At 38.1% G+C, this 68,908-nt stretch overlaps 2 protein-coding genes across 2 annotated transcripts; one reads left to right on the forward strand and one right to left on the reverse strand.

Annotated features, from left to right (window-relative positions):
• Nucleotides 1–33,698: 33,698 nt before the first annotated feature.
• Nucleotides 33,699–51,265, reverse strand: LOC143597566 (serine carboxypeptidase-like 13). Its single transcript, XM_077076045.1, has 14 exons — nucleotides 51,097–51,265; nucleotides 50,379–50,524; nucleotides 48,714–48,790; nucleotides 38,185–38,307; nucleotides 38,008–38,110; nucleotides 37,369–37,406; nucleotides 37,168–37,269; nucleotides 36,115–36,201; nucleotides 35,960–36,034; nucleotides 35,775–35,846; nucleotides 35,503–35,651; nucleotides 34,189–34,302; nucleotides 34,008–34,062; nucleotides 33,699–33,900 (listed from the first exon to the last, which is right to left on the reverse strand). The coding sequence occupies exons 1-14, from the start codon at nucleotides 51,234–51,236 to the stop codon at nucleotides 33,805–33,807; spliced, it is 1,377 nt and encodes a 458-aa protein (XP_076932160.1). The 5' UTR covers nucleotides 51,237–51,265; the 3' UTR covers nucleotides 33,699–33,804.
• A 4,764-nt stretch (nucleotides 51,266–56,029) lies between these two features.
• On the forward strand, nucleotides 56,030–57,450 carry LOC143597568 (2-alkenal reductase (NADP(+)-dependent)-like). The gene is made up of 2 exons (XM_077076046.1): nucleotides 56,030–56,263; nucleotides 57,343–57,450. Exons 1-2 carry the CDS (start codon nucleotides 56,030–56,032, stop codon nucleotides 57,448–57,450), a joined length of 342 nt encoding a protein of 113 aa, XP_076932161.1.
• Nucleotides 57,451–68,908: the final 11,458 nt, after the last annotated feature.

Consider the following 68,908-nt stretch of genomic DNA (forward strand, 5'->3'; position numbering starts at 1 on the left):
ACTTCTATCGCCCCGATCAAGTCGAAGTCTTCAGGTAAACGGCTATCCTGAAGATCCAATGGATCAGCTGGACCGAACACATACGAGTATGTGTCCTTCTAACTAAGTATGATCGACTAATTTTCAGCGAAAGAATAAAACAACACATCATAAACCGCCCCGGTCACTTTCAGTTATCTGGTTAATGGCCATCCTCATATTCTACAAGTAGAAATGAGGACCAAACATATTCGAAGATATGTCCTTCAAACTGAGGCAACCGACATAATTCTAAGCGATAGTGACTTTTTTTTTTTTTTAACAAAGACAAAAAACACGGTTACTCGGGATTGATCATCCCATTCAGCTCAACAAGGTTTTGAAAACGAGTTTTGTCAAACGCTTTAGTAAACAAATCAGCGAAATTATCTAACGAATCAACCTTTTCGAGCACTATCAATTTCTTCTCAGCACAATCCCGTATAAAATGATGACGGATGTCAATGTGTTTAGTTTTGCTATGCTTTACGGGATTGTTAGTTACTGAGATAGCAGCAGTGTTATCTATGCAAATAGGAGTATGAGTGAAATTCAGACCATAATCGCGCAATTGCTGTTGTATCCAAAGAACCTGGGAGCAGCAGTAGGATGTTGCCATGTATTCTGCTTCACAGGTAGAAATGGCGACTGAGGTCTGCTTCTTGCACTGCCATGACACTAATCTGCCACCAAGAAACTGACATCCACCTGTTGTTGACTTCCGATTCTGATTGCACCCTCTATAATCAGAATCCGTGTAAGCGACTAACTCCAAGTCTCCTCCTTTCGTGTACCACAACTCTAGCTTAGGTTTGCCTTTGAGATACCGCAATATCCTCTTCGCACCCTTCAAGTGAGATTCCTTTGGGTTTGCCTGAAAGCGAGCACAAAGACAAATTGCAAACATAATATCAGGTCTAGATGCAGTTAAGTACATTAAAGAACCTATTATTGCCCGATATTGGGTGGGGTCCACGTCTGCATCACTGTCTGAATCAGCACCCAATTTATGGTTGATGCAAACTGGAGTATCAAATGGAGTATTGTCCTCCATCTTGAAGCGTTTGAGAACGTCATGGACATATTTAGTCTGATGAATGAACATCCCATCTTTCTTCTGATCAACCTGAAGTCCTAAAAAGAAAGTTAGTTCACCCATAGCACTCATTTCAAACCTCTTTTTCATGACGGCTTCAAATTCCTGACACATAGTGACTTTTGATGCAACAAAGATGATGTCGTCCATGTAGACTTGCACCAGAAGAAAGTCGCTTCCGTTTCTCTTAACGAACAGTGTGTTATCAATCTTTCCCCTTTAAAATTCATTCTCAAGCAAGTAATCGGATAGAGTTGAGTACCAGGCACGAGGGGCCTGATGTAGCCCATACAGCGCTTTACTTAGCTTGTACACGTGATCAGGAAAGTCTGGGTCAGGAAAACCCGGAGGTTGCTCAACGTACACAACCTCATCGACTTTACCGTTAAGAAACGCACTTTTCACGTCTAACTGGAACACCTTCATCTCCTTGTGTGCAGCAAATGCCAAAAACAATCGAATCGCTTCCAATCTCGCCACAGGAGCAAACACTTCATTGTAGTCGATCCCCTCTTGCTGATTAAAACCTTTTACAACCAGCCTCGCCTTGTTCTTGATAATTATCCCTTTTTCATCTCTCTTGCATTTAAAAACCCATTTTGTGCCAATCGCATGCACATTTTTCGGTTTTGCAACCAAATTCCATACCTCCATCTTCTTGAACTGGGCTAACTCTTCTTGCATGGCTTCGACCCACGAGCTGTCCTTGAGAGCCATTTGATAGTTCTTTGGTTCAATCTGGCTGATGAAGCAGGTGTACAAGCATTCGTTAATGATGCCTGTATCTTTAATGCTTGTGTAAACACAGGTGTGCTCATTCAAGCTTTGTCTTGTTTGTACACCGTCGGACAGATCACCTATCACGTTCTCCAAAGGGTGATTTTTGTGAACTCTCGTAGTCGGAACCGAACTGACTTGCAGATTGTCTTCCAGGTTCGAAGGTAGCTCATCAACGGGTGATTGTTGTTGAGAGTGAAACAGATTGAAGAATTCCTCTTCTGTAGAGGCAGCAGGGGTATCGACAGCATTTGACGATGAAGGTTGACATTCATCGTACTGCGGTCGTTGCACAAAGTTGTCCTCCTCATCATAAAGCATCTTCGTAGCTATTCTCTCATCAACTTCTGCACAATCCAAGTAAGGCATGTTAAAAGATTTAAAAAGCCTATCATAGTCGAAAGCCCCAGCGGGTCCCGTGCTTGGTTTTGGTGATTTGTAACTTGTGATATCAGTGTTACACACCACCTCAACCTTGCTGGTCGATATATTAAAGACTCGTCTGTTGGGAGTCCCAACAACATATCCGACTAAAATACCTTCGTCGGCTATTTCACCAAATTTTGAGTTTGTCTTTAATATCAAACACGGGGACCCGAATGGTTCGAGACCACTCAAGTTAGGCTTTCTACCATGCATAAGTTCATAACATGTCTTATTCAATCTTTTAACAGTTAAAACTCTATTAAGGATATAACAGGCTGTAGCAACAGCTTTAGCCCAGAACACCACAGGAAGTTTCAAATCAGCCAGCATGGTTCTGGCTCCTTCAATTAACGTTCTGTTCTTCCTCTCAGCCACCCCATTTTGTTGCGGAGTATACGAAGCGCTGTACTGGTGGTCTATCCCTTTCTGTAAGCAGAAGATCTCCATCTGATAGTTTTGAACTCAGTCCTGATGTATTTAACCTTTTTCCCCATAATATTCTCAACCTTTGTAATCAAATTTATTACCAACTGCACCGTTCATCCTTCGTCTTCAGGAAATATACCCAAGAATATCGAGAGAAATCATCAGTTATCACCAAGCAGTATGATGTTCCACCTAGGCTTTTTACATTCACGGGACCGAAGAGATCCATGTGAAGTAGGTCTAGGGTACTGACTATTGAATTAACCTTCTTGGTGTGATGGGATTTCTTGTGTTGCTTTCCCTTTTTGCACGATAAGCATTGGTCTTCAAAGTTGAAATTCTTCAAGGGAACACCCAGCACCAGCCCATTCTTGACAATGTAGTTCATTTTTCGAAAATGAATATGCCCCATTCTTCGATGCCATAACTCGGACTCCGATTCAGTTGCTTTTGACAGAAGAGAAGATTCTTCTGTAGCCATCTCAGTCGACCTCATGTCCATAACATACGTATTCTTTTCCCTTGGAGCCTTCATTACTATCCAATCCTCTGGTATCTTGAAACCAGGATACAGTACGATCGCTTCATTCTTGGTAAAGTGGACAGTGTAATCTTTGTCACAGATCTGATATACACTCAGCAAATTATGCTTCAGTTCTTCAACGAAATTTACCTTCTCTAACTTCATTTTACCATTAGTCACCGTCCCAATTCCAGTAATCCTTCCACCACTCTCTCCAGCAAAACTTACTCTTCCTCCCTGAACAGGTTTCCATTCGTGTAACAAATTCTTGTTACCCGTCATGTGCCGGGAACAGCTGCTATCCACAACCCATAGATTGTTTGCAGCCCTGTTCAACTGTTCCTGCACGAATAAAGCAAAGGATTAAAATCTGGGGACCCAAGACCTATTGGTCTTGGGTCGATAAATCCCGTACTTTGGCTGTCCAAAGTTAGTATTAGAATGATATCTGTAAGTCCTAAAAGGATACCTTCCTGTAGATTGACTATGAGGCCATCCAAACCTTCGTGAATTAAATGAATTATTACTAATGGTTTGGTTGTTAAAAGGGAAAAACTGAGATCGATTTCTTTGAAAACCTGGATTAGTCCAATGTCTGAACTTTGATGAGTTTTCATTTTTACCATTACAGTCAGAACTGTTAGTTCTATTCTCAGTTTTCGAAGGCCTCATACCTCTGAATCTCTACTTCAGAGGGCAATCAGCAATCAGGTGTCCTATTTGATTGCATCTGAAACAACTCCTGTGTTCAACTTTCGTCTCAATAGTTGTTTTAGATGTTGAGGCTGCATTACTGCCCGTTTGTCTAACATATGGTGGGACATACGGGTTTAGTGGAGAATTCTTTTCAGTTGTTTTATTTTCCTCTCCACGTTTTAGTAACACTTCCTCTACTTTTGTCTCACTCGACTCGGATGTCTTGTCCGAATTTGATGAGACAGGACTAGGAACATAAATCTTAACATCAGAAACAGGCTTACTCATTTCCCCTTTACTAACTTCTGGATCTTTAATCGTAACCTTAACAGGAACTGTCTGACCAATTTTAACATCAACAGATTTCTGATTACTAGGATCATAAGTGTAGTTATGATTATAAGGTGGTGGAACTTCATTATATCCAATTCCTCCCCTTTTAACTGGGGAACGTTGATCACTTACGAGGTGATCAAGTATAGCAGAGGAATTTCTAAATTGCTCAAGCTTTCTGTTTAGTTCCACCACTTTCACCTGGTGATCAGCTATCTGTTTATCCCTTTCAGCTATTAGTTTGGTTTTCTCTTCTAACACTTCATAGCTAAGATCAATTACTTGTATTTTTTCAGCTAGACTGGCTTTAAGACTTCTGATATCTTTCTCACTAGCTTTTATTTTTACCTTGTAACTATTTTCTCTAGCTTTAGTGTAATGATGATCTTCTTTTAATGTTTTAAATTGAGCATCCAAACTAACAAACTGATCAGTTATTGTTTTCAATTGTTCAGACAGATTTTCACATTTCGTACACGGGAGTTTAGTACTTACCTCGGAGAGCTGATCTGTCACTTCTGCCATGTAAGCTTGATTTTCTCCAGTCATTTTCTCACTTCCTGCAGTTCGATGTTCGCCAAATTGGCCTGTTCGAACACTTCCTCAACTTGCAGATTCCAATTGTATTCCCCGTTCTGTCTGGATATCATCGCCCTATTCTCACTACTTCCACCACTCTGTTGTGTAGACCTGTTCTGACTGCGTTCTACACGTTCATTTGTGCACTCTTTAGCAAAGTGTCCATTCTGTTGACAGTTATAACACCGCACCTTTGACTTATCAAAACCTGGTCTTTCACCAACAAACTTTCTACCAGTCTTCTTCATAAACCTTTTAACTCTTTTTACAATCATTGCCATCTGCCACTGCAGATCCATCTCCTCCAGATCATCAGCATCGATCTGATCATAGTCTTCGTCTAAAGTTGCAGGATTAACAATCTTACCTTTAATGTAATTTTCGTAAGAAGCAATGAAAGATGCATAGAGAGCAAACTGTTGTTCAGCAGATTTAACACTCATAGGCATCTGAGAGTAGTTGTTGTTCGGAACACTTGAGGAAAAACTACCCTTGGTTGCTTGAGGTTTAGAAGCATTTGTTCCACCAGCTACGAAGCACACATCACCATCCATGTTGAGAGTTACATGACCTTCATGTGTTGAGTTAGCGCCCGAGTCTCCCTTTGAGTAGTAAGCAGATGATTCTGACTTCGAACTTGAACTTGAATTAACTTTCGCACCATACATTCCAGGATCCTGAACCTGATCAGTTGGTGTCTCTTTTCGAACCATGTTAAGTTCAAAAGTTCGTAGTTTGTTGACTGCTGTTTCCAAGTCATAGTCGGCAAACTCTTTATCTTCTCTCATCAAGACAGTGTACATCTCCCATTTCGGTGGGAGAGCATCAAGAAGTTTTTCTACGATCTCCTCTTCTTTGTAAGCAATGGAATAATTACTGAGTTCAGTCATCAGGTGATAATATCTTGTGATGATATCATCAAGTGATTCATTTTTCAAATACTTGAACACCGAGAATTGGGTTTTGAGTAGTTTAATCTTGGATGCACGTATCCCCACATTACCTTCAAATCGGTTTTCAAGCGCTTCCCATAACTCTCTAGCGGTTTTATACTTCCTGAAGGTGTGAAGAATCTCTTGTGGAAGATCCATTGTTATCGCAGCATGAGCTTTGCTTTCAGCCTCATACATCTTCTTTTCTTCCTCTTCCATCTTGTTGTATTTCTTAATCTGTTCACGACCCTCATACAAAGCAGCTGGTGGAATGTATCCATCTTGAATGCACACCCACATCTTAGCATCTTGATATTTAACATACTGCTCAAACCGATCTTTCCAAGCCACGAAATCGGTTCCTTTAAGCATTTTCGGTGCCTTAGTAGCTGAACCCGCTCCACCTCCATTTTTACCAGTTCCGTAATATTTATTGAAGTCATCTTTTACGAAACGAAAACACAAAGAAACCCGAAAAATAGAAATTTTATTCTGAACCGTACTGTAGGCGAAGTTAAAGTTAACTTCGCTTAAGTCTTAACTTCGCTTGAATTCTTAACTTCGCTCTCCCTTTTTAAATTCGCCTGATTTGGCGAAGTTGTGGATAACTTCGCTTAAGTTAAGCGAACTTGTGAGGTAGGCGAAGTTGTGGATAACTTCGCTTGAGATAAGCGAACTTGTGAGGTAGGCGAAGTTGTGGATAACTTCGCTTAACCTTATATCTTCGCCTAAACCCTACAAACAGTAGCGGCAACTTCGCCTGATGAACACGATGATTTTGCAGGTTTGATTTTGACGTTTTGCGAGGTATGCGAAGGTGTAATGGGTTGTTTATGATTGTGGGAGGTGAGTAGGACACAAAAATTCGTTATATTAACGTAAACTCGTCCTGCGAATAGTCGAACGGAACAATTTCTACACCCGCGTGATAATCCTGAACCACACAATCACGAGCAAAAGCTCTGATACCAATTGTAGGTTCCCAGCCGGATCTACACGGAATATCTCGTTCTACGTAGGTGCGGAATCCCTACGTAAGACGATACGAGCGTAGAAGACGATACACGTTAACACGATCAAACACACGTTACAATAAACAAAGACACGTTGTATTGCAACTGGAAACACGTGATTCACTGATCACCGATTACACAAACTCTAAACAACTCGTAAACAACTCGTTCAATCATTCTAAACCTAGCCGCAACTATATGTTTATATCAGACGACAACTTCGCCTAACATGTTTAGGTGAAGTTGTCCCTAACTTCGCTTGTTCCACAAGTTCGCCTATATCAGCGAACTTGTGAGAACTTCGCTTAAAACCAAATACAAATCCAACTAACTCGATTACAGACACTATATACAGAACTACTGACATCATGTACCAACAACCCTAGTCTGTTTAAGTAATAGTTAGGTTTCGGGGACGAAACCTCTTTAAGGAGGGAAGACTTGTAACATCCCAAGATTTCGAATAATAAATAATATTGTATATTGACTCGTTATGACGAAAAAGTTACTTGAGTTAATAAATAAACAGTAAAAGGGTAAAGAGAGAGAGATAAGTAGGCTAATTAAGGAGAATTAATCATGGACTAAAAAGGAAAGATGGGCCCTAGGTCCATGGGCTTAAGGGAGTATAAATACCCCTTAAACCCTAAATCTTTCCATTTCCATCCATTCCACACCTTGCCTACACATAAACACACACACACCTCTTACCATTTGCGGCCGAGAGAGAGAAGAAGGTCAAGTAAGATCAAGCAAGCCTATTTTGATTAAATCGTTGATATACAAGCAAGCTAACAAGGCCAAGATTTCGTACAAGCCTCAGCCGTAGTTTGTGGAGCATATTAAATGTAACATCGAGTAAATTTCGAGTTCAAAATGTAAACTTTCCAAAATATAGGGACTAAAATTGCCAAATTCCAAACTTGAGGGTTTAAAATGAAAAATCTGTTTTCTTTTCCTATCACGATACGCGACAAGACAAAGGGAGAAGCCATCGCGTATCGCGATGGAACTTGGTCAAAGGTTCTAGATGAAGTCAATGGTGATACGCGATCACCGTTGAGCCTACGTCATAGCGTATTGCGATGACGTGGCCTGACAGCTTGTGACGCGTGTGCCACATGGCACACGGTGGCACCCTCTGCCGCCACGTGTTACCACGTGGAAAAACGTCGGCCACATGTCGCCACGCGGCACAACGCCTGCCACGTGGCCTACTCAGTGACTCGGCAAGCCTACATCGTGATACGCGATGAGCTTGCCAAGGAGTCTATCGCGTAGCGCGATGGGATCCCAAATTTTGCCTATAAATAGCAAGGTCGGGATCTTCATTCCACCCACCAAAATTCAGTATTACTTTCTCTCTCTAGCATCTCTCTAGAATATATAAACCCGATCCTCGATTCGTCTCGAAAAGCGTGCTTCAATCCTTCGTTTGTGTACCGACGATTCCCCAAAGTTTAAGCTACCCTCCACCCACATACCAAGAAGGTGATTGTTCTCGAAAGACGTGCCAAGAAAGGTGTGTCGAAGATTGATCGAGAAAGTGAAGCAGCGTTGAGGTGCTGCTTAAGTTCCTAGGGTTTCTAAACAGCAAAAAGGTTAGGCATAATATCAAATGAATATAATATAATATTATATCAAAGGCTTAAGCCCTAAGTCAAGGTTATAATCGATACCTCGATAAAAGAGATATAAACATAACAAAGGAATGAATAAAAGAATAAATTGTAAATATGTATATATGTGTGTAAGTATATATGTATATTCTTTGTTATGAAAATATTATTTAAGTAATAATGAGTATTCTTAAATAATAAAGAAAAGATTACGTTTCTTTGAGAAGAAGAAACGTTGGGTTTTTATATAAACTAAAGGTTTATAATTTACTTTTAAACTAAAGGTTTTTAAGTAAAATAAATATATGAACTAAAGGTTCATCGAGGTAGAGATATAAAATAAGACTAAAGGTCTTAAGCCGGATTGTATATCCGACTAACAAATGGTTATACTCGTACTATAGGTGCGAGATAACAAGGGAAAGACCCTCGGACGGTGAGTGAAGCCAATCCCAAAGCGAAAAGGTGAATACGCCCCCCAAACTTTTATAACTTATTTTAAAACGAGTCAAACATGTTATATGAAAATTGTTTACAAGGAACTATGTGTTCCTAAAACCATTATAAATAAGAGTATGAACCTAGCCCTCAGGCTGTGGTATACGTGTGTTTGGATCCTTACATAGGTGGTACTACGCGGTGGGCACGCCGCACCACCCTCGGTCGTAGGACGCTCTCCTGTAGGGAGTACGACCTTTGTGTATATTTACGGGTACTTAACTAAGTCGAACGCTGCGGTGTTTGCTGAGGTGACCTAGAGTAGAGGCTCAAGTTTATAATGTGTTGTTTTACTTTGTTATTCCTAAGCCACGTTGGGCCGAGGTAGGCATAGTCTTGAGGGGTAATAAAGTAAAAGAAAATATTTTTGCGTCAGCGTGTTCACCAGCATTCGTTGCTGACGTATTTTATTACATTTTGCAGGTGAACAAGATTAGCGCTTGGAATGTCGAAATGCTACTTTTACACCCGATGGCTCGGATTTGTTTTTGTATAAACTTAATAGGATAAATGGCGGTTTTTAATTAAAACAAGTAATCTTTTGAAACTTAAACGGGAATCTTTTGTAATATTACAGCTATAATCCATAAGTTTTATAAGACTTCCGTTAATATAACGTAACTCTGATTTATTTACACTTGTGGTACCAACATATGCGTCACACTCCTAGGCCATGTTTTGGGGTGTGACAAGCGTTGGTATCAGAGCCATCGATCTTAGCGAATTGGGTATCATAAAACAATACCCAAGCTTCGATCCAAGTATAGGAAATAATTGTTTATGTGATTAGGGATAAGATAGGCTGGTAACCTTTTCTTTCCCTCCACATTCTAAACCACCTAAAATGTAGATGTCATTTAAAACTTGGATGGAGAACTATGTGCGAAAGGCAAAAGAGGATGGAATTGCCGAACCTTACCCCGAGGATAACATGAGTGATGGATACTACGAGGCATACTTTGACCAAGATGTGGAACATGACTTGTCCAAACCTGTGTACTACCCCGGAAGTAGACACTACCCGATAGACGTTCCCGATAGTCCACCAAGACAAGGAATTGAACCACCAAGGCACTCAAGTTACCATCCATCAACCATACCCATGTATCAACCTTCTAAAGTACCGATATACCATCCATCAGAGATTCCCACTTACCAACCATCAGAGATACCGCAATACTTTCCAACCGGATACCTACCAAATCCACGCCCGTCCTTGCCTTCCTTTCAACCCGACCAATAAATGAAGAACCAATATCCCCATCCTCTGACTGGATGCAGTGCCACTCTGACCCACGAAGGTGGCTTACTGGAAGCTCCACCATGAACAAAGTCAACTCGCAACCCAATAATGGCGAAGGGGCGTCCCACAAGCCCAAGATTAGGGAATGATGCCCTACAAAAGTTTCCAAATGCCCCCAATGATAAATGAAACCACACAACCCATGGAGGAAGATGAACCGGAAGAAGAGGAACCCGAAGAAGAGGAGGATCCCGAAGAAGAGGAGGACCCTGAAGAAGAGAATGAGGAAGAACCGGAAGAAGAGCATCCTGAAACCCCAATGAGATGTCAAGCTCAATAGATGGATCACTCACTTCCCAAAACCCAAGCTACGGTTCCGTCGATCCATATGTGCAATATCTGGAGCAACTCAGGAACCAAACTTCGTCAAGCTTCCCACCATTCCAAGGAAGAATTCCCTCGATTCAAGAGCAAGCTGATGAGATTCGAGAACAAAATCAAGCTGCCAAGACTTTCTTCTACCTTGCATCCGACATGACTGAGGTCCCGTATCCTGAACCGAGGAATCACTACGAGATAGTGACATTGGGTTACCGCGACCCACCTCCACAATATGGATACCCCGACAAGGTCCCGCAATCGTATGAAGAACATTTGGATCGCTCTTTGCACGAAACCGATGATTGGAGGAAGAAGGTAGCCGAGGAAGGAAAGAAAAAAGAAGAAGATGAGAGAAAAGCTTCTTCACAAATGTAACAAACTGACAAGAGTGGTGAAAAAGTTCTTAAAGGACTGATTATGAAGAAGAATGTGAAGGAAGTAATGTGTAGAAATTAATTATATGTGTTGTATGTGTAATAAGGAACGTTGAGACGTTCTTGTGTAACGATAGGTTTATAGACATATATATATCATGTGATATGATATATATGTATATATCCTTGTGTTGTATGAAAATATATATCGATTACGATATATATTATTATGAATAAAACGTTGTATTGAGAAAAGAATTGTTGTTAATATTTCAGATATAAAAAGATAAATTAAACAAAAATGTCCGAACAAAATAACAACTTTGAGATAAATCGAAAAGAAAAATAAGTAAGAAAAGAAAAGGGGGTCTTAATCAAGAAGAAGATATTCCCGAAAAATACATGAGTAAAATACAAAAGATGATTAAAGATGCGGTGAGAGAAGAGTCAATGGCTAGGTCTCAATCTAGACAAACTAAACATTCTCATTCCGCTAATCCTTCTCGAAAGTCCGTTAAGTCTCAACCAAATCCATCTCGAGTCGAGGAAAGTGTTCATGAGTCTAACGCCGATGGAGGAGTTAGGCAAGAGTTCAAAAGGCGTAAGATTAGTGGGTGCTCGTTCAAGGATTTCAAGTACTATGGACCGAAAGAATTCCATGGTGATAAAGAAGCCATCACAACTGTGAGGTGGCTTGAGGAGATGGAGACAATCATGATAACGAGCAAGCGTTCCGAGGAGGAAAAGATTCAATATTTTGCCCTCATGTTCAAGGGTGAAGCACTGGAGTGGTGGAATGCTTTGCTGATGAGCAAAGGGAGAGGGATGATGTATAATTTAAGTTGGAGTGAGTTCAAAGCTTTGTTGATGGCAAAATTTTGTCCCATGCATGAAACCGACCAAATCCAAACGAAATTTCTCAACCTTAAGGTCGTGGGGACGAATCTCTGTGAATACAATACAAAGTTTCACGAGTATTGCCGTCTAGTTCCCCAGCTGGTGAATCCTGAATCCAACAAGGTTACAAGGTATATATGGGGACTGCCGCGGGAAATCGGCGACATAGTGAGGTCACACCTACCTCAAACTGCTGACTCCGCGATGGAGTTAGCCGGTTATTTGATGGGCGGCATGTCCACAACAAGGAAGAAGACAAGAAGGTTACAACAACAACAACCCAAGGGAAAGCTGGAGGAACTGTCAATTTCAAAGGCAAAGGCGTAAATCGAAACAACTCTACGCCATGTAAGACCTGTGGGAGGTATCACAAGGGTCGATGCAACTTCGCCCAGCCTCCTAAAGTTTGTGAATCATGCAACCGTACGGGTCATGCGGCTGCTGACTGTTGGAAGAAAAAGATGACTTGCTATAATTGCAAGGAGATGGGCCATTTGAGCTTCGAGTGCCCAAAGAACAAACCCGCGACTGGTGGTGCGGGTGGAAGTGGCCAAAACAAGAAAGGAAACGCTCGAGTCTTTGTGCTCGACATAAAGAAAGCCGCAGACTTGCCGGAAACCATCACCGGTACGTTCCTAGTCAACGACACCTATGCTAGAGTTTTATTTGATTCAGGTGCCAATTTAAGTTTTATAGATTATAGCTTTTGTAGTCTATTAAACGAAACTTTAACGAAGTTAGATAAAACTCTAAGCGTCGAGACTGCTAGTGGTGAAATCATTAAGATCTTCGAAGCCCTTGAAAACGGAAAAATTCATTTAGCTGGTTATATTTTGCCTATCTGTTTGTTGCCCATGAGTCTGGCTGGCTTTGATATTGTACTAGGTATGGATTGGTTATCCGATAACCATGCCCGTATCGTCTGCAATAGCAAAACTGTTGAACTTCAAGCCCCCGATAAACGAACAATTCGAATTGAAGGGGACAAAGACGCTGGCCAAGTTAGCATAATTTCAATGATTAGGGTTAACAAATGTTTAAATCAAGGATGCTTAGCATTCATGGCCTACGTCACTGAAGAGTCAAAGCCAAAGGAGATAAAAGACGTACCTATAGTCTCCGAATATTTTGATGTCTTTCCTAATGAACTCCCCAGAATCCCTCCCGATCGCGAAGTAGAGTTTAGGATCGATCTTATTCCTGGTACCGCTCCGATCGCCAAGGCTCCGTATCGCTTAGCGCCAACTGAAATGAAAGAGTTAAAGAAACAACTCGATGAGCTATTGGAGAAAGGTTTCATTCGACCGAGTTCGCGCCTTGGGGAGCGCCAATCCTGTTTGTCAAGAAGAAGGATGGTTCCATGAGGATGTGTATCGACTATCGTGCGTTAAACAAAGTCACAATCAAAAACCGATATCCACTCCCTCGTATCGACGATCTTTTCGACCAACTTCAAGGTGCTAGCTTCTTTTCTAAAATCGATCTTCGTTCCGGCTATCACCAACTCAAAGTCCAATCCGAAGATATTCCAAAGACCGCTTTTCGAACAAGGTATGGACATTATGAGTTCACAGTCATGCCGTTTGGACTTACTAATGCTCCAGCCGCGTTCATGGACATGATGAATCTTATTTGCAAGCCTTACTTGGATAAATTTGTTATCGTATTCATCGACGACATACTTATTTATTCTAAGTCAAAGGCTGATCATGAACTCCACCTCCGTACATTACTTGAAATTCTTAGAACGGAGAAGTTGTATGCCAAGTTCTCGAAATGCGAGTTCTGGTTACACGAGGTACAATTTCTTGGACACATCATCAACGTCAACAGAATTCAAGTCGATCCCGCTAAGATTGAAGCTATCTCTAAGTGAGAGATTCCAAAATCGCCAACCGAGATCCTAAGTTTCTTAGGTTTGGCTGGTTATTACCGATGATTCTTTGAAAACTTTTCCCGAATCGCTGTTCCCTTAACCTCTTTAACTCGTAAGAACATCAAGTATGAATGGGGAACAAAGAAACAAGAGGCATTCGATGTACTTAAACAAAAGCTCACTCAAGCACCTATACTGGCCTTGCCAGAAGGTACTGAGGATTTTGTAGTCTTTAGTGACGCGTCCCATTCTGGATTGGGATGTGTACTAATGCAACGAAAGAAAGTGATCGCTTACGCCTCTCTTTAATTGAAAGCACACGAAAAGAACTACACGACTCATGATCTAGAGTTAGGCGCCATAATTTTTGCACTTAAGATATGGAGGCACTATCTCTATGGAGTAAGATTTACCGTATACACTGATCATAAGAGCTTAAAACATATTTTCGATCAAAAAGAGCTCAACATGCGCTAACGGCGATGGATGGAAACTCTCAATGATTACGACTGCGACATTGTTTACCATGAAGGCAAAGCCAACATTGTAGCTGATGCCTTAAGTCGTAAAGAGCACGAAAAGCCAAAGAGAGTTCGAGCGTTGCGCCTAGAACTCCAAATCGACCTCTTTGAACAAATCAAATCCGCGCAAACTCAAGCGATCAATGAAAACCAAATCTCCGATGAAAAACGTAACGGCACCATTGACTCGCTAGTTAAGGGTGACGATGGTATCCTTAGACTCGGTAATAGGATTTGGGTACCAATCATTGGAGGCTTGCGTGAGAAAATCTTGAACGAAGCTCATAAGTCAAAATACATGATGCATCCCGGGAGCGATAAAATGTACCATAACCTTAAAGCGAATTATTGGTGGAATGGTATGAAAAGGGATGTCGCTTCGCATGTGGCGAAATGTTTAACGTGTTTGAAAGTCAAGACAGAACATCAAAAGCCTTCAGGATTGCTTCAGCAACCCGAACTTCCCGTATGGAAGTGGGAGTTAATTACCATGGATTTCATTACAAAACTCCAGAAGACGACTCGACAACACAATGCTATTTGGGTAATTGTGGACCGATTAACAAAGTCCGCACACTACATACCCATCAATGAGTCGTACTCTATGGATATACTAGCGCGTATTTATGTGAACAACATTGTTTCTTTGCATGGAGTACCGCTGTCTATAATCTTTGATCGAGACAGTCGTTTTACGTCTCACTTCTGGAAAAGCTTCCAACAAGCTCTCGGTACGAAATTGAACCTTAGTGTCGCCTACCATCCACAAACTCATGGGCAAAGCGAAAGGACGATTCAAACATTGGAAGATATGCTCCGAGTTTGTGTGATAGACTTAGGAGGAAGTTGGGATGACCACTTACCCCTAATGGAATTTTCATATAACAATAGTTATCATACAAGTATTCAAGTCGCACCATTCGAGGCATTATATGGACGTAAATGTAGAACGCCCGTGTGTTGGTCTGAAACCGGAGACAGTCAATTATCTGGACCCGAAATAGTCCAAGAAACCACCGACAAAGTTATTCAAATCCGAGAACGACTTAAGACGGCACATGATCGCCAAAAGAGTTACGCCGATGTTCGTCGTAAGCCGTTAGAGTTTAATATCGGTGATAAAGTGTTACTAAAAGTCTCGCCTGGGAGAGGCGTAGTTCGTTTCGGTAAGAAAGGAAAGTTGGGTCCTCGATTCGTTGGACCTTTTGAGGTACTTGAACGAATCGGCACTGTTGCATACCGTTTGCGACTGCCCGAGGAAATGCAAGGGATACACGATGTATTCCATGTTTCGAATCTGCGTAAATGCTTAACTGATGAATCATTAACTATGCCATTAAAAGACGTTGAAATAAATGAAAATTTAAAATTCGTAGAACGTCCAATCCAAATTGAAGATTCGAAAACAAAGGAATTGAAAAGATGAACATTGAAAATCGTGAAAGTAAAATGGGACTCGCGTAGAGGGCCCGAATATACATGGGAACTCGAATCGAAAATGAGAAAGAAATACCCCCAATTGTTCTTGTAGAGCAATCTCGAGGACAAGATTAGCGCTTGGAATGTCGAAGTGCTACTTTTACACCCGATGGCTCGGATTTGTTTTTGTATAAACTTAATATGATAAATGGTGGTTTGCAATTAAAACAAGTAATCTTTTGAAACTTAAACGGGAATCTTTTGTAATATTACAACTATAATCCACAAGTTTTATAAGACTTCCGCTAATATACGTAACTCTGATTTATTTACACTTGTGGTACCAACATATGTGTCACACTCCTAGGCCGTGTTTTGGGGTGTGACATTAAAGGTATGTTCTTAATCATAAAGGTTACATTTTTATGAACGATTTGCCATGAAACTTGACCCTAGAGTAGATTGGATCTAGATGTCTCATAAAAATGCAAACTTGGAGATTAAAAATGAACCTAATGGTCTTATGATAGTATTCGACTCATAGATGAACCCTAGATCTAGTAAAGAACGTTTTATGGCTAAAGGTCCGAGCTTTATGCTAGGAAATGGGCTAGATCCCGATGAGGGAGTGATAACGGATGTAAACAGTTATGACTAGTGATGAAAAAAGGGTTAAAAGCTCATGATTTGAACCTTAGAACAGTAACTGAGCAAGGTAGAAACCTAAAAATTGAATGATGAGCTGAACTGGGTGTTCTCGGCCAAGATTGAGGGTTCTCGGCCAACCCATGTCCTGGGCCAGATACGGGATTTCGGTCAACGAGAGTTCTCGGTGACCTGGGTTCTCGGTGTCTGGGGTTCTCGGTCAACATGAGACCTCGGTCAAACCTGAGTTCTCGGTCCGGTGAGTGTTCTCGGCCATCTCGGTTCTCTGTTTGGATTTGGGCATGAGTCCAGGTGGGCCCAAATACTATAATGAGCAGATTGGACCTGAATCAACTAAGCCCACAACACGCTAAGCCCATATCTAAATTAAAACAAGTTAGCCCATTATCCTAAGTCTAACAACAAGCCTAACTTAGAAAATGCATAGGTTAACTAAATAACCAACTTAATGAAGTATGCGGGTGATTAACATACATATATAAATAACAGTTAGCCGTGCACAATTATATAAAGGGATAACGATTAACGGCGAACGCAACAGGATCCAGGTGAGTTTCTAGCCCCATTTCTGTGTTATGTTTTCGGGGCTGTGTGCATACTCGATGTGATTGTTAATACAGTTATCCTAAGTGATAAGTGTATGTCTTATGTGATTATGTGAAAGGTAAGAATAATTGCTTGTCGGTACGTGAACGATCTTCAGATATTGCACGCACTGTCAAGTTATAATGTTATGTATGAACTATGAATGATATGTATGTATGTTATGAATGAATGTAAGAGATAGAAAGGTAGAAAAGGGACTGGACCTTAATAATATCCAAGGCAGAAAAGGGACTGAGCCCTTTAATAATCTCGAGGCAGAAAATGGACTGGACCCTAATAATATCCAAGGCAGAAAAGGGACCGGACCCTAATAATATCTTAGGCATAATAGATAGAGTAAAGTAGAATTTGAATTATGAAAGTATGAATGAAAGTATGTATGTATGTATGTATGTATGTATGTAGAGTATGTTATGTTGTTGACTAGAACTCACTCAGCGTAGCTGACTTTTAGTATGCACGTAGGTGAGTAAAATGAGACAGCTCGCTTGAGGGGAACACGTGGCATTGAATAAGAAGCTGGCATTGGAAGACGTTTATGCTTGATATTATGATATTTTTGAAAGACAAGGTGTTTATTAACTCTGATGAATTGAACTATGTTGATGAGTAAATCCAACGCCCAAATGTGAGGCACCGGTACGGGGCCTTACATAATGGAAAGCATAGTGTTCCTTTAATAGAAAGCATATTGTTTCTTTAATGAAAAACATAGTGTTCCTTTAATGGAGAGCATGGTGTTCCTTCTACGGAAAGCATATAGGGTGTTCCTTCTATGGAGAATTTATATAGTAATAGTAATAGTTCTTTTAATAGATATTGCGTGACGTTCCTCTTATGGATATTTATACAAGGTTAAGATATGTATGTATGTACGGTATATGTATGTATTGTATGTCGCCTGATTAACTAGAACTCACTCAGCGTAGCTGACTTTTAGTATGCACGCAGGTAAATATGTTCAATGAGCTAGTACGAGAATGGCACGTGGCATGGATTGGACGCTTGGCATCTGAAGATGGAAGAAATGATGTTTTAAATACGATATTTTTATGTTATGGTTTTAAAGAAAAGATTAAATGTTTTGTAACGAATGATTGAAGTTAACTTTTCCGCGAAAGTTTTAATGAACTCTGATTAATAGAACTGTGTTTATGAGTAAATCCGACGTTAAAGTAGGGCTACCAGTTCGGGGCCTTACAAATTTCGAGTTTATGAATTGATCCATAACCAATAGAGTCTAAAATAAAATTATATTATGCCACAAAAAGACAAAGATAACTTTTTTTTTCTAGTTTTTCCCCGCATGTTAATTTTTCTTTTTCTTTTAAGTGAAATTATTGATTGGTGCAAGTTAAATACACTTTATTTCATTGTTATCTTATAACTGTTGGTGGAGAAGTTCTAATCTCAATAGTAAAAATTAGTAAGGACAAGGGATATAGTGGGATTAAAAAGAGTATTACGGACAAACATACCGACAATCATAATTACCATGTTGATAATTCCGTGGGTGAAATAAAGTTTTAGTAGGATTAAAATACATATTATAATCTCATTTTATATAATTCTTTTTCAAGATGAAAAAAATGTTTTTATGTATATTTAATAGTGCAAGTTAAATATACTTTGTTATAGTTTGTAACTAATAATGCATTGGTATTATTGTAAATTATATTACTTTATTTTCTTATTTATTTTATATGACTCATGCGACAACGATCTAAAATTGTAAAAATTATTCAAAGAGATATCGCGAGGACTATTTTGTGTTCATATCCGAAGTATCTGACCGAGAAAATGATTACTCAAGTATCAAATTGGAGTTTAGCAACTAAAACAAAGATGAAGAAACAAATTTATATTTTAATTATTCAGTTTGATTCGAATTATGACCCGAACTAAATTAAGCTTTTCGATTATTTTGGGTTCATCCATAAGGGGGCTAGAAATAGCAAGGCCTTGAAAGCAAGTGTTACCATACATGCAAATAAAATGTTACATGTTTTACAATGCCTTGTTTATGTTGGTTGATGATTTTAGGAAGATACATAAATACACACTTTTCATAACATTTAGTTTCCTTACCAACCAATATTAATAATATTATTTTTGAAATAAACAAGGTACTGATTATTTCGAAACAAAAAGCAAACGAGCAACAAGTTGCGCCGCAACCCTTTTTTAAATTGCAAAACCTAATATTTTAAAAACTGTATTCGCTGATCTTGAAGTTATAACATTATTATGTTTGACCAATATTATACCCTTTGCGGGTTTGCCATTAAAAATCTGATGTGAATTATTCTTATTTAAACACAGTTAATTGTAGAGTTATTCTCTTATTCTATTCTATTAATTTTTTTCATTCTTTTGTTTTCCCAAATTCTCTATTTTATTCCTTTGTATTTGTCTATACACACTATGGTTGCAATCAGTGTTGCAAAAATCCCGGTTAGTTACCGATTAATCCTCAATTAATCGCTAGTCCCCACTTCACTGATTAATTTCGAGCTAGTCAGCGAATTAATCGGTCAATGGTAAAATCCGGCCAAAATCGGCGGTTTCCGATCAAATCAGGCCAAAATTGGTGGCTTCCAGCAAGATTTCGACCAAAAACAACAGTTTCCGATGAGATTCCGACCAAAATCGGCCGTTTTCGCAGGAGATTTCAGTAAAATCGTCGGTTTCAAGCGAGATTCTAACCATAATATGTTTGTGTATGTGTAAAACTGAAAACTACATATAAAAATGTGTGCTTGTATATATAAAACTGAAAAGTATACATTAAAATCCGATACGATTAATCCCGATTAATCTCAACTAATCCCGATTAATCGCTAGTCCTCACCCCACCGCCCGGTTAGCGATTAACGACTTTTACAACACCGGTTGCAGTTTCTTATTATTATTAATATTATTATTATTTTGTCTCGGATTAACAAAAATAAAAATATGAACATATAATTCAAATATTCAGATGGTATATATAATTATTCATCATATCAATGGTATTGTCAATTAACTAATCATGCAATTCTTGTAGCATATTTTTTTGCGTATTTCATTTACTCTCTGATACATAATCTTTTTTAATTTCGTTACTCATTTTATTGAAACGTTTTCTCGTTAACAAGAACAAATATTCATCAAGAATTTCATATATAATAACTTTAATAATGAAACTACACTTTTGGACATTTTATAACATGTACTTTTAAAAGTAGATTTTTCTGAATACGGAACCTCGAAGCTTCCAGGAAGCTACATTCAGTTAAATCCAAATTTCAATATAACAAAAGGTTAAAAACGTTTTAAGTCAATTTAATTTTCCGAGTAACATTGATCCCGAGCAACATTCAAAAAACAACTATACATAGTCCACAAAGACAATATGTATAAAACTGTATTTATTTATTTATTTACTATATTTTTTAACAATAAGTTTATTTTCACCTAAAAAACTCTCTTAAACATTAACTTTCCACAACTTGATTTTGAAAGAGTATTAGTTCATCGTTTAAAAAAAAAAAACTATTATCATTAAAAAACACATTATTAGCTGTTAGCATATAATATCGATCTCAACACTTATAAAAGATTAACAACAACAACCCTTTTCGCTGTAACATATTTATTCATCTAAATTTCCTTGTTTTCATTCATCAAAATATAATCACTTCAATATTAAATAAGACACTTTTGTCACCAAAACTTTATTATTTCCTTTTCATATTTATTCATCCACTCCCAATTTCCAAAAACCCTTATCATATTCTCCATGACGTCATCATCGGAAACACTCAACCCCCACCTAGGGGTGTTCAAGAAAACCGAAACCGAAACCCGATTAATCCGATCCGAATTCTTTTTCGGTTATTTCGAGTCAGATTGATCCGAATAACTAATTCGGATTCGGATGGGATTCGAATATGGTTTTAAAAATTTTTCGGATATCCGAATAAATAACATTTGTTTTTTATAACCTAACTCAAAGCCTTAATTTTTTTATAACTCAGCTCAAAGAAAGCCCACTAAAATTAACAAAACCCTAGCTGTTATTCATTCATCTCATTCTCTCAGTTCAAAATATGACCTAGCCTCTATTCAAGTATTCATTCCTCTCAGCCGTAGCTCCGTCAACCGTCGTCCGCTATCCACAAGCTGATCCGTCGCAGAGGTAATTACACAATAGATTTCATACTCATAGTTGTTATATTTGATTGGTTTACAAGTGATTATTTGTTCTCTGTTTATAATATATACTATTGTTACAAATAATGATTATTTAAAGCAATGGTAAACCAATTGTTGACAAATTAAAATTCGTAATCCAAATTAATAGATCTCTGCAATAATAGTAAATTAATAATAATAATAATAATAATAATAATAATATTAAAGGTTTGTTTTATTCACCAATTGTTACGAGAGTTTGTTCTCTCTCTCTTTTTTTTGCTACGGGACCTGATGTTTATTTCATGAGAACTAAAAATAGGGGTGCAAACGAGCCGAGGTCGTTTAACTTACACAGAGCTCGGCTCGTTCGAGCTCTATTTTCAAAGCTCGAGCTCGGCAAGTAAATGGATTTTAAAGAGCTCGGGCTCAGGCTCGCGCGTTTACTGTTTATCAATTATTTTTTTATATAATTATAAATATTTTATATATTTTTTCTATTATAATTTTATGTATAAAAGAATATATATTATCTAGTAATTTTTCTTTATTTTTTCACAAAATTATATTTATTAATTAATAGTTATTAAATTTATATTTTAAAAAAAATATATAAATGGCCGGCTCGTTTAGGCTCACGAGCCGCCTCGAGCTCGATAAGTAAAACTAGGGCTCAGGCTTGTTTATTAAACGAGCTTTTTTTAGGCTCAAGCTCGATAAAGCTCGGCTCGATCGAGTTTTTTAACGAGCCTATCTCGAGTGGCTCATTTGCACCCCTAGTTGAAAATAATGGTAATAATAATAGATGAAGCATGTCCACAGATTGTTCTAATTTGGACATGATGTTTGATGTTTGCTCGTAATCCAAATTAATAGACTCTTTGTTTCAGTTTTGTTTCTTGGTATTAATAATATTGTTAATAGAGTATGCATATTTAAATATAACTTTCATATATATATATATATATATATTATTCATATACATAATAACACCCTATTTTATTAACCATTTGTTGTCTTCTTACAAATACAAATTGTTTTAGAGTTTAGACATGTCCACGGAGACTGATTCAAATGCTAGTAATTTGAATTTGGAATGTTCAAGGAAACCAAGGAACTATAAAGAAAGATCAGTTGCCTGGCGTAATTTCATGCTGTATAACATCTAAAGCTGTAAGTTCCCTGAAATTGTTATATTATAAATTTTAATTTAATATTAATAATATTATTTCAAACAACCGAACATGTAAAGAAGTTGGTGTACAACTATTCAAACATGCATAATATGATAATATCGCATAAATATAGAAGATATTGCTGCAAACTCTCACCAACAAACTCATCCGTGGAAAACCCAGTGTGCTACAATCGATCTCGGAATAAAAACCCCCAAGATCCGATAGTTCGGTCACGTGTTGTAGATCCGGGCTTGGTTAGACCGGATCTGGCCAAACCAAGCCTGAATCTACCAGGGGTTGGTTCAGGATATTATAGGTAATAACCAATATCAATATTTTTCCGGTTGCATGTAAGGCCCCGAACCCGGTAGCCCTACTTTAGCGTCGGATTTACTCATAAACACAGTTTTTACAAATCAGAGTTCATTAAAACTTTTGCGGAATATAAAAACTTTCATGAAACGTTACAGCAATCCAAAACTTGCCTTAATTAAACATTCTTGTCTTTCAAAATAAACGTCAATTACATTAAAACATTTTGAGTCTTCAGATGCCAGTCTCTTATTCGCCCACCATGTGCCCGCTCAAGCTAGCTGTCTCATTCTACTCACCTGCGTGCATTCTAAAAGTCAGCTACGCTGAGTGAGTTCTGGTTAATCGGACGCCATACAATACATACACATACATACATATCCGAAGATACATATCCATACCTAACTAGTTACCCTTCTGTTCTACATACATACTTACTACCATACATACATACATATCTACAATCACTAACCTCAGTCTACCGAGAGTACGTTCATAGTCCGCCGTCTATACCTGTACTCAAGGTCGTGAACACGTAAAAGGTCCGCAGTCCTTACCTATGTTCACCATTTATGGTACGTGCAAGGTCCGCAGTCCTTCCCTATACCATCCTACATCCACAACACGTACAAGGTCCACAGTCCTTCCCTATGTTGCAACCTAAACCATAGCACGTACGAGGTCCGCAGTCCTCCCCTATGCTACCACAAAACAAATACAGCACGTATAAGGTCCACAGTCCTTTCCTATGCTGATGCCTATCTATAATACGTATAAGGTCCGCAGTCCTTAACTACGTTGTCGTCTATTATCTGTAACACGTATAAGGCCCACCGTCCCTATCTACGTTATATCTATCATCTACATTACGTATAAGACCCGCAGTCCTTAACTACGCCATCACCAGCCGAGTCTATGTTCGACAAAAGCTAGAGGGATTTGCCATCCTAACTTACTATGTCGAACGTAGAACTCACATACCATTCGTGTACCCGTATACACATACTTCACATATACAGTAATTACATTATAGCATAAGAACACTCTAGGCGTTCTTTACATCATTCATTTAACAACCATACCTTTTGTCGATACGTGCAATATCCGAAGATCGTTCACGCCCCGATAAGTATTCATTTGTAATGTTCATACATCTTCGATATATAATATTCGTACCTTTATTTTTGACATGACAGTACGCGCAATATTCGAAGATCGTTTGCGTACCGACAAGCAATCATTCATATCCATCACATATATCACATATGGCATACACTTATCACTTAGGATAAATGTATTAACAACACATCGAGTATGCACACAGCCCCGAAAACATAACACATAAATGGGGCTAGAAACTCACCTGAATCCTGTTACGCTCTCCGTTAATCGTTATTCCCTTCTTGAGCTGTGCACGGCTAACTGTATAATATTTACATGTATCAATTAACTACTACTACTCATGTTGTATTTCTATCTTTATACAACCCACAACAAACGGGGGTCCGGGGGCAGCGCCCCTGGCAGCGAGGTCTAGGGGCGGCAGCCCCTAGCAGGGTCCAAGGGGCAGAGCCCCTGGCTGGGGTCGAGCTGCCAGGTCAGCTTGGAAAAATTTTATTTACATTAATTGTCTTAACACATTTTCTATTAGGTTTTTAATTTATTTTCTAATCGAACTTGACTTTAGGCGAAGTTAAACCTTATGCGAACTTAGCTTTAGGCGAAGTTAAACCTTATGCGAACTTAGCTTTAGGCGAAGTTAAACCTTAGGCGAACTTAGCTTTAGGTGAAGTTACCAGCTAGGCGAACTTGGCCGTAGGTGAAGTTAAGCTTTGAAGGCGAAGTTACCAGTTTGCAGGTGAAGTTATCAGTTTGCAGGCGAAGTTGCCCAGTTCAGCTACGGGTTTGGTTTTTATCAAGCATTTTGGCGATTTTAATACCCTTGTTATGGTTCGACATCACCCACTAACGTTCCCTAACCATTTCGTTCGTATATATATCCCGTATATACTATAGGCTTGGATCTTTAAGCTTAAGGACATTCAATAAAACATAAACTTTAAAGATCAAGAACATACCTTTTGTGCTCGTTTGGATCTCGTTTAACTTGTTTAATCACAACTAATCGTTTACTCTCTCTCGGATCTTGCTCGTTTCTCTCCCTCGGCCGCCGACCGTATATGGCGGTGTGTGGTGTGTGTGTGTTTTGGAGTGTGTAGAGATTATGATGGAAATGAAATGAGGGTTTAGGGTTTTAGGTTGGTTTAGGGGATATTTATATCCCTTAAAGCCCATGGACCTAAAGCCCATTCTCATTTAACCCATCTCAATTAATCTAAATCCATGATCCGTTATTTACTCGATATTAATTAATTAATAACGCGGAAATCACTAAACGTAACTTTCTTTATTCAACATTATAAATTTTAGGATGTTACATTGCACATCATATTTTTCTGAAGATGGGTCTTTCATTTTTGGTATGCGTTCTGGATTTTCGGTATATATCACAACCTGATATTGTAAATAGTAATATAAATAACAAAGGCTATTAATATTTTATTTTAACAATAACCATTTAATTTTTGTATCGAGGGATTGGTTCTTAGACCATTCCCATTAGCAACCCAACCCAACCCAACCTAATCTATATTTTTACTCTCATTCACAACTCAACCTCAACTAACATTTTTGTTATATAAATATAATTTATGATTATTTAAAATATATAAAAACATTGAACTTTAAATAATAAGTTTACGAAAAATAGTATTATATCGGAAAACCAATAAAAAAAAATACATATTTCTAAAAGAAAATTGTTTTTTATAAAATTTATATCGAAGTGTTTAGAAAAAGAAACACGGTTGTGTTTTTAGATTTTGTTTTACAGCTAAGAATTTAAGTTATTAAACAAAAAACCAAAGTATATCCTATATTAATTGTTAATAAATAAAAACGAAAAATGAATTAAAAAAAACGAAAAATTGCACGACACATGGCGTAAAAAAGGTTTGGTGATAAACAACTATTAAAAATTAATATTTTATTTTCTTTAATGCAATGTAGCAACCCAATCCATTATTGGGTTGACAATGGGAATGGTGTTAGGAGGATAGAGAGGATAGATAAAGGAAGAGAGAGAAAGTTGGAAAAGAAGGAGAGGGGGTTAGGGTGGCGGTGACATGGCGGTCTCCCATTTTTGTTTCTTAATCGTTTTTTAGTGAGGAGGAAAAGTGCGTGAATGTGAGTCCAACTCTGTGGATGCTCTTAACGCAGCGGTATGCTCTAACGCTTAAAAACAAACAAACTTGTTTAAAAGTTTAGGGGGTGTCTAGATTCCTTATTTTACCTTCTAATTTTTTGTCAAAACCCTAAGTTATTAGCTATGACTCTCGATATATTGACTTACTAAACACCTTATTAACTTTTTTGAAAAGTTAATAAGTTAAAGGGCCTAAATAAGCAATCCCAAACACTCCTTAATATCTAATTTGAGATCAATCTGATTTGAGATCAATATATGTTACAAGTTAATAGCGAATATTAAATATTTTTTGGTTGCATATTATGCTTCTTGGTAACACATTATTCACTTTTCTGAAAAGTTAAGTTAAAGGGCCTAAATAAACACCCCATAATATCTAATTTGAGATCAATATATGTTACAAGTTAATAGCGAATATTAAATATTTGTCGGTTGCATATTATGTTTCTTGGTGGATGGGCATGTCGTTTCGCTGCTGCCGGTTGCCCATGATGTTTGGGAGGAAGGTAAAATCACACTTGCTTAATGCTCAGTAAATATATTACAAACTGATTTTACAACAGAACTACTTCACTCTTGTGGGATAGCAAGAAATTCAGGACCCGACACGACCCAAGATCAACATAAAATCCAGGATAGAAGACCATACCTCAGTGGTCGGTTCGGGTTCTAGTGTATTCGGACTCGGTTATTCGACTTTAGAGATGAAGAAGACGACGCTGATTAAGAATAAAAATCTTGGCCAATTAAATTAAAATAACTTTAATGTTGTGTATTTTTTTTCCTTCAAACTTTGGTCCATTACCTTGGAAGGTCAATAAACGTAACGAACGGGTTGCGATGGTGGCGGTGCACGGTGGCATTAGTGTCTTGTATAATCTTCAGCTTTTGGTTCTCCGCTTTCCGTCCAACAATACTTAGCGATAGATGAATATATATATATATAGATGGTTTAAATAAAAATAAATAGTTACGTAAGAATAGTAAAAACTAATAAAATTTTGACACATGTCATAGTTCTTAACTTACACTAAAGGGTATTAAGGTAATTTTATATTTCATTAAAATTAATTAATTTAATAGGCATGAATCCTGTAATGGAAAGTGAAAAGGGTAAATCAGTTACTTTCTAACATGATTGTGTTTATTATTTATTAATCTTCAAGTTAACATCTAGAGAATCCTTTATTTATTTTTGTTAATTTGTTCATGTCATAGTTTGTTAGTTTATGGAAAACAACCATACGTAGTTTTTTTTTATTAAATTATTGTGAAAATAGAACGTCTGCGTAATTGTGTAAACTGTACCTAACACAACACATGGTTAAATGTTACAAATGTGTAAATTAATATCCATTGACCATAAGATGCAAGCAGAGAAGTTTATGGTGTTAAGGAGATGGGTAGATCATGGATAACTGGATGCTAGTCAATGGTGGTGGGCCGACCTTCATGGATGAAGAACTTTGTGAAGTTTAATTTCGATGATTTTAGATTTAATACTGGGATTTAGTTATTTGAAAACTATTTGGAAAAGCCTACATAGTGGCATAATCATCGCACATTACTGATAAGTTTTTGGAGGTTATTTGTTTTTTAAAATTGTTTGGACTAAATTACCCTTGAAAAGCCATACTGAAAAGTTATAGTTAAGAAACTACATGATTTTTTGTTAACTTCTAATATTAACCATTGGATGTCATGATTTAAGGGTTGAGATTTAATCTCACTATTCCTACTAAACTATTTATTTTTATAATAACTTTCCCCTATATATATATATATATATAGGCTGGTCACCTTCACATTTGTATGTATTCAAATTTAATACTAAGAAATTTAAAAATGTTTCAAAAAATGCCAAATAAAAGAAATTATAAATTCTTGGTAATTCAATAAGTATTAAGATAAATCATCTAATTACTTTTATATAAACTGTATTTATAAGGTTTTTAGGTATAAAATCCTATGTCAATAATGTTAAGTATTATTGAAACGTGAGATGAATATATATATTTATAGGCAGGTGACCTTCAAGTTTGTATATATTCAAATTTAAAATACCAAAATTAGCATTATTGACATAGGATTTTTTTACCCAAAAATCTTATAAATACAGTTTATATAAAAGTAATTAGATGATTTATTTTAATAATTATTGAATTACCAAAAATTTATAATTACATTTCTTTGGCATTTTTTGGAACGTGTTTAAATTTCTTGGTATTTTAAATTTGAATACATACAAACGTGAAGGTGACCTATATATATAGGGTTAGTATTAATTAGGAAGTCATGGTTTTATTAAGAACTTCTTTTGACCAATTAGTTTTTATTTATTTTCTTTTTTTTTAATAAATAAGGGTAGTGTGGTCTTTTGCATCAATAAATATGCAATCTACTCTACATATATATCATGCTCTTAAAGAATCTTTTCAATATTAGTTCCTATTTTTACTCAAAACTAATTGCAATTCTTCAAATGGATTTCGTCAAACTAATAAATTCAGTCATTATCTTTTCTTCAAATTGATTTCCAAAATAAAATTGAGTTGATAGTGTTTTATTGTTTTTCCTTACTAGTTTTGGTTAAATATTGTTATGCCTGTGAATATTTTGGTAATTATCTGTGATCAGTTTTGACTAAAAACTTGCTCTTTAGTTTTTTTTCATATATGTAATTATTTAATTTTGTTATCTTATATGACGGTATATTTGCATGACGTTAAAAAAAGATTCAACATCACCATTATATTTAAGTGTTAAAAATTTGGACTTAAAACAATTCGAAATATTAAAATTCCATAATCAATTATAACATCCATAGTAATACGAAAAATATTATTACTCTTTTTAAATTTTCATGCATTTTTTTAATGGTGAACACACTACTAACTAGGCCAAAGATTAAAGAGGTCATCGACTCTTGGAAAAATTTATAGAATCGTTTAATAAAAATTTTGTTTCCGTAATTACACACGTGTAAATCTAAGATTTGCATATATGTAAACTACTTATTTACATATGTGTAAAACATATTATAAACATAAGTGACAGATTTACATATACGTAAATATAAATTTCTATGTGCATTACATGTTTGTTTTGAATTTTTCTAAATGTTATGTTTACTTTGCCATTAAATTTTTAAGATTCCCAAACATGCTATTACTAAAGATGTTGTTTATAAAATTTGAATTAATACGTTTGATTTGCTGAGGCTTGAAAAGTTGGTGCAATTATTACTTTATAAGGAAAATTAAAACGTAATAAGGGTGGGTAAATAGAAAAAAAAATAGAACATGAATGAGGAGAATTAATAGGGATCCAGTTAAGCGGTTTTCTTTCAAAATCAACCAATGGTGATTTACAAAAATAACCTTATTTCACAAGCAGCCTTAATATGTTGTGTTCTTTCATGAAATACTTGATTACTGACTATATATATAGCTGATTGACTATCACAATATAATCGCATCATGTCATTTGAAATAACCCCGATGTCTCTAAGAAGTCGATGAACCCAATGTTACATCTGTCATGGCTCTATATTCTTGACTCGGCAATAGCTCTAGATACCGTGTCTTGTTTCCTACTTTTCCAAGATACAAGATTTGCTAAAAAAATACACAATAGCCAGTGGTAGATCATCATGAGATCGGATAACTTGTCCAATCAGCACAAAAAAATTAAGATAGATATCTGACCATCTCTATCCTCTATAAAATCACCCACACGACAGTGACCTTGATCACATTACAAGATTCCCAAACCTGGTGTGGTACCAAGACACCTCAAGACATGAAGAGCAGCAACCTAGCGTCATACTACACATGATGTTGTAGATCACAAAGATTGCATCATGGTTGTAGTAGATCAGTTTTCCAAAATGGCACATTTTCTCGCTTGTCATGCTACACATGATATTGTCCAAGTTGCTAATCTCTACTTCAAGGATGTTGTTCATCTCCATGGTATCCCAAAATTCACAGTGAGTGATCAGGATGTAAAATTTCTTAGCCTTTTTTGGATTACCTAAGATGGGCACGAAACTCAAAATTCATCAAATAACTAATAACTGAGAGAAACTATAAATCAAAAGCTTTAATTTGTGAAAATAAAACACAATTCGAGATGGGGAATCTCCGATTACAAGATGTATGATAAAATTTTCAAATTCTAGCCTCCCTAGTTGATAAGCCTAATAACCTATAAATAAGTTGTTGCTACTACTACTACTACTACTACTAACTGCAATTAAACCTCCCACTTAGCCATGTTTCTTGTTCTACAAAACGCCATTTAACCCATGGGTTGGAATCTTCCGTTTCTTCTGGGTAGGTCTGACCCATTGGAACTCCTGGGTACGGGTACGCATCAATAACTCACTTTTATTTTATTAATAATCGCATTGTGCATGTTGGATTTTGTTGTTAAAACTAACTATGCATTTTGCTCTGCAATTAAAAGATACAACTTTATAGTTATAAGGATATTTTAGAAAATTTACAAGTTCTAGGCACCACTTGAATTATGCCTTAATGTTCATTCACACATGTGTGGCATTGATTGGCCTCGAACTGCAATGCAATCCAGTTTGACCGGCATCAAACTGCATTGTAATTGGTTGTTGTACGTTGAACAACAGAAATGCGGAGGTGTACGTTGAACCATTTGTCACTATTGAACACCCTTAGAGGTCACAATAGTATTGTATGTGATTGAGTCTAGGTATGTTGTATATGAACATTTGTCCCAAACCTAAATTCGTGGCTAAAATTCCCTAGGAGCGTTACTATATTATCTTTTTATGGTTGGACATACATATCATGCATGCCAATTTATTCTACATATATGCCCGCCTCAATAGGTACTTGAAACGCTTCCTAAAGTTGAGTATACAAATCCGAGAAAATTAGTGAGGTTGAGCATAAACTTTATCCAAACCCTGGTTATGTTTGTTTCGGTCTAATTCAAATCTTATGTCTGTAGCAAAGCCAAAGAAAATATATTACATGTTATAAAAATTATTGTAAATGAGTAAACATGTCATAACTTACAATGTTGGGGTGGTTCACTAGTATGCGAATCATCTCTTACCATATTTGCAGTGTTTTCCAGAACGATGCTTGCCATAGTTAGCATTACCTGGATAAGTTAAAAAATGGAAATGTATATTTATTTCATTGATTTTTAACTTATCCTGGTATCGTAGATCATGGCATGCATCGTTATTGAAAACACTACAAACATGGTGGAGATCATTCGCGTACAAGTGAACCTTCCTGACATTGTAAGTTACGCCTGCTTAATCCATTTACAATAGTTTTTTATATATAACATCTAATATATAGTGTTTGATACAGACAAAAAAAAGATTTAAGATACACCGAGACAAGCATAACACAGTTGTGGATACAGTTTATGCTCACACTCGTTGCTTTTCTTAAATTTTTATACTTTGCCTTATGAAGTGTTTATTTAAGTACCTAATATGGCCTACATGTGAAAACATTTGAAATGCATAATATATATGTCCAACAAAAAATACAATTATATATTAACACTAGTAGGGACTTTTAGCTGTGAAATTAGTTTAGAGACAAAGGTTCATATACGACATACCTACACTCGGCCACATACAATACCACGTTGACAGCTAAGGAGTGTCCAACTATGATTGATGTTTCAACCTTCACTCCCACATTTCCATGCTTCAACGTCTAATAGACAATTGCAACGATGCCTAATGAGGCCAATCAACACCAAACATGCACGGGTGAACATTAAGGCATACTTCAAGTTGCAGCTTCCGACTTGTGGGATACCTAAAATATCCTTATACCTATTTAAGTTGTATGTTTTAAGTGTAGAGCCAAATTACATAGCTAGATTTTGATAAACGCAACCTGTAAAGTTGTATGTTTTAAGCTTAGAGCCAAATTACATAGCTAGATTTTGATACACGCAACCTGTAATATGCGATAATTAGTAAAACAAAAGGGTGTTATTGACTTTTTTAATATTATTTTAAACTTTTGACTTTCATTGTATTTAATATCAATAATACATAAGGCCACCCGTAGTAGGTGGCAAATCCGGACGAAATCCAGCAATGATGGGCGAGAAACCCCCCCCCCCCCCCCCGACTATTTGTGGGGCGATAAAGGGGGGGGGGGAGGGCAACTATTTATCGCTGCTTCCCTTTTGATTTTTATTATTATAATAAGTGATTGTGTGATATATATATATGTGTGTGTATGTGTATATTGGGCTACAACACTATTACACCCTAAAACAAAAGCGTAACCTTTGCTTACTGGGCGCCACATGGCGATAGTAACTAGCTTATTCAGCCTGCTTCACAACCTGAAACCCGGGTGTGATCATTTTTTTTGCATAATTGTATTACAAATCAAACCATTTTCAAAGATCACTTGACATCGTTTGTCCACTTATAATAATATTAGAAAAAACAATCAAACGAAAAATGTAATATTGACCACATGCTACTCGTAAATACGATACTTTATTTACTCTAACTATCTTGTTTAATTAAGTTTTTGCATAACTAAAGCGACAGTCATCACACGACCTCGTTTAACCCCTTCTTTTCTAAAAGACTAAATGAGTCATACACGTAAGTGAGTTGTAAGCGGGTTATTGCTAGCATGTCTGATAGGTTAGTATGAGTGTGACGTAAATAATATGTTGTAACAAAACAAGCATTATTATGACTAAACCGAGTAAAAACGTAATTTTTTTTTCTTTTTTTTTTCTAAATAATGAGAATTTGTAAATGGATTGGAAGTTTTAGGGTAAGCTAGAACTGTAAGTGAGTTGAGCCGAGCTGGCCTGTCTATAACGTGATGAGCTTGTTCTAGGGTAAGCTTGCCCGTATGACTCGTTGACTTGTTTAAACTAAACCAAAATAATCTTTTTTCAAGTTATAACTTGTATAGAAGTTCAGTTTTAATCTTTCTAAGCTCAGGTAGTACTACATCTAAGCTTGTTTGGCTTGTTTGATTCTGTTTATAAATGTGCATAAAATGAGTTATTTTATTAAAAGTTGGAAAAATAACTAGTTTTTTTACGAATTAAGCTCGAAATCAAATTTCAACTTGCTAATAGATTATCTGAGCTAATGCTTTAACTTCTAGTCCGGGCCCAAGTTGAAGAGTGCTCAACTCGCTCTTTAAGCAACCCTATATAGCTCAACTATAAGCTTCGGACTCTTTTATCGTAACATGACACATTAAAAGTGATTTTCGATATCAATAAATAGCATCAACAAGATGTTGATGTATAATTTAATTTTATTAACATTGATGCACTAGACTAAAAAGGATAGGACATTTAACAACAATGCGCATTTTTGCAAGAAACCGAGAGTGGTTACCCTTTGTGCCATTAGTTTGCTCCAACCTTAAAAAACCTAGAAACAATATAGTACAATGTTGCATTGACGAAAGCTCATACGTGTACCCGTCTCATTCGTTTATATTTTACATTTTTTAATTTTTCATTCAAATTCTTCGAAATCTTCAATGGCGACGGATGATTTTGAGAGAATATGAAATAGGCCATAGTCTTCATAATCATTAAAATTCGGTGCATCTAACTAAGGTAATTCTCGCCCTTTAATTTGACGAAAACGAACTTGGCAATGCTATCTGTGAGACTGTGAACTACTCTGATGATTTTTCCTGATACGGAGATATATTTTAATATTGTATGTTCATCATAATGTGATGATAAGAGTACATAAGACACTGATGAAAAGGCATAGAGAGTATCTCTTCACTAAATTAAATACATCATATAAGATAGAATAATGACATCTAATGGTAGCTGGCTCTAACAAAAGCTAATACTTTTATTTCTTGTCACACAAAAGTTACTTAAGTTCATTGAAAACATGAAAATAAATCTAGAGACAAATTTACCATACTTAGAAGTCACTCAAATAAGAATGAGAAGCAAGCCACTCATCCAAAATAACCCAAGTTTCTTTAGGCTTGTATAATGCGATCGAATGACCTGCACCCTTTATAATAGATTGATACGTTAACGAACTTGAATTGAAATACGAAGGAATTGAAATTTGTCATGTGTGTATCTGTTGATCGAATGAAATGGAGTTCATATTCTTACCTTAACAGTTGTGTGCGTTAATGAGTATCCATTCTTTGCATATTTCACTTGATATCTACAAATCACGAGATTTATCACTTTGAATGCCTACTTTATAATCAAGCATGTCGTTGCATGAACTCCAAAACCAACACAACTTTGAATCGGACTTAGAAAAATCCTACACAACAAGAGAGCTCACCCGGCAACTTGGTCATCAACAAACCATGGGTTCCATGGAGTTTCAATTGGAAGATTAAGAGATGTTATCCATTGTACCGCCCCGACAAATGGGAAAGTCATATCATGATCAGCACTGTCGATTCGAATTATGGGACAAGTAAACATATAATTCATCACCAAACAAAACATTAATGGTAAAAAACAGAAAGAACAAAATATAAGAGAGGGTTCTAAACCAAAGAAAATATTTGGAATAACAAACAAGATAAAATATATCATTCATTCTTTCAATTATGAAACTTTTAAAACACTATAAATATCCAAAATAAAATACAGTGTTTCTTCGTCTCTTTTAAAATTTTTAAAAATATATCATTGTTGAATCTACCAATCATGTGTAGGATACATATATGTACACATGGGCGAAGTATAAGAGGGATCGAGTGACTCTGATCACTGTTGTTTTTTTTTGTTTAGTATGGTAAATTTTCCAATTTTTGTCCAAAACTTTTATATGTATTGAGAACGGTCACTCCCAATAGATTGGGTCCGTGACTTCGGTTACCGTTGTGACTAAGGCCAAGCTTCACCACTTTATGTACACATGTATAAGTAAATGTTTAAAATGAAAAAAAATAAAAAAATACATGATCTAATGAGTTTAATGTTTTAATGTGTGTGTATATATAGGGGAAAGTTAACTTACAAATTAAATTAACATGCTAACTATGAGAATCAAGTAGTGTAATTATATACACAAATAGTGTAATTATATAATTATATCGTAGTGTAATTACATTATGCTGTAATTAAACTACACTATAATTATGTTACGTACCCGGGACGAGTGGGTGACCCGGTTTGCATGTTTGCATCGGTTTGCATGTTTGCATGTGTGGAAGTAGTTATTTGATGTTTTTAATATTTTATCTATGTTTCTTGTTTTTAGGAAAATGTGTTAAGTAATGGGGATGGTGGGATGCCTCGTTTCCATGTTTAGGTAGTTCCTTATTTTTAGTTTTTTAATTCCATGTAAGGCTATATAATAGCCACTATGTTTACTTTATTGTTAGGCAGAAAAAGTTTGTTTCAAAGTTCCTTTATATCTCTAAAAGTCTTTCCTATTTTCCTTTCTTTTGTGAAGAAATCACATCAAATTACACTATGTTGTATATATAATTACACTTCTTGATTCTCACAGTCAGTACGTTAATTTAATATGTATTTGATCAAAACCCTATGAAGCGTTGATAGAATAAATTGAATTGTTTTGTTTTTTCCGCTCATGATAACTTAGTTTTCTGTATATATGTATGTGTGTATATGATAATACCTAAAGATCAAAACGTGACAATTCCTTGTAGCAAGCATTTCATGGTAGACGACACTGCTGAAGATGTCATACGAGTAGCATTCGCTGTTGTTCTTCTTGAAGGCGTAGTGGATTGTGTCATTTTCTAGCTCAAAATTTTCAATGGTTCCCTAAAAAAAGAAAATAAAATGATCATTACAATTAATAAAATTGTATATGCAAGTAGAGTATATACACAAACTGTCAATAAGATCTTAAAACATGAATGTAGTGTCATAAGATGAACAACATACCTCACGAACATGGAGAGCTTTACGGACTTCTTTATCGTTCCCATAGTAGTTTAGATACATTGTTGCAACGTTCTAAAACGATAAAACATATGAACTTATTATAAATTTTCTTAATTTGGATACATGGTTTACAAAAGAATCAATATTGTGTGTTTTACGAACTCCAGAAAAGAAAAGAAAAATACTAGACAAGTTGGATCCGGATCGACGACATCACAGCTGGGGTATAATATATTTTTTGAATTAACTTTGCTTGTGCACTGCATTCAGGAATTCGATTGAATTAGAATCATGACAGGTAAAGTTTGTTCCTAATTTCATAACGACAATTCATGTGTACCTCATCCACGCGTTGAAGTCTATTTGAACATATGGCATTTTCTGGATCTATGTCAATATAGTTACCATGACATGCCTCCTTTGTAGACTGAAATATGATACGGAATCAACAAAATGTGTAAACATATTTAGTTCGACTTGTTTAGTAAATGTTTCATGACTTAGATATGAATACAAATTAGAAAATCACAAGAATGTGTATTTTTAGGTGTTTCTACATATTACTTTATATCTACTTTTTTACCTTCTAAGTGTGAGTTGTTTATACATCATGTGAACACAATATGGATACGTTAAATTTGTTAACGTATTTCATCGTAGAAAAGGTAATACTTTGTTATTGTATAAATATACTGAAAAAATAATAGTTTTAATTTTATCGGTATATATTTTCTTACCTTATAGTAGGGTTGTCACTTTTACCCGAAACCCGAAACTCAACCCGAAAAAACCTGTACCATAACCCGAATTAACCGGAACCGAACCCAAGAAAACACTAACCCGAACTGAAGTAATTTGGGTTGGTTTTCGGGTTTGATTTATAAGTTTCTGGTCAACCCGAATAAACTTTTGTTTTAAAATTAAATATAATTTTAGGTATAATAGGATTAGTATTAGTCACTAAAGTTATCAGTTGTTGACCCTAATCGATGTTGTCATTCCAACCATTATCATTCTATTGTTTAGTGCTAATTTATGTTTTCCGTTTACTACTAATAGAAACCATAATCAACAATCAAATCACGTCCGATTGAAGAAGATTATGGTTCGACTTAGTTACTTAGTTTTATTTTTCTTTTGAATTGCTTTATCAAGCTGTGTTGGTTTATTATTTGATTATTTGCGTTACGAGCAAAGAATAATATGGTGTTTTAATTTTAGCATTAAAGTTTTTTTAATTTTTTTTTTGTTTTCTAGGATACTCGAAACCTGATTAACCCATCCCAAAAAAACCCAAACCCGAATTACCCGAAAAACCCATGAGAGATTTGGGTTGGGTTTCGGGTTAAGATTTAAAACTTTGAAACCCGAAGAACCTGAAGAACACCCCTACCTCATAGATATCATCTGATATAAGTGCAAGTCTATGGGCAAACTCAAGTCTTGAATTGTAATCACTGAATTTATCAGTGAGAGGGCTAACAACCAAACATCCCTGAAAAATATGAGTCAATTTTGTGCTTTACACTATTATTATGTAAATCAATTTATTTGCAAGTAACTTTACAATGGTGCTAATAAGTTTGATACTTACTTTAATATTTAGTTGTGGTTGATCCCCACGTTCATTACCTACAAATGTGGGAAGTATGTTATAATTATCTAATATATATATAAACTACAAGTTTGGTGCCGCCATTGGAACACTTGGCGGCACCTTACTTGCCCATACAATTTTGTTTTTTCTTTTGTTTTTCTTTTTCGTTTTTTACCATAACGAACGTAATGGAAGTTGACTGAATGATAATTTTGTTTTTTCCTGTTGTTTGTATTAATATCATGACGAACGTGACAAAAACCGACTCAATTCGCATAGACTCAACGTCTCAACGTCCGGGACCGACAACGCTCGGTTTTACCAACGTCCGAGTTTTGACACCACCCCACTGGTCCACTCAAATTTTATATTTTTTTCCTTTTTTAACTCTGGTACCGTAACAAACGTAGCTGAAACCGATCGAATTCGTGTTTAGTTACCGCCTCAATGCCCGGGACTGGCAACGTTTGGATTTTACCACCGGACGGGTTTACTGACGAAACAAACTTCGTTTTAAAAAATTTATATTTTTATATGTTAATATGACGAATATATATTTTTTTGGACGCTAAAGTTTTACCAATGGTGTCTATACTATAAATAATGTAAACGATACTAACTGAATATATATGTTACCTTGGTATATCTCTAAAGTAACAACCGGTACGAGTAAGCCCATATACGAAATCCCACTTATATACAAAGGATTATTGAGAAATCTTGGGTGCTCCTCAAACCACTGCATTTACACATATAACATTTACATCATTGAAACATAAACCAACATATTGAGGAAAATAAAACTTATTACACCTTCACTAGAAATTCGTAACTATGTTGAGCCGAAATAGAATCGCTACTCTTTGATGCTTTGTATGTTGTACCATACGAAAACCCTGTGCCGACAGGTAGGTCAACGAATATAATGCTAGCCGTCTACCAAAAAAAAAAGTTTGAGAATTTATTTATTATTGTAAATACATAAAACATCATATAAGTGTACACAACTATTCTAGTGCAATTGTATAATTTATTGACAGTGATTTATCACATGGCATGTCAGAGAAATGACATTGTCAAGAAATGGTCCACAATGATTCAATTAATAATGCACGTTGTCAATGTTTTTGTAATGGGTCCTACTACTACTAGTACTGGGGACACAAGACACCTCTGTACGCTCCGTATAGTGTTATACGTGATATATTGGGTTTTTGTATAAGCCCCGTATAAGGCATATACGCTTCATATAGCTTTATACGGGATATATTTATAGGTTTTATTTAGCAAAAAAGGTTGTGTCTATATAATACTCCTTTCACAATTGTTTATTTTTATTTTAATATATTTCACTTTGAATAACTTTTACAATATTTAATATTTAAAATTTATCTTGACTTAAACAGACTTAAAATATGTTTAAGCCATCTAAAATCTGTTTAAGCCATTTAATTTCTATTTCGTTTTAATTTTCATATAACTTGCGTTTGTTAACTAAAAAAAATACACAGTCTCATTTTTTGTTTCAATATCATTAAATAATATGACTTTGACTGATTTAATTTTCATTCAATTTGAATAATTTTCTTTTATGACTTACGTTCATTAATTTAAAAAATATTTAAACACGCAGCTTGTTATCTGTTTATCACTTCATTGTAATCATTTTGAATGTTTTTTTATTGGATTTAATATGCAATTATGTTTACTTTTCTTTTCTTTTTTTTCGAAATTTCAGTGTAATATTGTTAAAGTAGATATTCAATTAAAATTAGAGTATTTTTTTGGGGGTATTGAGCTATACTTGTTCCAATATCTTTTTTATATATTCTGACTTTATCTTGTTCTCTCTTTCATTTCTTGTAACGAGTTCCGATGTCATAACGAGCTGATACCGATATCAACCGGATAGTCGCCACATCAACAATAGACTGTATATGTTTGATACCCTTTCAACCATATTATGACTATATTTTTTGGTTTTCTCATTCATTTGTTGTAGCAAGTATATAGAAATCAAAAAATGGTGTGCGTGGAGTGTAAACCAAACCTCCTAGTCCGTGTAAAAAAAGCTACTTTATATTTGTAAAAGAAAGTCCATGTAAAAAGAAGTTACTTTATAAAAGAAGATGATGAACCTTTGCCCACGAATTTGGATTCAACTCTAATGTGAGTCTCTCCCTTGTTGAATTACCAAAATCAATTACGCGCAGAGCCCAGTTGGACCCGCAACTCACCTTCAAAAGGGACGTCTACGCAGAAACCAACTGGATACGCAGGACCCACCATGCTTAGAGACGTGACGTCCTTACGCGCAGTACGCAAGCTGTTCCCGCAGGAAATGCCTCCCAATGGTGAAGTACTCTGCCTGTTCCCGCAGCTACTGATACAAGCCATCAGGGAAGGCCACCCGCGCAGCAAGGCTACACGCACAAGGCACTTAGCTCTCAATCATTCAGTGTCACCTGAAGGAATGAGCAAAGCCGGGGAACAATCCCGCACAAAGGCGGGAGGGGAATACTCCGGCCCAACTAAGCCAGTCCGCACGATACGGGAAGAACTTCTGTACTGTACCTGACGAGGTATGGGCAAAAGATCTGACTAAAGATACGACAGCTTATTGACAACAGTATGGCGAGCAGCATGCTCCTGTACTGTATGTCACTATTAGCCGCTGCCTACTCACCAACTCCTGTCATACCACGTGCATAGCCGGCAGTTGGTGGAAAAGGAATAGTACACAGCAGGCCTAGTCACTATCAGCCGCTGCCTACCCACCAACTACCAGCAGGGCACGTGCGTAGGCCACAGTTGGTAGAACAGGAATACTATTCAGCCGGCCACACCTCCTTGGAAACCTACCTTCGGCTATAAATACCCCAAATGGTATGATCATCTCATCTTATCATATTATCATCATATTATACCTGATATCTGCTCTAGCAATCTCTTAATATACATTTATATTTAAAGAGCAATCTAGTCTGATTCTCACGCCGGAGGGTGGTCACAAGGAGGAACCCCCCCTTCTCAGTGACAAGCTCACGGTGTCTGTTTTGCAGGTTATCAGAAGAACCATCTTTACCGGGTCTAACCCCTCGTGGGAAACATCTATCTAACCCCCAGGTTATCCGTAATCTGCCCGGGGTCCAGTTAGTGTTTCTTCATTGGCGCCATCCGTGCATAAAAGCTAGAACTTCATTTCTTTTCAGTTTTTTCAAACTTCTGGAAAGATGGTTAAAGAAATTCCGGTAACCACAACCCCAGCTACTGGGGGGAATACCGACTACACAGTTTTTACAAACACTACCCCGGTTACCCAAGCGGGGGCAAGTGAAGTAAATTTTACGAACACTACCCCAGTTACCCAAGCTGGGGCAAGTGCAGTAAATAATCGCTCACTGGGATTCACCGATACCCAGTTAGAGAAACGAACAAGACTCCCCCGCCAAACACTCGATGAAGTTAAGGCATGGGCGGAGGCACGTTAGAAGGAATTCCAAGCTGAGTTGGACAAACGCTTGCGTTCCGTCCAACAGGCTGACGAATTCGAAGAATACTTGGACGATGACTCGGAGGAATCCGACACCGACGCGAACCCTCGCCATAGGGCAAAAGGGAAGCGTAAGGAAACGGACTCCCAACCGAGAAGGCGTTTTGGAGAAGCCTTCAAACCAAAAAACACAGGTGGAAATCCACGTGACTTCTCCAAAACATTCAGACCAACTGTGGCAAATGCGGGAACGTCCAAATTTGCAAGGGACATTGCGGAAGCAATTGCCCCAAAAAGTGCCAAACAAATGTCCAACATAGGCACATATGATGGTATATCTGACCCAGACGATCATTTGAACAGATTCATAGCGGGGGCAACCGTCAGCAATTGGACGGAACCTACGTGGTGTTACATGTTCCAAATGACGCTTGTTGGGCCAGCTAGAGCGTGGTTCGATCGTCTACCGGTCAACCACATCTACGACTGGGCAGACTTCCAACAGAAGTTTAGCCAACACTTCAGCCAACAACGAAAGTATACCGAAGAGCAATGGACAATCCTCAAATGCATTCGAGAGGAAGATGAATCTTTGCCAGACTTCATCACTCGCTTCAACTCAAAGAAGTTAAGTCTGGGTAACATTAGCGAAGATCTTGTTCGCGCTGCTTTTATTCAGGGCGCGAACGACCCAGAGCTCATCCGCACCTTAACGGGTAAAGATGGCATGCCATCCACATGGGATGCCATCATGACAGCAGCTAAACGCTTTGCGGAAACGGAGAAGCAACTGGGTAGAGATCTCCCACAGAGCACAAACCTCTACACCCAGAAAACAAGAGAAGACAACGTCCTTACCGCCCGATTAAACAAAAAGCGGAAGCTAGGCATTTGGCAGTCAAGGGTAAACTTTGACACCTCATCCGGCTTGCAACATCGGTTAGGCGGAAGGGATAACGTACGGTCGAACCAGAACTCCAGATGGACGCCACTCACCAAAAGCGTCACCGAGATATTCGCCACTGAGGAGCTCCCATGGCCAAAGGCTCCAATAATCCGACATCGTCCCAATGCTGATCGGAGCAAATACTGTGACTTTCACAGGACAAAAGGCCACAACACTGAAGAATGCACAGACGTAAAGGATATGGTCGAAGCATTTGTCAGAGATGGGACGCTCGCGCACCTCGTGGCGCAATGAACGCTGAGCAGGCTGATGCGTGTAGAACCCCAGTTGGGGAAAACACGAATAAAATTGCAGCTTCAATGTTGGAGACTACATACTGCGCAAACAACGAGATCCCGAACCAGGTGCATATCGGCTCGATGGCACTCCCATCCCAACAACAGGGAAGGGAGCTCAATTACACAGTTTGCATGTAGATCAATTCCAAATTTGTAAAGAAAAGGCCCAGAGCCACTTCTAATGGAAATGATTCTCCTTAGAACATCGACGCTGATGATTTTACATTTATACTTTATGAACTTTCAACACGGATATGCCGGTTTTCACCACATAATTACGTGGAAAGTCGTTGCGTGGGGAAGGCGGCAAAACCCGCATAAACCCAAAAAACGGCAAACCTTCACGCAGGTCAGTTGAAGGGGAAAAGTTCAGTCATCCCACTAAATGAAAGTGCCGGTCTATCCGCATGAATCATGAGAGGAAACTGAACACTAACCTATAGACAACCGCGCGTCGAACGGTTAACTTATTCAAAATACTTTGGAAAATTTCTAACAGAAGGATGAGGAAAACCTCCACGCAGGTCAGATATAGGTAAAGTTTAGCCATCCTACTAAGTGCAAGTGACGGTCCTACCCGCACAATCACGAAAGAGTAAGCAAAACTTCAACCTATTATCTACCGCGTTCAAAGGTTAACTTATCCTAAACACTTAGAAATTTCTAAAAAGATGAGGAAAACCTCCACGCAGGTCAGATATAGGTAAAGTTTAGCCATCCTACTAAGTGCAAGTGACGGTCCTAACCGCACAATCACGAAAGAGGAAGCAAAACTTCAACCTATTATCTACCACGTTCACAGGTTAACTTATTCTAAACACTTGGAAAATTGCTAATTTAAACTAAAGTATGCAAGTCATATAACGTTTATAAAGCAAGGAATCCAGTGAAAGTAGCGGTCTTACCCGCACAAAGATTTATATTTCATAATATTCATTACAAGAATGGCCGGGTAACTACCCGCCTACAAGAATATAAATCTATACAAGCTAAATCTGTCCTAGCAGTGGGAAGGGATCTTCAGGATCAAGCTTCAGGGCCACTTCCACTTGGACCAGCACCATCAGTAGAGCGTGGCAGTTCAATGAAAGCTTTAAGGATAGCTAGCCCATCATCAGCAGCAGCAACTTCGTTTACCTTCTCCACCACCAGATGCGGGAAGGCGGCATACTGATTCACTGCTTGGTCGTATACAGCTTCAGTATCTACATCAAATAAAGGGAAGTTGGAAGGCGGGATGCCTTTCTCAACGAACCCTAGACCAAGCAGGAAACCGGCCTTTTCCCCATCCTCATGAGAAGCGTTGAGGGCTGCGCTCATAGCATCGTCATAAGACGTCTCCGTGAAGACTCGATGCACAACCTACAAGAAAATATACAAGTATCAGAACCTTTTCTATTTACAAAGAAAAGCGTAAAGACATGAAAAGCATACCTGAGACAACGCTTCTCGAAGAAGCCATTCCTTGGCAACCAGAGCCTCCTGGAGGGCAGCTTGAGCTTCGTTACGGGCGCGTTCGGCTTCACTCTTGTTGAGGTTGGCAAGCAACACTTCTTTAGCCGCAGCCTCTTCGACGCCCTTTAGCTTCCGCTCAGTATGGTCAAGCACCCCCCTCTGGTCCAAGATCTCCTGGAGCTTTTTGGCGTCTTCCATCGCCAAGGCATCATGAGCCTGCTGGAGAGCCTCTAATTTGGCTTTAAGCTCCTCATTCTCCACGCGTAGAGGCTCAGCAACAGCTTCAGCCTTGGTGGCCCTCTCGGTTGCGTTCCTTGCAGTTTCCTTAGCCAGCCGAAGCTGTTCGTTAACAGCTTGGGCAGCCTTGGAACGGGCCTCGAGCCGGGCCTGAACTTCAACCTCGAGGGCCTTGAAGGCCTTCTCCTTTTCCGCAGCAGCTGCGGTAAGCTTTACGTTCTCCTCCCGGATAGCCCGCGCCCGAGCTACTTCTTGAAGGCGAGCTGCTTTTAACTTGTCGTTTTCACGACAAAGCAGCTCGACGCGCGGCTGCATCTGGGCCAGGAGAACCCGAAGCTCATTGGTTAGCCTACCCTCCTGGTAGCTAGCCATGGCTTCCCCCAACGCACCACTGGGAGCAGCGTGACGAGCCCATTCCACGCACTCCACAGGTGTGCGAAGGGTTGTTCCTCGGCGGATGTTCCATCGTGGAACATACACTTCATTGGAATCCGACACTGCAAAAAACAAAGCAGTTAGGAAAAGATGATAAAAATATATAAAATAGGCCAAAAGAACCCTACGCACCTGTAGGGTCAATAACAGGCCGATAGCCGCCAAACCCATCACCTGAACCCAACGGAAATCCATCCAAGAGGTCAGGTAGATGGGAAGGAGGCAGAGGTTGGCGATAAGCCCCATGCATACCTGAAGGATCGGCCGTCGTGGCCGATGACGGAGGAGGCATGGTAACAGCCGCCGCGGTCGCCGCTGCGGAATCCGCAGCAAAAGTAACCGCCGGCTCAGTGAAAGATGCGGTAAAAATGGCACTGACAGCCGGCGGTGATGTCATCACAGCTGGAACAGTCGGCTCAACGGAGTGAGCAACTGAACCAGCGGAAGCAAGCGCAGGCGCAGCCGCCTGGGTCGTCGCCTCAGGTAGGCTGACCAAGCCTACCGTCATGGGCGGAGGGGTACTCCTCTGCGCTCCACCCTGGAATGCGTCAACATCCACGCCTGCACAAAGAAGTGTTAAATGATATTAAGCTATGAAGTTAAAGATAAAGGAAGTTTGTACTTACGGGTTTTCTTGAGCCTAAAAGTGCGGACAGGCGGGGATGAACCCGATGGAGCCGGCCTCTTCACGCCGCTCACCGTCGTCATCCGGGGCTCTCCGGAGGTGACATTCGCAGCCTCTAGAGCGGTGGTCTTATCACCACCAGGGTTCCCGCCACCTCCTCGCTCTCGGCCTCTGAGTCAGACCGAGGCACCGGATCGGCAGTGGAGGCCACCTTCTCCTTCCCCTTCCCGCCGGCAGCCTTCTTCTTCCGCACCAACGGAGGACCATCTGCGGATTCCTCATCAGAACATACGATTAGTGGAATTCCAGCAGAGGTTTCAACATTGAGGGGTCGAGGGTTGAATAGCGCCTTACCTGGCCGCCTGGCGCTCAGGATCTCGTGGCCTAACGGGTAGACCTCCACGAACCGATCCGCCGTTTGTTCTAGGATGGGCAACTCGTTCTCGTCTAGAGCGCGAGTACCCATCCGAGCGGGACCGTCAGCCTCCCGCGGGTACATGACCGACTGCAAGTCGTTCCCCTCTGAAATAAACAGGAAAGAAGTTAGAATAGATTCTAAATTAACAAAAAGAAACAGAGCATACCGTAAGGAACAGAGTTCGAACCGTATTCAAGGACGATTGGGATCTTTTGCGCATCCGCATCCTTCCACACCCGGCTCATCCCCAGCATCACCATCCCGGACTCCGCAAACCGGTAAACCGGAGATTGGACTCGGGATATCTTCGAGAACCATTCCGCCTCCTGGTAGTTGGAGGCGTGAAGGCTGGGAAGTGCTTGCCCATTCTTGAATTTCATGGCAAGGGGGATGGCGCGAGCGGAGATGTAGAAGAACTCCCGCTTCCACGAGCGAAGACTGCGCTCGGTTGCGCAAATCTTCAAACCCTTAATCCGGGTTATCAGCGTATACCACCCCTGGATGCACCTCCAAGAGTAGAAGGTCATCAGGCGGTCGACGAAGGGCTCAATGCCCAGTATCCGGCACACCCACTCGAAGTGACGAATCTTGGCAATCGCCATCGGATGCACCTCGGTCAGGTGCACACCGTGCCTCTCAAGGACACGGTAAACAAACTTTGTCAATGGGAACCTAAGATTCCCATAAACAAAGAATGCAGCATATACCCCGATCTTGCCTCTGGGGGCATCATACACCGTCTGATGGGGTTCAGGAAACTCAGGCTCGAGAGACTCGAGCATGAACTTCCTGACGATGTACTGATACAGATCGACAGGCAGAGCACACTGGCACTCGCTAGCAGTACTCTTGTCATCGGCAAACACCCCAGCCTCCTGGGCTGTAGATTCGAGATCACGAGAAGACATCTTGCAGATGAAAGAAGAAAACGATTTCAAGAGAATGCTCGACTGAAAGGTGAGTATTCGCCGGAAATCGTTTTGAAGATGAAGAGAAGAGTGAAAGTGTGGATTACAAAGAACCTTCTCCCCCTTTATATACTAATCGCAATTAATGCGATGAATTTAATGCGGAGGAGAGAGAAATCGAAGGTGCAATGAAACTATGACACGTGGCAAAAAGCAAGCTGGCAACAGCTGTTGAAAGGATGCGTACCATTAATTTCGAGGCCACGCGCCCGAAAAATCGAGCCCACGCGCCTGAAAAAGCGTCTGGAATGACCATGTACTGTCACGTCACCATAACTTCCTGCACGTCCTGACACAGTCAGAAGAAACCGTCGCACGACGTTTCAGAGGTTTGGACTGTTCTTATCCTTTCACCAACTCTTCGAATTTCAAAAAAATTCAAAAAAAGATTCAAAAGTAAGCTGGAAAATACCCCTTACCTTGGCGACCAAGTAACCATAAGACGGGTGCGGGTACAGTGTTAAGGCAAAACCCTTCACATACTTAGCACCTGCAGGGAATTGAAGCCAAGAATACCTTGGCAACCAAGTAACCGTAAGACGGGTGCGGGTACAGTGTTAAGGCAAAACCCTTCACATACTTAGCACCTGCAGGGAATTGAAGCCAAGAATACCTCGGCAACAAAGTAACTATAAGACGGCTGCGGGTACAGTGTTAAGGCAAAACCCTTCACATACCTAGCACCCGCAGGGAATTGACGCCAGGAATACCTTGGCAACCAAGTAACCATAAGACGGGTGCGGGTACAGTGTTAAGGCAAAACCCTTCACATACCTAGCACCCGCAGGGAATTGACGCCAGGAATACCTTGAAGTAAAGTAACCGTAAGACGAGCGCGGGTACAGTGTTAAGGCAAAACCCTTCACATACCTAGCGCTCCGCAGGGAATTGAAACCAAGAAGGATCTTCTGGGCAATGCTTGCGGAAACGGAAATAACATCCCCGCATAGCGTGAACGTCGAGAACTACATTGTTTGAAGCTCCAGGATGGAATTGGTGGTTTTAACATAATTGATCACTATGTTCAAAACTACCAAAACCCCATGGAGAATCCACACAAGTGGGACTCAACGCTCCTGACTTGCGAGGAGGTTACAGACCTACCCGCATCATACCCAAAGATCAAGCAGGAAAGTCGGGAATTTCTGCAAGTGACAAGGACTTCCGCGGGAAGAATCCCCATGGAAAACCTTAAAAAACCCTTTTCAAAACCCTTTGCTTAAAGTCCAAAAGTTCACCTCACTTTATTAAACATTCATGAGAAGAACATTGGACTGGGGGGACTTGAAGAGGTAGGTCCCAGCAGAGCCCAGTTGGACCCGCAACTCACCTTCAAAAGGGACGTCTGCGCAGAAACCAACTGGATACGCAGGACCCACCATGCTTAGAGACGTGACGTCCTTACGCGCAGTACGCAAGCTGTTCCCGCAGGAAATGCCTCCTAATGGTGAAGTACTCTGCCTGTTCCCGCAGCTACGGATACAAGCCATCAGGGAAGGCCACCCGCGCAGCAAGGCTACACGCACAAGGCACTTAGCTCTCAATCATTCAGTGTCACCTGAAGGAATGAGCAAAGCCGGGAACAATCCCGCACAAAGGCGGGAGGGGGAATACTCCCGCCCAACTAAGCCAGTCCGTACGATACGGGAAGATCTTCTGTACTGTACCTGACGAGGTATGGGCAAAAGATCTGACTAAAGATACGACAGCTTATTGACAACAGTATGACGAGCAGCATGCTCCTGTACTGTATGTCACTATTAGCCGCTGCCTACTCACCAACTCCTGTCATACCACGTGCATAGCCGGCAGTTGGTGGAAAAGGAATAGTACACAGCAGGCCTGGTCACTATCAGCCGCTGCCTACCCACCAACTACCAGCAGGGCACGTGCGAAGGCCACAGTTGGTAGAACAGGAATACTATTCAGCCAGCCACACCTCCTTGGAAACCTACCTTCGGCTATAAATACCCCAAATGGTATGATCATCTCATCTTATCATATTATCATCATATTATACCTGATATATGCTCTAGCAATCTCTTAATATACATTTATATTTAAAGAGCAATCTAGTCTGATTCTCACGCCGGAGGGTGGTCACAAGGAGGAACCCCCCCCCCTTCTCAGTGACAAGCTCACGGTGTCTGTTTTGCAAGTTATCAGAAGAACCATCTTTACCGGGTCTAACCCCTCGTGGGAAACATCTATCTAACCCCCAGGTTATCCGTAATCTGCCCGGGGTCCAGTTAGTGTTTCTTCAATATGTTTGATACCCTTTCAACCATATTACGACTATATTTTTTGGTTTTCTCATTCATTTGTTGTAGCAAGTATATAGAAATCAAAAAATGGTGTGCGTGGAGTGTAAACCAAACCTCCTAGTCCGTGTAAAAAAAGTTACTTTATATTTGTAAAAGAAAGTCCATGTAAAAAGAAGTTACTTTATAAAAGAAGATGATGAACCTTTGCCCACGAATTTGGATTCAACTCTAATGTGAGTCTCTCCCTTGTTGAATTACCAAAATCAATTATTACAGGACCTGCAAAAGATAATTACATAATATTTTATTTCACTTGTGTCTACGTGTAAAAAATAGATTAGATTAGTGGGTTCATAGCCCATCATAGACCGGTTTATTTATAAAATAAACCAGTCTAAATTACAAGTGGAGTTAAATTTTCTAGCTTTATTTATGGTCAACTTCTAGTTTATAAACCCATCTTTGATACCGGTAGATAGGAGTGGGCAAGATAAGGGTCGGATCCTTGAAACCCGATTACCCGACTCGCAAAACCCTTAATTAGACCCAGGTGTATAATATGGGCCGGGTTAAGGGTTTTTAAATTTCACCTTAAAGGGTGAAAGAGTCTCAAGGGTTTGATCCTTATGACCCGTTTACTAGTTTCCCGATATACATCAGATTCACGATTCATTTGAAATTTAGGAGATATATGTATATGCTATATGATTCATCCGAAATTTCCCAACTACTTAGGAAATTAAAAGTAAAGGGTCATACTATTAATTGAAAACAAATATATGGGAAACAATGAGCTTTTCTCTACATGTAATTGATGAATGTGCATATTATTTGCATATTCAAATTGTAGATAAACTTTCGAAATTAGACTTTACTATATTATTATATGAAAATATAGTTTTAGGATTCATATATTTAAGTCATGTATAAAATATACAACTAGTAGATGCTGAAAATGAGATGTGATTATTGCCCTTAGAGGGTAAAGGGTTGGACCATTTAAACCCTTATTTATACATGACCTTTTTATTGTTTAGAGGGTTTGGTCTCGAGTCCAAGTTTCTTCCTAAAAGGGTAAAAGGTCCGAGTCAAGTCTTGGGTAATATACCTTTTAAACAGTCCTACTTGTAGATAAAGGACTTTTGGTGTCAATTCCAAAGATAACATGTTTGTTCATGGTTTTTAATCGAGCCGATCCCGAACCCACCCCAGCTCGGCTTGGATAATTTAAAGCTCTATCCCTATGTGTCATCATATTAAAAAATAATTTCTTTCGAGATATTCGACACAACTCGGATCGCTTGCCACACATTTCCGACGAAAAGTGAAACCCTATTTTTCTGTTGAGATTTGTGGCAGATTTCCGAAAAAATAAAAAAATACTAATATCATATTACAAATTGCGTAAGTATAGTGGAAAGACACAGCATTTTAGTTTTGTATTTTGTTCTTGCTATGTACATGATTTAGTTTTGTATTTTATTCTTGCTATGTACATGATTATACAAGGTTCACCTTATTTTAGTCGTAATCTCCGACACAAAAATTAACATTTTATTCATGATGATACAACTCGTGTTGGAAATTCTGACGAATTTCCGTTACGACATTTTTATGTGTTTTATGTTGCCTTTTTTTATAAAGAAATTGACGTCTAACAAAAATGAACTAAATCATCGAGAGTTATGTAACCAAGAGAATGATAACATCATTTGCCCGAATTTGATTGAACATATTTGGATTCTTTACCTGATGACGACGATTACATTGTATAATTATTTATTTTCCAATTTTTGTGCATTTTAATATTTTCCAATTATTTATTACCACAATCTCAAAACTAAATAAAACTGTACTCTTTTCATACCAATTTGAAAAATAAAAGGATAAAGCCCACTACAGCCCGGCCCACCAGTGAGATAAAAAAGAAGAGGGTCACGTAACGGATCTCTTTGAGACTCAACAAAATAGTAGAACACCTGAATCTCATTGTCTTCTCCAACTCCAACATATCTTCATACACAAAACAACTCGCTAATAAGTCATAGGTTGTTTTCTAAAACAATAAAACTAAGAAAATAACACAAGACATTAATAAATGTTTTAAAAACCAGTTCAAACCAGCCAGTTGAACCGGTTAAACCGGATTTCGCACAGCAGACCAGTATTTTTGGCCGGTTTGCTAGAACATCATACCGGTGGTTTTTGTCTAAAAAACCGGTTTTTACCGACAAACTTGTTTTATGTCCGAGAAATTTATTATATTTGCGGCCCATATTTTTCAAAATTACTTTTAACCCAACAATTAACATTCAAACGTGTAAACTTTAGGATTATTTTTTAAAAAAGTGAGTGTTTTTGCATCATTTTTTAATATGGATTAACTTTTTGATTATTTTTTTTGTTATGAAATCATTTACTTTCGGTTTATTTTTGAATTGAAGTTACATTTATAGAAAAATATAAGGTAAATTATTCAACCGGTTGAACTTTCCGGTATAACCCGGTTCAACCGGTTGCACCATGTTTTAGCCCAATCCAATACAAATGAAATACTGGTTTTTAAAACATATTATAAGACATACCCAGTTTCAAGAGTGAAAGGGAGATCGCCTTTGAAACCAGGGAGGTTTTTGACTATGGAGTTGGCTTCCAACAAAGAAGATGACATAAACATTATGAAAATAATAGAAAATGAAATGGATATTATGTGATAGATCTCCATTATTATGATTGGCCACCACTCTCACGGAGACAGGGATGCTGATAAATATATAGGTGAGTTAACTTTTTTGGTTGGTACCATACATTAATGCATGGAAATAAGATCAATTTCTTTTTTTAAATTTCTACTTAAATTATTATTTTGGTTTTGTTTTTGTTAACGGTAAACAAACAGAGAATTAATTGCCTAGGTGGTGACCCAATGACAAAAGGTCATCACAAGCTGACCCAACCTAGTTGTATAGAGCCTTTAATCACCTCCAAGTTATCTCTAGCTCCGGGAAAACCCACCTGCTCAAAAGTCCACCGGTGATAAAACCCGGACGCCATCAGGATCGAACTGAAGATCACAAAGATTTCAGTCTTTCTTTATTGAGCCACCAATACCCCTTCTAAAGTGTTTTTGTGGGGATTGAATCTGAGTCTACATTAAGAAAACCAAGCTTCCTATCATTACACCATAATAAAAGGATTTATTATTTTGTTGATTTTGTAGGTGTACCGTGTATCTAAACTTTATAAAAATTTACTATATCTAAACTTTAGAACCATGAAATGCTTCAACCTTATCCACCCAAAAACACCTCTCTCAAAAAAATGTTTTTTCTGTTACTTTACTTTAACCCAAAAAAAAAATGTTTTATTATTGGGGTGAATTGGGTAGTACCCCTCCCAAAATAAAAATAATTTATTATTATTTTTTCTTTTTACTTAAAGAAAAAAATTACACCCACACCAAAAAAAAGGATAAAAATTACCACTCTCCAACTTTCAGGGATGCATATATTATATATACAGGTGGGTTAAGTTTGTGGTATATATATAAGTTGAATTATGAGGGATACAAACAAACAAAATATAGCCTACACATATAAACATTATAACGTGCACATGTATATTTTAGCACCGACAAAACATTTAACTTGCACATATATGTATTTTAAAATTAACACGAACACCTACACATATATATCTACGTACACTACATCTAGTGGCGGATGTACCTTAATTTGACCGCTACCCCTCAACTTCTCGTCGACAGTGTAAAACGATAATTTTAGATCGGTTTTCGTGTTTCGTTGCCCCTGAAAAAAATAACGTTACCCCTATGCGTTTTAAGCTCAACCAATTCAAAAATTCAACCCATCTAAAGCCCAAATAAATGTGTAAAGCCGAAACCAATAAAACTCATTAATTCTTAAAATAATATATGTTACACTTAAAATAATATATATACACTTGTTGGACGATATTTTAGGCCTCACAAATGCTCTATCAAAACATCTTTAAAAAAAATCGAGACTTGTTAGAAGCGTCTAAGCTGATATGCGAGAGAAACCGAGCATTGAATAAGACAAAATGGGTTTGACAAGATCTTGGCTAGAGTGACAACTTTTTTTGTGAAAAAAACAAGATTTAGATGTTAGATATGACGGAAAGTTATGGTAATCAACGAAACCGAAAGAATATTATTACTAATCAACATCATTTTGAAGTTGAAGTTTTTAATACTGTTTTGGATATGCAAATTCAAGAAGTTGGAATTAGATTTAGTGAGGTCTTAACTAGTTTGATAGAAAATATGTCCGGTTTAAATCCCTGTGATTCATTTTCTAAGTTTGACATATCGAACATAGTGACATTTTCTAATATGTATCTGAATGGCCTTAGTAATGAAGAAAGATAGTGTATTTCGGGTGATCTTACGACATTTTATCACACTTTAAATGAAGATGATAAATTTGGTGGAATGTGTGACATTGCTCGTGTAATGGTGGAAACCGGATAACACGCCACTTTTCCTTTGGTTTATCGTATATTGAAACTAACGTTGGTTTTACAGGTTGCAACTGCAACCATCGAAAGATATTTTTCTAAAATGAAGCTTATATAGATGGATTTACGCAATCGAATGGGTGATGAGTATTTGAACAATGCTTTAATTTGTGTAGTCAAAAGAGAAACTCTTGATAAAATAAAAAAAGAGGATGTAATGGCTCGATTTCAAGCTTTTAAAAACCGAAAAGAGAATATGCAGCACATTGTATGAAATACGGTAAAAGAAAAATTTAAACGTTACCCCTGGCATTTGTTTCTAGATCCGCACTGACTACACCTATGTGCTTTAGAATCTAAAACATATAACATACACCGACACAAAAAATCTGCATATGTATTTCAGCGTCAAAAAAGATACCGTGTCAACAAAATATAGATATATAAAACATATATCTACATATTTACTTTGTGTCAACAAAAATATGTAAACCTAAGCAGGCTTCTAATTACCAGTATCCATCTTCTATTTGCTGATTGACTTTCAATCTGATACGTTCTTAATCCCACCTCCATCATAATCCCACGTTTTTTTAGCTTGCATGCATGTTTTGTCAATTGTATTTAGTATCCACGTTTAGAAGTTATTTATTAATGCATGTAGTTGGTAGTTTATTACAATTCCACTATGCCATGTTTTCCTTTTATTGTTGCATTGTAAGCCTATATAAGGCCTCTTTGTTTTATTGAATGTAAGAAGAAAATTATGAAGTAAAATTATGTCTTGTTCTCTCTATTTCTTTGGAGTCTAACCAGCTCAAAGGGTCTCTATCAATTGGGAGATTAGCTATCTCGAATCGGCTTACTATCACAATCCTATTGTGATCGTTTAACAAGAATTTATTATATGACAAAAGTTAATAAAAATTGACAATACTCGGTAGACCTGTAGTATAATCAACGATTTAGCATGCTGCAACTATTCTAAAACTCACTATGATTCTAAAAGGATATTGTGCCTCGAGAACAAAATCTTGGAAGTTACGAGACCACATTTTATGTGATTGTGGTGTTGATGGGTTAGATTCTGATTTTAGATGTGCGATGGATTGTTTGCACAACTCTATTTCTGATTTTGATCTTGTTGGGTTCGCTAATAAAAACAACCCCCCTTTAGGCTTCTCATGCTTAAGAAGTATTTACTGTCATCCCCATCAAAGGGTTAGGCCAGCACATGTCAGCCGTGGAGTACCGAGTCATTCTTAGATATCAATTAATGATCCCCATGTTCCCAGTTGATGAGTCATGCCCGATCTGCTGTAAAGTTTATTTAGATAATTTTGGTGAACATGTGGTTCATTTCAAAGAAATTGTGGGGTTTAAATATAGACATGATTTGGTCAAGGATGTTCTTTGTGATGTGTTAAAACGGGCGGAAATCTCGGCAAAAAAGAGGCTCCTATGAATTTCTTGTCGGATCCGCGTGAAGGAATGTCTACTCTCCGAACAGCGGACATTCTTGTGTTTGGATGAGGGGGGATGCTTATGTGAACCTTATTGGGGTGTCCCCTCTTGTCGGGCTTAGGGACACCGGGTTTGTTGCTAGGCAGGCTGTGCTAAAGGCAGAAACATGAATAATTGCTAAGCACGAGAATGCGTGTGTTGAGAATCAACATGCCTTCATTCATTTTGCTTTTGATACATTTGGGTCATTTGCCCCCCGATCCTGCTATGTTTTTAAATAAAGTTCAGCGGGTCGTGCACAGTAACTCAACGACGCCGAAGAACGATAACTTTGTTTTCAGTAGGATCGGTTTGTCATTCAAAAGGGGACGGTGGCGTAATTTGTTACCCGCTTACCTGTCTCTCTATTGTAATTGGATCCCTTTTTTAGTTAAATGAAACTATGAATCCTTTCCTAAAAAAAATTTTAAGATCTTACTAAGATTTTGTCAAAGGCGTGTAGGAGATAAAATGGCATACCATTCACATGGATGACGAATTCTCAGAATTAGAATTTGGGCTACCAGAGAACACAAAGTAATTAGAGGAATTTTGTAACATCCGGTTCTATGATTGTGTAACTAGAGTGTTAGTGATTAAATAACGTACATACAATTCATATAGGATGAGGATATCCTCGAAATTAAGGTTTTGATATAGATGTCCGATAGAGAAATTTGGGTGGCATAATTAAGGTGTAGGAAGAGCAAATTGGTAACTCACTTATCAATAATATTTATTTCACATTTTAATCCATCTAATGTAGCTTTAGGGTTTTTCTGCTTCTTGGTTTGGCTCAAGAAGCAAGGGGAATGAGGGATGGTTGGGGGAGAAAATACTTGGAATGCATAGTGAGTTCTCATATTTAAAGATTTTCAATAGCCTATGTTTTTCTAAAAAGTTTAAAGATAAGAAAAAGAAATAAAGAATGAGATTTCATGTCATATTTTATTATTTTTTAATATATATATATATATATATATATATATATATATAAATAAAAAGAATAAGATGTAGGGTTTTTTAAGAGCATTCACAATGGGCCGAGACTGACATATAAGAACATGCTAGCCTAGCGCCCTATAGTTCCATACTTTGAATATGAAGATGATGTGGTGCGCCAGTAGTCTGTCAATAATTCTAATAGCCGTTAAAAAAAAGTTAATGAACTAATTCTTTAGATTAAATTGCTAATAATAATAATAATAACTAACGTTGGCGTCAAAAGTTACAAGATGTAAGAACCCGTAAAATCAATTACTCATGAAACATAGGATACCTTTTATTTACTCACACGGCCTTTTAATAATTTATCATCTAAAAAAAAGGAAAAAAACAACCTATGCAGTTTCTTTTTTAATTTAATTAACAAATTATTCATAACCATTTAAAGGTTCCTTATCCTCTATTTACTAGTCCAATTGTACTTAAAATCATTTAAAGGTCCAGAATTATTCCAACTTTCATACTAGCAATTTGCAACCATTCCACACTCTTTGTCTTTGGCCTTTGCTAATGGAGAATATAAACAAGTACATAGCCATAAAGGCTAAAATAGATTGTGAACCACAACAAAGTGATTTTGAGGTCAAGACCGAACCGTTTTCACTAACAGTTAAGCCTGGATCCAAAGATGTCATCATTAAAAATCTTTACGTATCAATCGACCTGTATCAGATTAATCGTATGAAGACTGTTAGCTCTTCTCAAAAAGCTTCAGAATTCGCCATACAGATCGGTCCCGGTGAGGTTAGATCTCATGTTTTAATCACATATAATACAATAGTCATTTTTAGCTAGTTATGTGAATATAAAACAAACGGTTCGGTTTAGACAATATATAAAGTTAAAATGGGAATTATTTTAAAAAATATCAATTTAAATGGATTTCGGTTGAAACGGGTTGTTTTAGAAGATAATATCAGATTCTAAAAATAATAAGTGTGTTTCTTGTTGGAAATACCCATACAAACAAAACTACAATTTGTTTTTGTGTCATGTGAATGAGTGATACGTAGTATACAACTTGCAAATTTCTAACTTGACTTGCAATCTTTGAGATTTGATTGATTTTAAGGTTGGGTGTTAATGAGCAGAGTCGAGCTTGAGCTTGCATAAGCTCAAGCACGACTCATTTAATTTAAGAGGGCTTAAGCTTAAGCTCGGCTCATTTACATGTAAGTAGTTTTCCAAGTTTAAGCTCAGCTTAAATCAACTCCTTATTATTAATCAACCATTTTATCATTTTGTGTGATTTATAATTATATATACATATGAAATTAACATATATTATTTAATTCTTTTTCTCATATCTAAATACATATTCATATATTAAAGCTTCGTTTTTAGTATGATTAGTTTTGCTATTCAAAAGGGGGGTTGCGCCGCAGCTTGTTGCATATTTGTCTGCCACTTTATTGTAATCGTTTTGTAGTAACATTGTAGATAATATTACAAATTGATTTAAAACCAAAATTCATATGGCCAGCATAAGCTCACGAGACTACCGAAACTCGAAATGTTAAGCTCAAGCCTGGCTCGTTAATTAATCAGCTCAAACTCTAATTCGTTTAGGCTTGGCTCAATCTAAACTTTTAGCGATCCGATCTTGAGTAGCTCATAAACCTCTTGGCTCAGCATCCCGGTTTTGATGTATTATCAATCCAAGATCAGCTAGCAACATCTATTTTTTGCAATTTGGCTTATTCTTACATGTTTTTATACTTGTTCCTTTTTACATGAGAACGTATTAACCCGTTGGAAAACTACAAAAGTTGTATAATAAAAGCCAACAATAACCCAAAATTTAATGTTTGTGACTTGTTAAGGTGAATGATGCTTATGGAGTGGGAAAAGTAGTAGCTTCAGGAAATCCTAAATTTGTGAAGGGTGACTATGTTGTGGGCCTAATAAGTAATAAGCTGGGGAGAGTATAGCATATCAAAGGGGTTCATTCTAAGCAAATTGGACCCAATGGGCTTCCCATTGTCATACCATGTTGGGCTTTTAGGTAACTTCTATTAGAGGTGCACAAATCGGGGTTTCAAATACCCGGGTTCGGGTATGGAACCGGGTTCGAGTATGACCGGGTATTAGGAAAACGGGCATCGGCAATACCCGGGTCGGGTTCGGTTCCGGGTATTGTCTCTAAAAACCACCCTATGTAAAGGGTTCTCTAAAACCGGGTATTTGAATACCCATATCTCCGAGGATTTAAGAAACCCTATTTTCGGGTTTTTCTGGCTGTTTTTCGGGTATTTTTCGGATATATATTGGATTTTTAAGGGTTGCACCTTTTAGGATTACTTTTCCGGGTAATATCTGGTATTTGAAAAACCCAGTTCCAGGTATTTGTAAAACCCGATTCGGGTTTTCGGGTATTACCGGGTACAAATCGGGTCCGGTTCCGGGTACTAGTTTTGGTATTGAAATGCATACTTTATCCGTACCCTACGGGTAGGGTCGGGTACGGGTTCAGGTATTAAAAACCCAGGTATAAAAAAAATCGATTTTGGGTTTTTTTTCGGGCACGGTTCCATGTTAGGGTCTTTTTTTTCACCACTAACTCCTATAATTGCCAATTTCTATGCACAACTTTATATTTTTGATCCTAACATAAATATGTTTGTGGGTTTTATTTTGATATTTGATTATGTAGGCTTTTGTACGTGAATTATAGGGCTTAGTGGGCTTACTGCATATGTCGGGTTCTTTGAAGTATGTAAGCCCAAGAAGAATGAAAAGGTCTTTGTTTCAAGTGCTTCTGGATCGGTTGGAAATTTGGTGGGCCAATATGCTAAAAACTTGGGGTGTTATTAGGGGTGTTCAACGAATCAAATTTCGAATATTCGAATCTATTCGAATCGAACTATTTGAATTTTGAAATTTTGAAGTTGGATTCGAATTCAATTCGAATTCAAAATAGATTCGACAAATTCGATTAGATTCTATTCGAATTCAGAAAAGCTAATTCGAAATTCGATTCGATTCGATTCGAGAATGAAGTTCGAATTCGTATCGATTCGATTCGAATTCGGTTAAAAAAATCTATTTCAGTTTCAAAACCACTACAATTTGAGTTTTTTTTAACAAAAAGTACAAGCCCATAAAATAAATAAATCATTTAAAATTATCACATCCTAAATATTCAAAATGTTATTGTCCAATTACATTATTTATTGACCAAAGTGATTAACTTTCAATTTTTAATCTATATAACTCAAAAGATTTATGTGGTTTATCTTTTCATAAGTATGTGTATATATACCAAAAATAAAATGTATCATTTGAATTCGAATTTTGAATCGAATCGAATTCAAAATCATAAATTCGTATTCAATTCGAAATTCGATTTCTAAAATCGAATTCGAACCAAATCGAATTCGAATACGAGTCGAATCGAATTTTGAGTTATTCAAGTCCGATTCAAATGCTGAACACCCTAAGGTGTTACGTTGTTGGATGTGCAGGGAGCCCAAACAAGGTTTTGTCATAATTTAACAAAAAAATCTATTTTAAAATTTCAGACTCAAATTGTAAGGCCTTAACATGGTATAAACAAATATTAACATGGTATAAACAAATATGGCTGGATTTTTTAACCCACTTTTAGGTGAAATTGCTTATAGAAAAACTCGGGTTTGATGGAGCGTTTAACTATAAAGAAGAAACCGATCTAAATTCTACCCTCGAGAGATATGCATACTATACATCACTATAAGTCTTTAGTTTTTGATCCTATAACTTTTGCTAAAGACGGGATTTAATAAACTTTTTATAATGATAGGTATTTTCCTGATGGATTGACATATACTTTGATAATGTGGGAGGCGAGATGCTAGAAGCAGCAAAATATCAAACATGAACTTGTATGGAAGGGTTGCGCTTTGTGGTGTTATTTCGGAATACATAGATGTTGGGAAACATGCAACACCAAATATGTTAAATGTTATATACAAGCGAATCACGATTCAGGGGTTCTTGTCTGGTGATTATGCATTTGTTTTCCCGAGTTTGTCTCTACAACCACTGATCAGCTACGTACAGGAAAAATGCAAGTGCTTGAAGATATCTCAACCGGTCTTGAAAGTGTTCCTTCAGCTTTTGTTGGACTCTTTCATATTGAAGTTAAACAAAATAATAGTTGTATTATAAGTTATAAGGGTTTGTATGTTATTTATTTAAAGTATGTTTAGGATTAATAGTGTCATTGTAAATAGGTTAGGGTTAGTATTGTAAATATGTTATAACCGTTTGTTGTTAAACGTCGCGACTGTATTGGTAGGGTTTATATATAACCCCATCGATCCCTTTGTAATCGTATTAGACAAATATTTCATATTAATCAGAATTCGTTTAACATCATTGTGTTCTTATTCAATTCTTGTTATTATATCATTGTTTGATCACCAAGTTTTACAACAGTGGCATCAGAGCCAGTTTTATCAAAATCATTCTGGAGAAGGTTTTTCAATATCAACGGGAATTCAATCAAATTGCAGAGCGGTTATTAAGAAATCGATTAAAGGAATTATAGGGAGGGTCCAATATCGCCTGATGAATTCAAATCAAGATATCGATTCTGAATAGATTCAGATTAGGCATCGGGTTATTTCAGAATATTGGTTGATTGGGGCTGCTTATTATCAAAAAATTAAATTCAGAACCAGGGGCATCTTCGATTAAAAGGTTTGGGTCTGATTGTTTTTGGTTTTTTCGCTTGATTAGATATAACTTGCTGTTTTAATTTGCACCGGGAATATCCAATTTATGAGTAGAGGAATCAATGGTTGTTATTCTTGATTAGAAGTTATTGTTATTATAGTGTATTCAAGAATTTTGAAATCATTATTGTACTTTCGTTTGGAATACTCAATTTGGAAATTATATTCGGTGGGTTTGAAAAAAGGGGCAGAATATTTTGTTGGTTAGAGGGCCATCATCAAAGACTTAGTGTTTCTTTGTTGATTGTTTTCATTATACAATTGTTTCGGTGAACAATTACGTAAAGAATTATTAGAGGATTAAAGGGTTTAAGTATTTTGGTTTTGTTTTCTACAAATTCAGAATATTGGGAAGTCGAAAATAAATTGATAAGAAAGGAAACAAACGGTTTAGTTTGGTTAAGGGGAATCGTGATCAACGGCGGAGAAGCGGGATTGATTGTCAACGGCAGAGAGGCGGGTTTGATTGTCAACAACAGATTGGCGGGATTGGCATCAACAGCAGGCGGGTTTGATTTTCAACAGCGAAGCGGGTTTGATCAGAATTAGGAACCAAAAGGATAACCAGGTTTTGTTTTCTTAAATCTTGTACAAGTATTATCATAGTTGATTAGTACTTGTGGGAAGATAAGGAAAGTTTTTAGGATAAGGGTTTTTAGTTTAAAATAGAAAGTAGGCACGCACTATGGGGGACGAATCATCTAACAAAGAACCGGTTGCGATTAAGGAAGTAGGAACGTCAATGACTTTCTAATGTCCGATTCTGAATTCTACAAATTACACGATTTGGGCTGTAAGGATTCGAGCAATTTTTAATGTCCATGGAATTTGGGAAGTAGTGGAACCAAGTGCAGAAACATAAGCGGAAGTGGATGAAAAGAAAAATAATATGGAAATTGCATTACTATATCAAGCACTTCCAGAAAATATGGTTTTGCAAATTGCAAATCTTACTTCAGCAAAAGATATTTGGGATGCATTAAAGGTTCGACACGTGGGGGTTGATAGAGTTAAACAAGCACGCATTGAAACACTCGAGTCAGATTTTGAATCATTAAAGATGAATGTTAACGAATCACTCGATGTTTATGCCGGAAAGATTAGTCAAATCGCATCACAAGCAAGTAGTCTTGGGCACACTTTGGATGATAAAAGATTAGTTCGAAAGCTTTTGGGGTCTATACCAGAAAAATACATTCAGATAGTAGCAACGATTGAACAGTTTGCAAATCTTAATACGACGCCGTTCCAAGAAGCAGTTGGGAGATTGAAGGCTTTCGAGGAACGCACTAAGAAGCAAACTAAGGAGGAAGACGTGTCAGGTAAACTTCTATTCACTAAAATGAATGAAAAGGAAATGGGCAAACACCATAAATGTGAGCATTGCGGTTGTGGGAACTCAAATCGGGAGGGCTTTGGACGTGGCCAAGGATAAGGTCGGGGGTCCGATAGAAGTCGAGGTGATGGTCGAGTACAACAGGACAAGCGTCACATACGGTGTCACAAGTGTCATGAACTTGGGCATTACAAAAATGAATGTCCAACATGGGAAAAGAAGGAGGAGGCAAATCTGATCCAAGAGGAGGACGAGGAACCAACTCTACTTTGAAGAAGATTGAAGACCTCACTTGAACGATATTTAGTTTAAGGGGGAGTATTGAAGTTAAACAAAATAATAGTTGTATTATAAGTTATAAGGGTTTGTATGTTATTTATTTAAAGTATGTTTAGGATTAATAGTGTCATTGTAAATAGGTTAGGGTTAGTATTGTAAATATGTTATAGCCGTTTGTTGTTAAACGTCGCGACTGTATTGGTAGGGTTTATATATAACCCCATCGATCCCTTTGTAATCGTATCAGACAAATATTTCATATTAATCAGAATTCGTTTAACATCATTGTGTTCTTATTCAATTCTTGTTATTATATCATTGTTTGATCACCAAGTTTTACAACATTTCATGGGTATAATGTTGGAAAGAAAATTGTTCGAATATCCGATGATTTAAAAGATGAGTAGTTGTTTTCTATTTTTAACATTGTACTAGTTGTCATTGGTATGATGTTTATGTCTTTGCCCATAAAAATAACATGTTATATATGTTTTTACTAATTTGGAACTTGTCACCATTACGTTATGGTGTTCGTCTTATATGTTATCCTTTTATATCAGGAAAACATGTAATACAATCGAGCACTAGAGGCTATTAATGTTGGATTAAGTTGTTAGCATCGCGAATAAATTATAATTAATGTCAAAACAACATTTACATGTTCGTAACTTACTATAACACGAGAACCTATAAACACCAACAAACACGTGCTAAATATTGTTTATGCATGCCGTATATCAAAACTCACAAATGTTCTTTACCTTTCATTTTATGAACTCACCATCCTAGTGTTGACAGTTCTTAAACATCTTTTTCAGGTCCAATTAGGCACGAGAAGAAATGAATGATTTAAGTATTTTTGTTAGTGAACATAAATAACTCGGGATACCACCCGTTTTGGGACCCTAAACTTATGTGATCTATCACACTATTAAAATATGCTAAATTAGAGACTTAACGCCTCGTAACTTAAATAAAGTTTTGTAACAACTCATAAATTGTGGTATCATAACTACGGTTGAATTATGTATGCTATTATCGATAACCAACTTCCGTTATCACATGCGCTTCTCCACAACTAAACGATTATGAATTTATAATGATGTGTCTAAACCATTCTAACGTATATAATGACACGAACCTCTAACTGTATTCCCACTGTCTTCAAGTCTGATCGAAAGGTAGGCTGAATTCAATTGCGGGAGCAAAACAGTTTTGATCGCTAACGTGACCTAGAACCGAAGAACACGCGGCAGGTAGACATATTTGTGTTTGTTTTGTGATCACAAATTAGGAACTTGGCAAAGAGAAAGAAAAGGAGAATTTGGTTTGCCATGCATTACAAAGAAGTTCATGGATGTCAATTAGGCAATTTGCCTAAAAGTGAATTCAATACTTGAAGTAGTTTTTTTGTTGAAGTCCAACTAGAACTTTTGCATGAATAAGGCAAAGATATTGCATGTATAGTCTCACTAAGGTGCTGTTTGTTTTTAAAGACTAAAATTGTCTGTAATCTGATTTCATCTGATTTAATTCTGTAACTGAAGATGTGGTCTGAAGGTTTGCAATATGAAAATATAATATTGTTTGTTTTGTAAATTGGATATTGTCTACATAAGCTGAAAATTAGTTACCTATCATATATATTACAGTAGATAAAAGTCATTTAACGTTTGTAGACTGCTAAAATAATTGGTAGTGGTGTACGAACTATGGAAGTGGGTGGTGGTAGACGATTGTGGTAGGCGGTGAACGGTGGGTGGTGGTTATGGACGGTTGTCGTGGTGGGTGGTGGACGGTGATGGTGGCCGACAATGGGTGGTCGTGGTGATGAACGGTGGTGGTGGGTGATGGTGGATGGTTGTGGCGGGTGGTGGTGGCGGCGGCGGACGGTGGTGGTGGCGGCGGACGGTGGTGATGGCGGACGGTGGTGGTGGGTGGTGGTGGTGGTGGCGGCGGACGGTGGTGATGGTGAGTGGTTGACGGTGGTGGTGGCGGACGGTGGGTGGTGGTGGTGGACGGTAGTGGTGGCGGCAGACGGTGGGTGGTGGTGGTGGACGGTGGTGATGGGTAGTGGTGGCAGCGACAGACGGTGGTGGGTGGTGGCGGCGTGGACGGTGGATGGTGGTGGTGGTGGAGGACGGTGGGTGGTGGTGGTGGTGGTGTTGGTCATTGGGTGTTGGTACTTGGTATGATGTTAAGAAGTATGAAAATGGTGAAAAAAACTTATTTTTAAGACCATAAAAGCAGTTTTCAGATATTTTTTTTAAACAAATAGTCTTCAAGAGCGTATGTTTGCGCGCCCGCAGAAATAGGCTCCTTGCAGACCTTATAAACAAAAACAAACACAACCTAAGTCACAACTTAAGGGTGGCATTTTTATTTGGTACAGTTTGGATGACATGATTGACAACGATTAGGTGGTGAACCAATAGCGGTGACGGTGGATGGTGGTGGTGGTGGAGGACGGTGGGTGGTGGTGGTGGTGTTGGTCATTGGGTGTTGGTACTTGGTATGATGTTAAGAAGTATGAAAATGGTAAAAAAGCTTATTTTTTAAGACCATAAAAGCGGTTTTCTGATCTTTTTTTTAAACAAACAATCTTCAAGAGCTTATGTTTGCGCGCCCACAGACATAGGCTCCTTGTAGCCTTATAAGCAAAAACAAACACAACCTAAGTCACAACTTAAGGGTGGCATTTTTTTTGGTACAGTTTGGATGACATGATTGACAACGGTTATGTGGTGAATCAATAAACGGTGAGGGAGTTACCAGATGGTTAGGGTCCGTCGGTACAATGACGTAACTTAGTTTGGGTCAGGGGTGGATCCGGCCCCCTCCGTTTTTTTCGCTCGATGGTGTAAATTTTTCATTATCAGTCAAAAATTTTTATACACGGTGTAAATTTACACGTTTCCGACCAAAATTTTGAGCCAGGCCCCTCTGTATTTTGCTCGGCAGGGTAAATTTATCCGATTTCGGTCGAAAATTTTTATGCATAGTGTAAATTTACCCGTTTCCGACGGAAATTTTGAGTCCGGACCCTCCGTTTTTATGCTCGGTAGTGTATATTTATCCCTTTTTTGGCCTAAATTGTTTATACATAGTGTAAACTTACCTGTTTCCGACCAAAACTTTGAGCCCGACCCCTCCGTTTTTATGCTCTCGGTAGTGTATATTTATCCTTTTCGGCCAAAAATTTTTATACATAGTGTAAATTTACCCGTTTGCGACCGAAATTTTGAGCCTACCCCCCTCAAGTTTATGAATTTTTTTATACATATTGAGTTTGGCCCCCTCAATGTGTATGACCAAGCTTCGTCACTGCGTCGATATAACAAAGTACAACGAGGTGGTGTCGTGGTGAACTGAGTGTTGGAAATCAACATTTGAGCCGATGTCGGCAGACGTGACCTGTTTTGATTCGCGAATTGTGTCAAGTCGAGGTGCTTTGCGCGTGTCACAGTTAGAAGAAGTTTGGTGTTGAGAGAGAGTGTTAAATGTGTCCAACACCAAATCTGATTGAAGGCTCCTGGAATCTTGAAAAATATTTAATATAATAATTAGTGTAACACCCCGACCAAAGGCGGATTATACATCGGGGCGCCACATATTGTTTCATTACTCGTGACACTATTGGGTGTCAATATTTAATAAATACATTCATTCGCGCACAGCGCAGGGTAAACACAAGATAACATAAATCATCATAAATCAATATATTATAAATCATAATATTCGAACAGCAATAACTTGTCTTGATACATTTTAATCTAGGTCCAAAATAAAGAAAACTTCCTATGTGTCCACAAGCTCCAAAACAGCTACTGCAACCCTGAACATGTGTTAAAATAAACGACAAACACTTGCGTGTTGGTGAGAAATCAAGTTTAATACAATACATAGATAACAATAAAATCTGCGCGCAACATGTGTATGTCTGGTTTTCAACAAGGGTGTAATCTGATCGGGACCAACTCTAAGATTCATAAGACTGCCAGTGCTCACAATTGAGCTCACAAACAATACTAACTGTGCATGTGTAAACAAAAGAGAAAATCATAAACGATAGTTCTCCCGTGTTCATCTAATGGTACCATGAAAACTGCGGAATAGACCGACAAGACGGTTAATGATCCACACATACAAATAAACAGCCAAGTCTACGTCCTCAACACATGGGATACTGCGCGACTAAAGTTCATAAACAAGTTTAAGACTCTAAGTTTGTATGAACACATGAACATCCCAAAACATTAAAAGCAAAAAGGGATTAGGTACGAGATTACTCACTTGATAAACGATGCGGTGTAAGATAAAGCAAGAACCAACTTTAAACAAGCACAAGTTAACCTATAAATAAGATTATTGTTTTAATGATTTGTTTTAAGTCTTGATTATAAGTTTGCATAATTAATAAGTAAATTATATATATAATATATTACCGGAAAAAGCAGGGTAGAGGAGAGGAGAAAACGGAGGCAAGAGAGGAGGCGGCAGAAGGACAATCGGCGGAGAGCAAAGGAAGAGAGATAATAAGTGTTTGTGTGTGTAGTGTTAAGAAAAATAACATTATTATTTATAGAGAAACCCTAGGGAACACAATCCCTAGAAAAAGGGGAAAAGATCTCAAAAAAGCAAAAGATTCCAAAAGCAAAAGATATCTAAAGATATGGCAGCTGCAGGGGGCAAGATAAAGCTGTCAGGGAACAGTAAAAAAAGCATGGGCGGGTAGATAAAGGTACTGGTCAAGCATGGCAAAAGCAGATCTCAAAAGATAATGTCAGTCACTTTTTCTGCCAACCAATGGGGTTGGTGCGCATGCTGCGCCGAAAGTAACTTTTCAGACATAAAGCAGATTAGGTCAACAGCTCAAAAGATAAGACAACACAAAAGCAAACGGCTAGATTTAAACAGAAGAAAACTCGAAGGATTCAGCGCGAGAAGGCTAAGGCGCGAAGGCAGACACAGAAGGTCAAGAGAGCGCGAGCGCGAAGGCAGACAGAACTAACCTTAACGCGTCGCGGAAAGAACTACCATTTCTAAGCGCGCCGCGGGAAGAGTCACATTTCTTAGCGCGCCGCGGGAGGAACTAAAATTCCTAGCGCGCCGCGGGAAGAACTATAATTCTTCGCGCGTCGAGGGATGAACTACGATTCTTAGCGCGCTGCGAGAAGAACTACAATCCTTAGCGCGTCGCGGGAAGAACTACCGTTCTTAGCGCGCTGCGAGAAGAATTACAATTCTTAGCGCGCTGCGAGAAGAGTTCGTCTCGCGTATCGCTGAAACAGGTGGTCTTCACGCAGGATTCCTTGTAAGGGGTCTGGCGCGTGGAGCTGCGCAGACAACCTTAGGCGGGAAGGAACAAAGGACAAGCAAAGAGTTAGAAGAAAAAGAGGGAAACAAGGCGTAAGGGCGGGACGGCGACAAGAGGGAAAAGAAGGCGGAAAGAGAGGAGGAGAGGGACGGGACGGCGGAAAGAAAGAGAGAGAAAGAGGCGGGAAGGAAAATATATTATTATTATTAAAAATAAAGTATAAGTATAAATAAATATTAAATCATAAAAGAAAGAGATCGGGTCGGAGAAACGGGTACCTGGGTCGGGTCGGATCGGGTCAGATGTCACAGTCTCCCCTACTTTAAGAAATTTCGTCCCGAAATTTATCTCGAAGTAGGTTGCGCAGAGAACAGGTGCGGGTACTTGATCTTCATTTGATCTTCCCTTTCCCATGTAAACTCGGCTCCGCGCTTGGACTCCCAGCGAACTTTCACGATAGGGATACGACTGCGCTTGGTTTGCTTTACCTCGCGATCCATAATCTCAACAGGCTTCTCAACGAAATGCATAGTTTCATCAACTTGAACTTCATCAAGTGGAATGTGAAGGTTCTCGTCAGCTAAACATTTCTTGAGATTGGATACATGGAACGTTGGATGCACATTACTGAGCGCGGGAGGCAGGTCAAGTCTGTAGGCAACTTTTCCCACACGCGCGAGAATCTTGAATGGACCAACATAACGAGGAGCAAGCTTACCTTTCTTCCCAAAGCGGACAACACCCTTCCAGGGCGACACTTTGAGGAGAACAAGATCACCAACTTGAAATTCGAGAGGCTTCCGCCTACGATCTGCGTAACTCTTCTGTCGGCTTCTGGCAGTCAGCAGATGATCACGGATCTTGGCGATTTTATCGGTTGTCTCTTGAACAAGTTCGGGTCCTGTGATTTGAGCTTCTCCCACCTCGCTCCAACAAATCGGGGAGCGGCACTTACGACCGTAAAGTGCTTCAAATGGGGCCATACCAATACTAGAATGATAGCTGTTATTATAAGAGAACTCGATCAAAGGCAGGTGCGAATCCCAATTACCTCCAAAATCAAGAACACAAGATCGGAGCATATCCTCAAGAGTTTGAATAGTTCGCTCAGACTGACCGTCAGTCTGAGGATGATATGCCGTACTCATGTCCAAGCGAGTTCCTAGCGCAGATTGGAGAGATTTCCAAAAGCGAGATATAAAACGGCCATCGCGATCGGATATGATGCTCAAAGGAGTACCATGGCGGCAGACAATTTCCTTGACATAAAGCTGCGCGAGTTGCTCAACACGGTAGTTTTCACGAATGGGCAGGAAGTGAGCAGACTTAGTCAATCGATCCACTATTACCCAAATGCTATCATGTTTGCTTGCTGTCAAAGGTAACTTGGTAATAAAGTCCATCGCTACACATTCCCATTTCCACGTAGGAATTTCTGGTTGTTCGAGCAAACCAGATGGGCGTTGGTGTTCAGCTTTTACTTTAGAACAAGTCAGACATTTAGCTACGAACACAGCAATATCCTTCTTCATACCGGGCCACCAATAAGTAATGCGCAAATCCTTGTACATCTTATCAGTGCCAGGATGAATAGAATACCGAGATTTGTGCGCTTCACTCAGGATATCAGCGCGAAGATTCTCATCAAAGGGAATCCAGATGCGATTGAGATAGCAGAGAATTCCACTCAGATTAGGGACAAAATGTGCTTCCGCGCCACACGCTAACTCGGCGCGAAG

Source organism: Bidens hawaiensis, unplaced genomic scaffold (genome assembly GCF_021521415.1).
Source record: "Bidens hawaiensis isolate Kalapana, Puna unplaced genomic scaffold, B.hawaiensis_p1.1 tig00048528_1, whole genome shotgun sequence".
NCBI classification, from domain to species: domain Eukaryota; kingdom Viridiplantae; phylum Streptophyta; class Magnoliopsida; order Asterales; family Asteraceae; genus Bidens; species Bidens hawaiensis.

Coding starts and splice junctions, on each gene's coding strand:
- LOC143597566 (XM_077076045.1), bottom strand. CDS start 51,236: ATGGAGATCTATCACATAATATCCATTTCATTTTCTATTATTTTCATA. Junction 36,035..36,114: donor GACTTCAACGCGTGGATGAG/GTACACATGAAT, acceptor TCCTGAATGCAG/TGCACAAGCAAAGTTAATTC. Junction 34,303..35,502: donor TGTCACGTTTTGATCTTTAG/GTATTATCATAT, acceptor TCGAATCGACAG/TGCTGATCATGATATGACTT.
- LOC143597568 (XM_077076046.1), top strand. CDS start 56,030: ATGGAGAATATAAACAAGTACATAGCCATAAAGGCTAAAATAGATTGT. Junction 56,264..57,342: donor TACAGATCGGTCCCGGTGAG/GTTAGATCTCAT, acceptor TGACTTGTTAAG/GTGAATGATGCTTATGGAGT.